The sequence below is a fragment of the Euphorbia lathyris genome, chromosome 8 (genome assembly GCF_963576675.1).
Source record: "Euphorbia lathyris chromosome 8, ddEupLath1.1, whole genome shotgun sequence".
NCBI lineage: Eukaryota > Viridiplantae > Streptophyta > Magnoliopsida > Malpighiales > Euphorbiaceae > Euphorbia > Euphorbia lathyris.
The window spans coordinates 13,888,852-13,960,940 of record NC_088917.1 but is presented as its reverse complement, the minus strand read 5'-3'; the positions used below and the strand labels follow the sequence as shown (position 1 = coordinate 13,960,940).

The following is a 72,089-nucleotide window of genomic DNA, read 5'->3' as shown; positions in this document are numbered from 1 at the left end:
AAAACAAGTCGTATCAGTATACATTAGAAGTCTCATTAGATTGTGCTCGAGAATGGGATTGATTCGAAGAGGTGAACAGATTCATGGATATGCAATTAAAATTTGATTGCAATGATTTTGTTGTTACTAGTCTTATCAACATGTATGCGAAGTGCGATTACATTTTGGAAGCTGAGAGTGTTTTTGAAATGGATTGTAAATGGGAGGGAAATTGTTGCAATGAAAAAAAAATGGTTGAAATTGGTTTTTAAGGTGCTGAACGTGGATATGAAAGAAAAAAGCTGGAAAAAAAAGTAAGCTGAGAAATGGGTGCTAAAATCGTGTAAATGGTTGCAATATGGGAAATTAAGTAATTTTTTAATTAATTATCCATTTATATAAAAACAATTTAAATAAGAGTATATTTAGAAAATTTAGAGTAATTTATATTAATTAGATCAAAATAATATATATTATGAAACAAAAAAAACTCTCCAAAAAGTCATCTAATATGAAACGGGGGAGTATTTGCCAAACAGTGTTGTAATGCTATAATCATAATTAGGTGAAGTATATAAATAACACTATTGTGAAAACTTGTTTATACACTTATCTATTATATATATAAAGTATGGAACAAAAGTAACACATGTCACAATTTTAGAGATTTCGGTAGCTGATGTGGCTAAATAAAAAAGCAGGAGCTGATGTGTCATTTTTTCCAATTAAACGTTTTTCAATTAGTAAATAATCTAATAATTAATTTTCTTCTCCAACTAATCAAATCCTTAAACCCACTAATCCTTCCTATCTTTTATCTCTTAATTCATGCGTTGCTCTCATAGAATCCTAATAAAATTCTTATGAATAATTTTATCCTTTATCTCTTAATTCCCGTTGTTGTTCTAATAGAATCCTAATAGAATTCTTATGGTAATGTTTCTTTAGATATGTATTTGTCCAGCATAAAAGTAGGGTAGAAAGAAGAATTTAAGAAAGACAGAGGGGAAGAGTAGGGAGATGAAGGTAAGTGTAAGGTAAGATCTTTCAATAATGCTCAGTGGAAGATCTTTGATTTATATAAAAATCAGCTAATAGGCTATATACAAGTCTCAATTTTTTGGGAAATAATTCCAGTGAACAACTCCCAATTTTTCCATTAATTCTAGTTTTTTTTGTTTTTGTTCTTGCAGAGGAGATGGCCTGTGGAGTTACAAGAACCGGCGAGGCTACTAGATTGAGGGACATGGAAAAAAGACCGAGATCGGGATCTGGACAGAGACCGTGATAGAGAGCGAGACCGTGAAAGAGAAAGATGGAGACAGAGATCGAATAAGTAGCAGGGGGAATAGAAGAAGAGGGAATATGTTGATGCACGGTATAAACTAAAATTAATTGGTCATATTTATTTCTAATTTGTTCATATTGCTGACAAAAGGATTAAGATTTTGTTCGTATTTGTTTCTAATTTATTCATTTTGCTGACATGAATCTCTGATGGAGATGCATTGTGTTTCATTGGTTTGGCAAGTTTAAATGGAACATGAAACTTTTAGTTAGTTTTAATGTGCATCAACAAAAAATATTTTAGGAGTATTGTTTCTCTTCTGTAATTTGATCTTGGAGACTGTACCATGCATCCATAGATTTCTACACTCTTCAAGGAAGTATTTTGAAATCTGAATCTAAAATTTTCTTGAAATTTAGGTGTTTACGAATATTTTATGAATTGGGTTTATGTTTGTGTTTGTTTTTTCAGAGTGATAGTTCTGAACGTGATTAGTGGCGGCCATAAAAAACCCTGGCTGGGAAGGAAATCCAACAAGGCTTGAGGTTAATAGTTGAAAATTATTGAGTTGTTTTCAAACTAATTAATTGAAAATTATGATGTCCAAGGAAAACAAGTAATAATTTGTTAGGTTTTAGGGTTGGGATCACTTATTGTTTAATTGAAGATTATTACTACCAATTGTTGGTTGTGTGTATTTTTTATAATTATTATTTTTAAACTCCCTTAACTGATTATCTGTTATTTGGTCCCAATGATTTTTGTTTAGGTTTGAACTCAATACACTTGAGAGGGTGGCCAACGAGACTATGTTATAGTCTTGCTCTTTCTCATGGCAACTTTAAACCTCGCAATTATAAGTAGCAATATGAGATATAGTGGCTACTATTTATCTTTAAACTTGATGTGGTTGTCATTTTTGTGAAATTTACAGCTTTGAAGAGAATGTGTCTGTCTTTTTAAACTCAATTATTTGATTATTGCTTGTGGGCACTCTACTCTTTCTTTCTATTTTTTGGATGAATTAATTAATTTTGTATTGGTGCAGGAAATGGTAGTTGACTTTTATGAATTAAGAGTCAAATTGATGCTTAAAATTGGTATTCTTAGTTTGAAGCGAAGTTTAGGTGTTAACTCGGTCCTTAAGCTGGTAAATTTTGACTGAATTAGACTAAATTAATCTCTAACTTCCATGTTCAAGGGTCATTTTTTACCCTTAAGTCGGTGTTTTATACCATATTATACAAATAAAAATGCAATTTAAATGCAGAAGAACCTAATTTGAATGATGATAATTTTCCCATATACCAAAAGTCACGAACTGCTAGTTATCTGTTTTCGTTCACGTTCTGATCTCAGCTTCAGGTATGTCTCCCTTACAGAGATCATTGGAAATCCACTATCTTTCTCGCATCAATTGCAAATCCATCATCTTTCTCTCATCAAGAGACTGACCTTTCAGTATAGGCACAACAAGTGTTCCTGCCAAGTACAGAGTAGTGAATTTAATAAGCAACAATGGTAGCTGAACACAAGCAAATTAATCATGTGCTCAAAGAACTGTTTGCAGAGCAGGTAATCTCCTTATCTGTCTAAAGTGTCATTTTATTCTGAATATCTCATAGTATATAATTTAGTAGATATAGAATTCGATCTACCACATAACTGAATTATAGTTTTTATTTATTTATTTAAAAAAAATGAGGGTGAAACGTCCTTAGTCCTGATAAACTGAGTTCATGGGGGTAGGATATCACAAATAATATCATATCAGTTTCAGTTCAAGTAACTATATCTATTCATAACATGATGGCGTGTTCAGTTGTGATTTTTTTTCAAAGGTTTTGTTTGTTTGGTATTATGCATGTTTTATTGTTCTTGGTTTTTTGTATGTTAAAATCATGATGTTAAAGAGAAAATTAATATTTTGTTTGTTTGCCAAATCATATCGATGGGATTGAGATAGCTTTAAGGTGGACACAAGTTAAGAATTATTCCAAATGTTGGTGTTGTTTTACATTTAATTATCATTTTTTAATCATCAGATTAACTATTTCATTCTTTTTAACCTTTACAATTGTTCTGGCAATCATGTTTCCATACACTTTTATAACTAGCTTTTGACTTGTGTCATGCACGAATTCATCTTTAAACATACATGTAAATGCATACACAACGAATAAATCTAACTGTAATTTATTTTTTTTAGTATGAAGTTTTTGCCAATTCTGGATAGTGCTGTAATAGTGGTGTAGGGATTGAGGATTTGCTGGTTATAAGAAAACTTAAGCGAGAAAAAAAATTGTTGTGTATTAGATTTAGAGAAAATTAGGACTGTCAATGTTTGGAAAAAACGCTAGATTTATTATATCTGTTTGTTTTTATTAGATAACTCTTGAATAAAATTGTTTGATGTTTGTGGTTTTTGTAATCGTCTAAGTTACTTTTATATTCAACAAGTTAAGATTTGATTATGACTTAAGTTTTTAATATAGGTTTTCAATATATCAATTCCCCGTTTGGAGATATTGCCAATAACAAGACTTTCGGTGGTGGTGTCGCCTGGAAACTTGAAGTGATCATGCTCCATTATTTCAAGCATCAATAGTTGGGCTTTGGGTTATTTAAGAAGAGAAGATAGGTGTTGAAACACCTTTCCACATGATTTTGATTTGACAAAATTATTTAAGTTAATCCCATGATTAAGACAATTAAATTTATGTGCTTTGATTTAATTGTACTAATGTGTGTTGTTCAATGTTGAGTATAATTATAAATGAGAACAGAAATAAAAAGTAAGGCTGGACGAAGTCAGCATGTGCTACAGAAGCTGAGTAGAACACGACTCGGCATAATAGAAGAAAAGTCTTCTTCAGAACAAACGCTTAAAGACGAAGCTGACCGAAGAAGCTGAGTAGAACGTGACTCAGTCTCGCCAAAGATGAAAATCGAAGGCAACGTCTATTGAGTCAAGCTGAGTGTTCATCAGGACAGCGCCAATGATCCGTTAACTAAAAGACAAGACCCGACAGAGATCTGTGCCAATTCAGAAGCTTTGGAATTACGCAAGGAGATAGTTTCGAGATGCATGGGTCAACTGGCATTTGGCTAAAAGACGAAACTGGTGCTAGAAGACGAACCTGGCGGAAGAAGATAAGCCTGACGCCTACTAAATTCAGATGACAGGATTGGCCTGCAAAACTGTATGCTGACCAGTGAATGACGCAAGAAGACCGTTTGAATTCAACAGATAGATCCGAATTCAAATGATTGAGGCATCAGATTTCACTATAAAAGGACAAGTTCATCTCTTGGATCCTTTGCTGAAGTACAAAAGAGAAAAGCATACATACAAGCACATACAAACAAGAAAAAGCAACTACTTACACCCAAATCCTATTTCTGTGTAAAAGTCTAGAGTGAATTTGCATTCATCTAAAGAGTTCTTCATCTAGAAAGAACAAATTTGTATCAATTGTAAAGATTGAGAGAGTGGTGCTGAGTGTTGAAACACCTTTTCACATGATTTTGATTTGACAAAATTATTTAAGTATATGATTAAAAATATTCTAAACACACTAAGTTTAAATGCTTTGATTTAGTATACTAATGTGTTTGTTCAATGTTAAGTTACTTGTTTATAAGACACAAATATTAAAAGGCTAAAGGCCCAAAAGAAAGTCAAAGGCCCAAGTTAAAACAGATCAAGACCACTCGGCCCGTGTAAGCAAAACGCTGTCGTTGTTGATAAAACGCAGCTCAACATGAGAAGGATCGAGAAGACCTTCCTTGACTACTTCGGAACAAAGCTGGTGAGTTGAATGACAAAGAGTATAAGACAGTAGCTGAGCAAGAGCAACTTCCAGACAAAGTATTTCCACTTCGGGTAAAGTTCAGAAGACACAGAAAGCTGTCTGGTTGACTTTGCCATAAAAGGAGAGACATTCTGCTAGACTGACCAAAAGCTGCTCATCATTGACCAAAGACAGAAGATGCAAGAATCTGATTGGCCAACGGCACTGAGCGTGTACTGAGTGACAACGACATCAAGCCGTTTCCCTCCAACGGTTATTTCGAAATTCGAAATCACCGAATGCCTCAAGTGTCACTATAAATAGGCCTTTCAGTTGCTTCATTCGATGCAGATCTTCAACTAGCCATTACGCTGACCAAATTCACACTTGAAGTTCTGTGAGAAAAAACAAAGCAAATACTTACACCAATTTCTAGATTATTATGTAAAAGTCTAGAGCGATTTCCAATCATCTAAAGTGTCTTAGCAATTGTTGTTTAGGACAATCTTATTATCAATTCTAGAAATAGAAAGGAGAGGCTGAGTACTCGGTTATAGTACTCAGCGGTAGAATAGGAGTGAGTAGAGGTATAGAGGAAGGTACTCTTGTTATACTCAGCTTCTAGTTGTAAAATGTTTGGTGCTCTACCTTTAAAGAGCTCAGTAGAGAATTCGAAAGATCGGAACGTGTTCCGGGGACAGGACGTAGGCATAGAGGCCGAACCTGGATAAATCTGCTGAGTAACATCTTTCTAACCTTAAACTCCTTTGATATATATATTGCTTGCTTAAAAACTGACTAAGTAAAGACGTCACGCTGAGTTGTGTGCATTGAGTATCTGAGTTCAGGAATAGGCTCAAGTGTTATCTCCTGACTCAAGGAAAGAAGCTGACTTAGTCACTAGTTGACTAAGCTAGTGTCTTAAGTTCACTCAGCGCGCTGTGTAAACCTTTTTCAAAGAAAAAGAAGTCAGCCTCAACGTACAAAATTTTAGAAAGTTCCTATCCCCCCCCCCCCCTTGGAACTAACTTGTTACGTTATAAGGGACCAACAAGTGGTATTAGAGCCTAAAAGCTCACTGTGCAAGGTTTAACTACCTTGAGCTGATCCCCACTATGGCTGAAAACAGCACTCGGTTTCTCCCAGGAAATCTGACAACTCAGATTCTACCTGAGGGTCTGTCCATAACTCGGCCTCCCCTATTCTTCGAGTCTAACTATACCTTCTGGAAGAATAGGATGAAAAATTTCTTTCAGGCTACAAATATGAGTGCATGGCTATCTATAGTCCAAGGCCCATTTGTTCCTGTTGAAACTGTTGATGGCCAAACGATTGTCAAATCTGAGACCAAATGGACAGAGGATGATCTCAAGAATCTACAAAATCATGCTTCGGCTATAAACATGCTTCAATGTGCGCTAGATGCTGCAGAATACAACAAGATTTCAGGTTGTGAGACAGCGTAAGAGATCTGGAAGAAGCTGGAGGTCACCTACGAAGGAACCAACAAGGTGAAAGAATCCAAGGTGAACCAGCATATGAGATTGTACGAGCTGTTCGAAATGAACGATGATGAAGGGATCTCAGACATGAATGCAAAATTCACAAACATCATCAACGAGCTCAAAAGACTTGGGAAGATCTTCACTGAGGAAGAACAAGTCAAGAAGATTCTTAGGAGTCTTCCTAAAAGCTGGTAAGCAAAGAAGACCGCTGTTGAGGAAGCTCAAGACTTAACCACCTATAAGTATGATGAACTCATTGGCTCACTGCTGACCTATGAGATCTCGATGAAGAATTTCGAGGTGAAGGAAAAGTCTGAAGATAAGAAGCAAAAGTCTCTTGTCATGAAAGCTGACTCCACTGATGGGAGCTCAACAGACAATGAAGAGATGGCTATGTTTACCAGAAAGATGAAAAGGCTGTTCAAAAAGAATGACAAATATTCTAAGAAGCCTTATAAGAAGTTTGACAAGTACAAAGCTGACTCCAGCGACAGCAAGTACAAGAAGGACAGCTCAAAGCCCATTACATGCTTTGAATGTCATCAAACTGGCCATATCAAGTCAAGTTGTCCCTCGCTGAGAAAAGAAAGGAAGAACGACAAGAAAGCAATGGTGGCAACCTGGAGTGATAGTGATGATTCATCATCATCTGAAGCTGATGCCACTGAGTTAGCAAAGATTTGTCTCATGGCTGACGAACTTGCTGAGCCATGTGTTTCTGAGCATGCTGACCCCTCCATTGCATCTGACGATGAGGAACATTCAACTGAGGTAATATCACTACCCTTGCTCAGAAATGAAATGGTTAATGCCCTGAGTGACCTCTACACACTTGTCAAAAAAGTGTAATAAAAAGGTTAGAGCACTCAGCAGGCGATGTGACGAGGTTGAGGAGGTCAAACTGAGTGACCTTCGATATCTTCTTCAGGACAACTCAGATTTGCATAGTAACATAGGAATTATGCAAAAGTTTGTCTATGAGGTCCAATCAGATTCTAAGAAACTGAGGAAGGACGTCACATCAATTCAGAACCAACTTAAGGTTTCGAATAAAAGAAATAATCCTCTGAACACTGAGTACCGAAGTACTAGACAGCAGAGATGGAATCCTCAGCGGAATGTCCAGTGTGACTTCTGTGGGAAGAAAGGACACACCACAAAGGTGTGCTGGCACGCTCAGCACTGGGGTGCTGACCAGTCAGTGAGACATCCTAAACGGAAGCTCAGTTGTGACTTCTGTGGAAAGAATGGCCATACTATCCAAGTATGTCGCCATAAAATAAAATATGATGCTTTACCTGTTGAACCTAACAAGCCAGGACCCAAAAAGAATTGGGTACCTAAAAGTAACTAGTTACATTGCAGGTAAGCATGAGGTGTGCTGAGAAGTCAAAAATGTGGTATATTGACAGCGCATGCTCGAGGCATATGACTGGTGATGAAACTCAGTTCATCACATTTGAGCGTAAATGAGGAGGAAGCGTAAGTTTTGGAGACAACAAGAAGGGTAAGATAGTAGGGTCAGGAACCGTTGGAGGTAATCCTACTATTGAGTCTGTCTCCCTAGTCAGCGGACTCAAATATAACTTACTCAGCGTAGCTCAGCTATGTGACAATGGGAGAAAAGTTATATTTGATGACACTGGATGTAAAATATTCGAGGGTAAAACAAATGAGTTAATATTAACTGCCCCTCGTATTGATAATGTCTTCATGCTGAACTTAGAGAAAAAGTTTTCAAAAACTGTATGCTTAGTATCAAAGGAAGAAAATTCCTGGCTATGGCACAAGAGACTTGGTCATGTAAGCATGGACCTCCTGGCCAAATTAGCAAGAAAGCAATTGGTCGAGGGACTGCCAGAACTTAAATTTGAAAAAGATCAATTATGCCACGCTTGCCAAGCTGGAAAACAAACCAAGCAATCTTTTCATAGTAAAAACATTGTCTCAACTAAGCGTCCATTAGAGTTACTACACTTGGATCTCTTCGGTCCAGTCCAGCCGCTGAGCTTGGGTGGAAGAAGATTTTCCTTGGTCATTGTAGATGACTTTTCTCGGTACACTTGGATCATCTTGCTGAGTAGCAAGGATGAGACCTTTGAGACATTTTCGAATTTGGTAAGAAAACTTGAAAATGACAAAGACCTAAAACTGGCTCACATCCGAAGTGATAATGGTGGAGAATTCAAGAACCAACAGTTTGTTGAATTCTGTGAAACCAACGGCATTGACCATAATTTTTCTGCTCCTAGAACGCCTCAACAAAATGGGGTTGTTGAAAGGAAGAACAGAACCTTGGTTGAAATAGCTAGGACAATGCTGAGTGAGCATAGGCTTCCAAAGTACTTTTGGGGAGAAGCTGTCAACACAACGTGCTATATTCTTAATAGGGCTCTTGTTAGACCTATACTAAAGAAAACTCCCTACGAACTTTGGAAAGGACGAAAGCCCAATATTGGATACTTTCGTGCCTTTGGCTGTAAATGTTTTATTTTGAATACCAAAGATAGCTTAGCTAAATTTGACTCAAAAGCTGATGAAGCTATCTTTTTAGGCTACTCAACAAACAGCAAAGCAAACAGAGTTTTCAATAAACGAACTCAAGTTTTAGAAGAGTCAGTACATGTTGAGTTCGACGAAACTAACCCTGCAGGAAAATATCAGCCACTGACTGAGGATGATCTCCACTCAGTACCCGCTGATCAAGATTCAGCCGCTGAGTCATTCCCTCAAGGGCTGACCAAAGGTAAAAGTGAACCCAAAATTGTTTTCACTGACCAGCCTACACCTGCAGAGATTATTGAAACACAAACAGCACAAGACATCAATCTACCAAAGGAGATAAGGATACCAAGAGGACACTCAGAGAGTGCTATTCTTGATGCCGTTGAGAATACCCTGATGACGAGAAATCAACTCAGGAGATACCTCAGCAACATAGCATTCGTCTCAATCCAGGAACCAAAGAATTTCGCTGAAGCTGAGTATGACGAATTCTGGATGAATGCAATGCAAGAAGAACTTGATCAGTTCAGACGAAATGAAGTATGGGATCTAGTGCCAAAACCAAGAAGCCAGAAGACCATAGGAACAAGATGGGTCTTCCGCAACAAGCTGGATGAACAAGGGAACGTGGTAAGAAACAAAGCAAGACTTATAGCTCAGGGCTACAGTCAGCAAGAAGGTATTGACTATGGTGAGACCTTTGCCCCAGTGGCAAGGCTAGAGGCTATTAGAATCTTATGTGCATATGCATCCTATATGAACTTTAAATTATTTCAAATGGATGTTAAGAGTGCATTTTTTAATGGAGTTATAAATGAGGAAGTTTATGTTAACCAACCTCCAGGGTTTGAGGACCCTAAGTTCCCAAACCACGTTTATAAACTCAAAAAGGCTCTGTACGGCCTCAAGCAAGCACCACGTGCTTGGTATGAAAGGCTGACCAGTTTCCTGCTGACTAGAAATTATGTCAAAGGCAAAGTTGATACAACCTTATTCATTAAGAGAAAGGGGAAAGATACGTTGCTGGCTCAAATTTATGTTGATGTTATTATTTTTGGTGCAACTAATGAGTCAATGTGCAAGGAATTTAGCAAACAAATGCAGACTGAGTTTGAAATGTCAATGATGGGAGAACTCAACTTCTTGCTTGGACTTCAAATTAAACAAGGAAAAAATGGCATCTTCATCAGTCAAGCTAAATATGCCAAGGAGATATTGAAGAAATATGATCTTGAAAATTGCAAGCCAATATCTACTCCTATGGGCACTGACACTGTCCTATGCGCTGACGAGAATGGTAAGTCAGTAGACAACAAATTGTATCGAGGTATGATTGGCTCTCTACTTTACTTAACAGCGAGTAGACCGGACATTCAGTTCTCAGTATGCTACTGTGCTAGATATCAATCTAACCCTAAGGAATCTCATTACATAGCTGTAAAAAGAATCCTTAGATATTTGCAAAGCTCAGTGAACATAGGTTTATGGTATCCCAACACGCATGATTTCACACTCATTGGATACACTGACGCTGACTATGGATGAGACAAGCTTGAACGAAAAAGCACCTCTGGAGGATGCCACTTCCTAGGGAGCTGTCTTGTATCCTGGTTCAGCAAGAAGCAGGCGTCAGTAGCCTTGTCTACCACTGAAGCTGAGTACATTACTGCTGGAAACTGTGTTGCTCAAGTCCTATGGATTAAGCAACAGCTTGAAGACTATGGTGTTCAAACAAAGACAATTGAGGTCAAATGTGACAACAAAACTGCAATTGATCTATCAAAGAACCCAATTCATCACAGCAGAATGAAGCATGTCAGCATCAGACATCACTTCATTAGAGACCATGTACTCAAGGGTGAGATCAAGCTGACCTATGTCCCAACAGATGAGCAGCTTGCGGATATCTTCATAAAGCCGCTGGCTCGTGAGCAGTTCAGCATACTGAGAGAAGCCATTGGTATGTTTAATCCTCTTCAGTAAATTCCAGTTCTAAATATATATTCATGCTGAGTGAATTTCCATACTGAATGATTTATGATATTACTTGCTGAGTGAATAGATGTATGCTGAGTGTTTAATGCTAAATGAATGAATATCACATGCTAAGCAAATATGCGCACTGAGTAGTTATCTCAAACTGAGCAACCAATTACTTAAACCATCCGGTTGTATAAAACTGACTACTCATAATATAGTACGATTATGATTCTCACACTGAGTAAATTGATCTGTTGCATTAAATGCAAAAGCACGCGTATAGCCACCTAGGATGACGTATGCGCCGAATGTGTCATAAATGCCAAGATTCTTGTCGGTTGAATATCCCAAGGGCAAAACTGACACATGGATTCAATAAGATCCATCTCTTACCTCTATAAATAGTGGGCAAATCCCCACCTTTATTTTTTTACGCTTATAGAATTCTCTGCTATTAATACTTTCTCTCTCAAAAACTTCAAATCCTTCCAATCTTCTCTGCGAAAATGACGAATGTTTCTGTAAACATCTCCGATGCCGGTGACCGATCTGCTGGAAACCCTAAGCCTCCTACCCAGCACGATCAAACCAAAGCTACCACATCGAGCAAGAAAACCCAGACTGAGCAAGGTACCTCCTCCAAGGGAAAGAAACCTAAGCAACGAACATATACCAGGGTCTATGAGAAAGTCAGGGAATACAAGATTGATTACTCAAGGTGGTTCTCGAAAGAATTTGTGGAAAGAGAGCAACCATTCTGTGCGTGGATCTCAAAGAATGGCTGGACCAAGCTGTTCTCAATAAGCTACAATACCTACCCTGACTTGGTAAGGGAATTATACCACAACATGCGTGTCGCTGATGACAACCAGGACCACTTAGTCACCAAGGTGAAGGACAAAACCATCTTCATCAATCCCACCTACTTAGCCAGCCTTCTAAAACTTAAGAATGAAGGAGCCATTCTTAGGAAGTCTAGAGATTAGGATGACACTGGGTACTCCACTACGTTCTGCAAACCTACTGGCCATGCTGGAGAAATCTCCAGTACTTCAATGGGCCAACACCAAAAGATGGCACACTACCTGCTGACCAATTATATCTTCCCGAAGATAAATTGCACCAGCTCAACAACAAACTTTGAGCAATGCTTCATATGGCATATGTTGACTTACAAGCCCATCAACATGCCAGTATTCCTGATCACCGGCTTTCAAAGGACCACTGGAACTCTAAGGCTGGGTTCACTCATCACCAAAATCCTCCTGGACCACCGAGTGGACCTATCGCAGGAAACCAAAGCCAAAGGATCAGAGATAACTGCTGCTGCTCTGTTCGCTTTGAAATTTGATCAGCCAATTAAGAAAGCAAAAGGTGCTGCTGATCAGACCGCTGAGGGAACAGTGGTTAAAAAGAGCAGAAGAACCAAAGCTCCCACTGACAGGAAGAGGAAAGCTGTGCAAAGCACCTCTAAGGGAGTTGTTCCTCCTCCAAAGAAACTGAGGGTTGTATCCAAAGGAATAGATGCTCAGCCCCAGCAAGGTCAAGATGAGCCCAAGTCTGCTGAGAAAAAACCTAGGCAAGATGTGCCTGAGGCAGAAGAAAGAGCAGACACATATGAGGAATCACTGCGTAAGAAACAGAAGAACTCTTCGGAGTTAAGTCCAATTGATGCTCTACCTACTACCTTCTTCGTACCCATCAACTCTCATTATGCCCAGAGTCAAGGCGTTGACCCTGAGCAACAGAACGATGAAGTTGAACTGGATGATCAGTTCATTGAACAGCTAGAAGGAGAATTAGAGGAAGAAGAGCAGGATGATGAGCAAGAACAATCTGACGAAGAAAGTGGTCAGGATGACACTGAGTCAGAAAGTGAAGAGGAAGATGCTGAGCCAACTAACACTGAGTTGGCTGCAGACGAAGAAGCTGAGCACACAGAACAGCACAATACTAATCAGGGAGAACCTTCTCCATCTCAATCAATTCCCGCTGATCCCACTCCTCCAAGGACTCAGGGAAAAAGACGAAGACTTGTAAAGGCACATCAGACTACAGTCTTGGAATTTACTGAAAACCAATCTGAGCTGACCCATGATCCTTCACGTATCAAGCTAAAGTTCTTCAGAAAACCTTCTACTCCTCTACCAGAGCAAACTGAAAAGCAAGCCTCTATTTCTCTTCCACAGGAACAAGCCGACTTAAATGCCTCTGAAAATCAGACCAACACCGAGCAAGTTCTCGATGCCGCTGCTGAACCTAGTCCTCAGCCGACTACGGAAATTCCTGCTCCAGGCAGCACTGAACCTATCCCACCTTCACCTACAAGTCAGCTTCAGACTGACTCTGAACCTATCATCAATGCTGCTATTCAATCACTTCCCAAACCAACAGAACAAGTGCAGGTTGACACACCAAGACCAGTCACTGACCCCGCTGGCACTTCAAATGTTGAATTAAACCTAACACCTCCACCAACTGGCCAAACTGATGAAAGATCATACAACTATCTCACTGCCACTGAGTCTGGTAGAAGGATAATTAATTCGGCGCAGGCCTTGATCGACGACCTTCATCAAACCTCAGAAACTGCTGCTGGGTCTGCCGATAATGAGTCCACTCAGCTCTCACAAGTCACTCAATTTCTCAATGAGGTTCGAGGTCTCAAAGACCTGATGAGTGTCATGACCAATATCCAAGCTCAACAACCAAAGCAGGAGTCCATCACAAAGCTGGCTAAACTCCAGCTGACTATGGTTCAACACCTTGACTCCCTTCAGGGACAATTCCAAACCTTGTCAGCTGCGAATTCTAGGTATGCCACTTCAGCTGAAGTCCACCATCTATTCAACCAGCTGCAAACTGAGCAAGCAAAGACTAACGATCATCTGGCTTCCTACTCTCAATGCTCAGTAGAGCAGATCGACGAAGCTGTTCGCTTGCTGAATCTAAACAAGGAAGAGATGGAAACTGACCAACTGAAGCAGAACGAAATTCTCCAGTACTTACAACGTACCTTCACCCATATACATCATTCCAACGTCCAGTGTCAGTACTATGACACAGCATTACTGAGAATGTTTCATCAGGAATTTGCTGCGCTGACAGACACCATAACTTGGGTAGGGAAATCACAAGAATATGTGCTGAGCATGCTCAGCTCATCCAACATCGAGGTTGATAAAGATGTACTAGAAGAGGGTGTCATTATTTTTTATGGCATAAATGCAAGCACCCTCAAGCTTAAAAACATGTCAGCTAAAATTACTGAAGCTGTCCAAACAAACTCTTTCAGGCCTCCTCCTCCTCCCGATGCTGCCAAGCCGGGGGAGAAAGAACAAGCTAGAAGAACTCAGCAAGAGGATGTTGTTGGGAGCAGTCAGCAAAAGCCTAAGAGCAAAAAGAAATAAAACTAGCTAGCTCAACTTCTTAGTTTTATCTTCTATGTTTATTTTGCTTATGTATGCTGACTACTTTAAACTTAATACAATTCCTGCATCTTCAAATACATCAACTATGTTTATCATTTACAAAGCTTGTTGATTGTATGCTGTTAACACTGTCTTGAATGCTATAAAACATTGTCTTATAAGACTCATTGAACAACAATATACTCAGCGTTCTCTGATAGTTAAATCTTCCGCTTAAAACTGAGTTAATAGAATATGTTCCATGAGCTGACCTTTATCTGAAAAACTGACCTAGGACTTACTCATTTAAACCTTAAAATGTTTAGAGTAAAACTGTGTCAGTAGCTCAACCCTTACGAGGGAGTTTATTAAGTTATAAAAGGTCAACTATCATGGGGGAGCTCAACACTGAGTTCTTCACTGAATAGTTTTGCCAACATCAAAATGGGGGAGTTTGTTGAAACACCTTTCCACATGATTTTGATTTGACAAAATTATTTAATTATATGATTAAAAATATTCTAAACACACTAAGTTTAAATGCTTTAATTTATTATACTAATGTGTTTGTTCAATGTTAAGTTACTTGTTTATAAGACACAAATATTAAAAGGCTAAAGGCCCAAAAGAAAGTCAAAGGCCCAAGTCAAAACAGATCAAGACCACTCGGCCCGTGTAAGCAAAACGGTGTCGTTGTTGATAAAACGCAGCTCAGCATGAGAAGGATTGAGAAGACCTTCCTTGACTACTTTGGAACAAAGCTGCTGAGTTGAACGACAAAGAGTACAAGACAGCAGCTGATCAAGAGCAACTTCCAGACAAAGTATTTCCACTTCGGGTAAAGTTCAGAAGACACAGAAAACTGTTTGGTTGACTTTGCCATAAAAAGAGAGACATTTTGCTGGACTGACCAAAAGCTGCTCATCACTGACCAAAGACAGAAGATGCAAGAATCTGATTGGCCAACGACACTGAGCGTGTACTGAGTGACAACGAAATCAAGCCGTTTCCCTCCAACGGTTATTTCGAAATTCAAAATCACCGAATGCCTCAAGTGTCACTATAAATAGGCCTTTCAGTTGCTTCATTCGATGCAGATCTTCAACTAGCCATTACGCTGACCAAATTCACACTTGAAGTTCTGTGAGAAAAAGCAAAGCAAATACTTACACCAATTTCCAGATTATTGTGTAAAAGTCTAGAGTGATTTCTAATCATCTAAAGTGTTTTAGCAATTGTTCTTTAGGACATCAATTCTAGAAATAGAAAGGAGAGGCTGAGTACTCGGTTATAGTACTCAACGGTAGAATAGGAGTGAGTAGAGGTATAGAGGAAGGTACTCTTATTATACTCAGCTTCTAGTTGTAAAAGGTTTGGTGCTCTACCTTTAAAGAGCTCAGTAGAGAATTCGAAAGCTCGAAATGTGTTCCGGGGACAGGACGTATGCATAGAGGCCGAACCTGGATAAATCTGCTGAGTAACATCTTTCTAACCTTAAACTCCTTTGATATATATATTGCTTGCTTAAAAACTGACTAAGTAAAGAGGTCACACTAAGTTGTGTGCATTGAGTATCTGAGTTCAGGAATAGACTCAAGTGCTATCTCCTGACTCAAGGAAAGAAGCTGACTTAGTCACCAGTTGACTAAGCTAGTGTCTTAAGTTCACTCAGCGCGCTGTGTAAACCTTTTTCAAAGAAAAAGAAGTCAGCCTCAACGTACAAAATTTTAGATAGTTCCTACCCCCCCCCCTTGGAACTAACTTGTTACGTTATAAGGGACCAACACTGAGTACTCGGTTTTAGTACTCAGTGGTAGAGAAAATCTGAGTGTTTGGTTATAGCGCTCAGTAGGGTTGAGTAGAGGACGGTACTCTTGCATACTCAATTGCTTGTAAACAGTTTGTGCTTTACCTTTAAAGAGCTCAGTAGTGGATTGAAAAAGCCCGGAAGGAACCTGGGGACTGGACGTAGGCAGTGAGGCCGAACCAGGATAAGTCTGCTGAGTAATTTCTAACTCTTTCTCTCAATATATATATGTATGTGTTGCTTGCTTATATTACTCAGGATATAAATTGTATAAGCTGACACTGAGTAATCAGAGTGCTGAGTTGGAAGCTGACCTTAAGTGTTATGTTGAGCGATTTCCGCAAGTGCACGGTTTCGCTTGTAGTAATAAAAATATCGATCCCACAGAGATACGTTTTTTAACAAAAAAACTTATTTTTGAATTATTAGTTTCGAACTTGTTAGATTTATTAAATGTGAATGAAAAGTGAAAATTGGATTAATTGAATTTAGGAAATTTATTTGATTGAATTTGTGAACTTTGAGTATTGGAAAATGCTTGAATAAGATTTTGCATTTAGAATAAATCGATTGTTAGAAAGATCTTCTTATTTTAAGGATGAATTTTACAAAACAGGAACATTTAGAACTTATTAGAAAAAGGAATGAATATGTTCATTTGCATTAAGCAAAGAAAACAACTTAAACTTTGTATCGATTATGATGATGAAATAAATGACGGAACCTCTAATTAATTGGCTTTGAACGCGACAAAACCCTTTCGGGATAGTTGCCCTTACTCAAATTAAAACTCTTTCGAGATGTTAATTTGCCTAAGTGTTCAACAAAGTTTCCTTGTAATGATTTTGAATTCAAGTGCATATTAATGAAAACACCAGCCTCACTTATATTGGATTGGTTACCATAAGTGCTGCATTACGATTTGTCGAATAGAACGGACTTTATTAGATGAAAAATAAATTGATACAAGTTTACAGAGAATAAGGAACATCGAGTTCTTCGAGGGCGTGCAAGTGAAGGGCTTGATCGGTTCCGCTTCCTTGGGTTTCCTTAGGAGGTTGTCAGGCTCGGGGGCGAACACTCTACTCAATCTTCTCGCTGTAACTTCGTAATAGGGATTCGGTCGGCCACTACCATGATGCAAACTAAAACTGGAACAATGTCTAAACGCTACTGAGTTGTAATTAAACTATAAACAATATGTGTACCTCATCTTGTTTTTGTACAGAATCTGATTTCTAACTCTCGAAATGTTTTTACTTAGAACTTCGACATAAGTTCTACGCTCTGATTTCTATATCTATATTATAACATTTCAATATCAACCTTTTTCTCCTCAACATCAACTCTTTATTTATAGGTGTTGAAGGGTTGAGTTTGAAGTTATGTGTCCGTTGGTTAAGAGTCGTGTCCGTTGTGAAAGGACGTCTTTATCCACTTGAACGAACGCGTTTCTTGGATTTCAGCATGTGTTAAATGCTCTTTGTGAATTTCTGCACTTATCGAGGATGGTAATCCGCGGCCGTGAATGACGTAGCACTGAGCTGAGTGACGGACGAAGGGAAGAAATGGTTAAACAACGCGTGTCGCGGCCGCGGGTCTGGGATCCACTGTCGCGGCCCGGCAGTTTTTCTTTGTTCTTTGCTTTCGTTCGTGTCTTCGATTTGGCGCTTTCGATTTACGTCGTCTTTGACTCCTTTTGTAGGGTTTTTCTTCTGTTTTTGATCCTTTTTCATTCCTATTTGGATTTTACCAAATATTTAGGTACCTCGCAAGAAAGAAAGATATTCGAAAGTAAAAGTAATCTAAACAGATATAAATAACACGAATATGTAATAAAAATGATATAAATATTAATGATATTTTAGGTATATTTTGGGCTTAACAAATCTCCACACTTAATCTTTTGCTAGTCCCGAGCAAAATTTCACTGAATTTATTCCTTAACTAATCTCTTTATAAAAATAAAACATATATCTTTGTGTTTACCTTTTAAATTAGTTAAGCCGAAAAGACTAACTTCGCATGGCATATTTATACGCAAAATATCAAACTAACTTAGTATAAATACGATATATCATTCGTCTTGTATTTCAATTTTTAAATTGAAGTATTCGGGACGATGTAAGCACGCATGTTATTGAGTCTTTCATCTCAAGGCATTTCAAAGCACCAAATTTCCTTTCCCAAACCTACATTATTATATATGAGTATAAAGTTTAATTTATTTGCTTAGTTACTCCCGTGATAAGGGTGGTCTCGATCGTAACTTTATATGCATTTGTTTTGTGTTCGCTTAAGAGGTACCGACCATGCCATGGGTGGACGCAATCGTTACTTTAAACTTTAAACACGCTTAATTTTTCTTATTTAAACGTTCCTTTCATACCTCGATTGTGATAAGGGTGGTCACAACCGTGGCCAAAAGTACGCTTTACTTATTAATTTCTTCCCTTTCATACCTCGACTGTGATAAGGTTGGTCTCAATCGTGGCCAAAAGTTAAGAATATAATTTATTGATTATAACTTGGGAAAAAGAAAATTAGCACATTCATCCTATATTGACTTAAAATTCAACATGTATTATGGCTATAGTTTCCTTAAAAACTTCAATTGGTGTTAATGTAAGACAAAATCAAAACCGAGCTAAAAATTGTTAGTTCAATTTAATGCCTATAAACCTAATTGAAAATTTAAAATAAGATTTATTGTATCATGAATTTCATGATATGAAATAGAGATTAAAAATAAAGAATTTTTACTTAAATACATTTACTCGAGACAATTTTTACTTAAAATCGTGTCGAAGATTTGTGAAAAATTTGAAAATATTACCCGTATAGAAATATATTATTTCTATCGATAATGATAACCTAAAAATAATCATAAAAGAAATTTTAACTTATGATTAATTTGATAAATGTAAAAATGATATTTCATAAAACTTGTTGCAATATAGTTAAAAAGTGTTGCAATATGTGTTGCATTTGTATTGTTGAAAAACAAGTGTTTGTTGCATAAATTCATATTTGCATACTTTCATTCATTCATACGTTTGCATAAAATGATATATGTATATATCTCCTCCCACACTTAAATTGGACCATGTCCTCATTGGTGCAAAATGTAGATAAAACATTAAAGATAAAACAAACAGAAATAAACGAAAGATATAGCAAAGACATTCATCATAAAATTAAATTAAGACTTAAATTGTACGAAACATAATAAAGATAAAAATGTACGAAACTGAAATTGAAATAAGATAAGATAAAAATAAAAGATAAAACCTAAGCATGTGGCGGGGAATCCGGAGGTGTTGGTGAAGTTTCCACATTTCGGCGTCGGAAAAATGAAAGCATCCGATGCCGAGTTGAACGATGCGCACGCCTCAAAGAATTGAGGTTGTCATTCATCACCATATTGTTCTCCACCAAATCATCAATTCTCAAATTCATTTGTCGATTATTTGCATTGATTTGGTTCAAAATCCGCCTTAAATCCACCGGATCATTGTCTTGAGTTCCGTGCGCCCAAAACAATAGCGGTGATTAGATTACCGAGAGGGACTTGAGTGGTGTGAGCCCTCGAAGCACGATACAAGTTATCAAAAATTATTCCAATGCTATCAACCCGCAAACCTTTGAACAAACAATCCCAAACAAACAAATCCCGGACTTGAATCTTGGAACTCTCAACACGACCAAAAAGTGAAAAACTCAAATACTTGTGAAAGAAGAACACACAATTGTCCTTAATCAACTTGCTTGAAGTGTTTTTAGAATCAAAAGAAGTTTGATCCGAAAGAGTTTGCCAAAAAGAGTTATTGTCAAAATCCCGAGGCTTATCATAAAAGTCACTAGTAGGGAAACCAAACATATTACCCATAGCCTCATAATCTACTGTATAGGAAATACCCTTATTCCTAAAAGAAATTTCAGTCCGCTTCTTGTTCATTGTTAAAGTAACCAAAAACTCAACCACATACTCTGGAATTTGTGGAAAACGCATAGAAGTAAAAGTTTCCCATCCCAAAGTTTCAATAAAAGCAGTAATTTGTGTAGTGAAGTTCAACTTCCTTACCGAATCAAAGTCAAGAAACTGCATATCCACGAACTTACGATTGGGGTTTGAAAAGTGCTTGAAACGGCTAACTTCTTCCTCGGAATGAATGTCGAAATAAGCTCCGCAACTAATCCTTAGGCGATTAGCCTCAGTGACAGCCGGCTTGTGTCCAACACGCTTAGCTCTTGGCATAGTTATGGTGTTTAGGGTTTAGATGAAAAAAATGAAAAGCGAGAAAAGCTTGAGGTTGAAGATGAAGTAGAAGTATTGTGGAGACTTGAAGTTGAAAGGTGTAGGTGATTGAAAAGGGTAATGATGAAATTGGGAAGAGTAAAAGTGAGGTATTGGGAAGAGGTAAGAGTAGGGGATTGGGTAAAAGTGGAGGTGATGTAAGGGTGGTGTTAGTAATAGGTATATATAGGGTTTGAGTAGGAAGTTAAATAGTTAGAGTAGGAATAGGAATTGGAATAGGTAGAGTTGAAATAGGAAGAGTAATTAGGTAGAGGGAGAATAGGAAAAGGAATAGGTATAGGTTAAATGGGAAGAGTTGGAAAAATAAGTCAAAAATCGGACCTGGAGTGCCTGAATTACGCGTGTCGCGGTCGTGGATGTGTATCCGCGGCCGCGGATCGCGTTTTACAACCAATTTTGTCTCTGAAATTTGTCGAAGAAAATATCCGAAGTTACCGAGAATCAATAATTCGCGGCCGCGAATCGCGGTGTGAAGCGAATTTTGTGCCTGAAATTTTGAAGAATTTTTCTGAAGTTACCGAGGAAACGCATCCGCGGTCGCGGATCACCTCGTGGCTACCCAAATTCAGCATATTAACTACATTTTGTGTAATTTCTCGATAAATTCTATCCTGAATTCCTTGAAAATTGAATCTGCACTTAAAAACATAAATGTAAATCATTAAATGATAAGGAAAACCAAAGGTGTATCCTTATTAATTGAAAAATAAATGAAATGCTTTAATTAATGAATGTTAAAATTAGACATACGAAAGGGTTGGAACTAAAATTAAATGAAGCATTTATGTGCATTTATTAATTGAAGTTGAATGAATCTTATTTAAGGAACTTGAAATCCAATTATTAATATTTAATTAGTCATGAATGGATTAAGTTTGCATTTAATTGATTCAATGGTCTAGATTTATGAAAGTAAAATGTAACCATATAACCAAAAACAAAGTATAATGCAAAGAGAAATTTTTATTTATATTAATAAAATAAACAATAGCTATGCTAAAAATTCGTCCCTTTTAATCGGGATTTTCTTAGCCCTATATCGATCCATTTTCAACTGCACGAAGGCTTGACGTTCGGGTGCAGAAAGGAAATTTGGTCCGGATCGAAAAACTCGCTTGACTAGACCTTCAAATTCTAAAAATTCATAGTCTAGCATAGGGAAAGATTCAACATCACTCCAAGGAACAGAAATAGTGCCCTTGGTCCCTAGAATTATCCCGCATATAATATTCCCGAACCCAACCTTCTTAGCCTTGGATCGAGATGCGGCAACAAGACCCTCCATCAAAATTTTTGAAGAATCAACCACATTGCCTTGAAATATATCGCCAAGGACATAAAGATCAGATTCTTGGACGACACTACTGAACGTGCGACCGAACAGACTGTGACTCAGAAACTTATGCAAATATAGCATAGAGTTGGAATAGAAAGATTTATTATAGGCAAGTTTTGGGTTGAAAGGCCAGATGCCGGTGAGCATTCGCCAAATATCAGTGGACGTCATATCTCTTCCATGATGACGTTTGGTAGTATCCTTCAAGGGAAAACCAAACCAAGCATGTAATTCAGGATATCCAAAAGTGAAAGTTTTGCCATCCCGACGAAAACTGAGACGCACCCGATGCTTGTTAACAAAACGCACCGTACAGAAGAACTCTAACACCCAGTCCCCAATTATAGGAAACTTCATATCGACAAATCTGGTCCATCCTAGTCGCTTCATGTAGCGACTCATATCTTCCTTTATTCCTAATTGATCATTGAGAAAGTCATCCATGTACAACATTCCGACAAAGAACGTGTATCGAAGCCTCAAGAAGCGCCTTCCCTCATCGTGATTGAAGATGGGAAAGTTACATCCATAACGCTCTAATATATCAACACGTTTATTGCGTGAAGCAATAACTTTCTTAGATGAAGTGTTTGAGGAAGCCATGATGTTTGGAAAGAGTAAGGAAGAAAGGTTTTGAACTTAGTTTCTGGATTTGTGAATGGTAAGAAAATCAGAGATAGTTCTGATAGAGATGAAAAGAAAGTGACAGAAAACTGAACCTCTAGAACCTATTTATAAGATCCTAGGACGAAAAGAGGTGTTGTTTTGAAGTGAAAAGGCATGAAACAAACCTTTTAGAAATGAAGAAACTTAATGTTTCGTTTCTGAAGAGTTACAACTGCTTGGGAAAAGGTAAATCTGGGCAAAATTTCCCCATGTCGCGACCGAGGATGCTGACCCGCGGTCGCGACATGCTGATTTTCCTGCGAAAATCAGTTGTCAACACTATGAATTCTTGATCCTCTACCGAGAATCCTCATCCTCGGTAAGTTCAGAAATTTCCCTAACAAGTTTAATTCAGAATTCTCAACTGAGAATCTGAAATCCTCTATAAGTCCAGAAATTTTCCTGACTTCTAGACATGCCCAAATTCTCAACTGAGAATTTGAAATTCTCTATAAGTCCAGAAATTTCTTGCCTTCTTAAGAATTTTATATATGTGAATTCTCAACTGAGAATTTCAAATTCTCAACTGAGAATCTCTAAATTTTCTAATTCACATGAAATTCCTAAAAATTTGTTAAAATCATGACTTGAATATATTTTTCTATATCTAGAATTCTAATATGATATAATCTAAAACAAAACAAAAACAAAAATAAAAATAAAAATAAAAATGAATAATAAAATAAAATAAAATAAAATAAAAATAAAAAAAACTAATATTTAGAAAAATGAAATGATTTATATGTCAGGAAATCTTGTTACGAAATTAGTTCCTATTTCGGAAATATTTTCGTAATAGATTTTACATCGATTACCGTTAACTTTGAAACGCTTACCATTAGTTTCCTCAAGTTCCAAAGAACCATAGTCGAATGTTTTGACGACTAAATACGGTCCGTCCCATCTGGACTTAAGTTTTCTCGGGAATATACGAAGCCGTGAATTGAATAACAGCACCTTATCTCCTACATTAAAGTGTTTGACTTTAATCTTGGCATCGTGCCATTTTTTCACTTTTTCTTTATAAATCCTCGCATTTTCATACGATAAATGACGTAACTCATCTAACTCATTCAAATCGAGCAAACGTTTCTTTCCTGCTTGTTGTAAATCAAAATTAAGTTTTCTAATAGCCCAATAGGCTTTATGTTCTAATTCAACTGGTAAATGACATGCTTTTCCATATACTAAACGATATGGAGTCATTCCTATTGGTGATTTAAATGCAGTACGGTATGCCCATAGCGCATTATTGAGTTTTTGTGACCAATCTTTTCTTGATGACGAAACATTTTTCTCTAGAATCCATTTGAGTTCTCTATTTGAGATCTCTGCCTGACCATTTGACTGAGGATGGTATGGTGTTGATACGCGGTGGCGTACTCCATATTTTTTCATAAGCATATCGAAGTTCCGATTTATGAAATGGGTACCGCCATCACTAACAACGTATCTAGGACAACCGAATCTACAAAATATATCGTCAAGAAAATTAATAACTACTTTAGAATCATTCATAGGGGTTGCAATTGCTTCAACCCACTTCGAAACATAATCAACGGCTACTAATATGTAAGTTTTACCATTGGAAGGCGGAAAAGGTCCCATGAAATCAATTCCCCACATGTCGAAGATTTCAACTTCCAACACGTTTTTGAGGGGCATCTCATCTTTCCTTCCTAAATTTCCCGTTCTTTGGCATTTATCACAACGAGTAATAAATGAAACAACGTCTTTAAACATCGTAGGCCAAAAGAAACCACATTCCAATATTTTAGCTACCATTTTATTAACTCCATTATGTCCTCCATATGAGCCGGAATGACATTCTATTATTATAGATTCATATTCATTTTCTCCAACACATCTCCTAATTATCCCGTCACTACATGATTTGAATAGAAAGGGATCTTCCCAAAAATACTGTTTAATATCGAAGAAAAATTTCTTCCTTTGTTGGAGAGATAATCCTTCCGGAACAATATCGGTTGCAAGATAATTAGCAAAATCTGCATACCATGGTGACATGATACTTTCTACTTGATAGAGATGTTCATCGGGGAAATCATCTCGTATACCGATAGTTTCACCTATAGGACCGTTTTCATCTTCTAGTCTTGATAGATGATCGGCAACAAGGTTTTCTACTCCTTTTTTTATCTCTAATTTCTATATCAAATTCTTGTAACAACAAAACCCATCTAATCAGATGCGGTTTTGCATCTTTCTTACCAAACAGATAACGTAAAGCTGCGTGATCTGTATAAATAATAACTTTAGATCCTAACAAGTATGACCTAAACTTATCACATGCAAATACTACGGCTAACATCTCTTTTTCTGTTGTTGTGTAGTTTAACTGTGCACCGGACAATGTGTGACTCGCATAATAAATAACATGTAATCTTTTATCCTTTCTTTGACCTAAAACACATCCTACAGCTAGGTCACTTGCATCACACATGATTTCAAAAGGTAAATCCCAATCTGGTTTAGCAATTATGGGTGCACTGACTAAAGCTGTTTTCAATGTTTCGAATGCTTTAATACAATCTTCATTAAAGTCGAAGGTTGAATCCTTCATAAGTAAATTAGTAAGTGGTTTGGAAATCACAGAAAAGTTTTTTATAAATCTTCTGTAAAAACCTGCATGTCCTAGAAATGATCTTACTCCCTTGACAGTTGTCGGTGGGGGTAATTTTTCTATTACTAAAGTTTTTGCTCTATCCACTTCTAATCCTTTTTCGGATATTTTATGACCTAAAACAATTCATTCGTCAACCATGAAATGACATTTTTCCCAATTTAATACTAAATTCGTTTCTTCGCATCTAGAAAGAACTTTATCTAAGTTTTTTAAGCATGCATCAAACGAATCTCCATAAACTGAAAAATCATCCATAAATACTTCCATGATATCTTCGATGAAATCATTAAAAATTGCAGTCATACAACGTTGAAAAGTTGCTGGTGCATTACATAGACCAAAAGGCATTCTTCTATATGCAAATGTTCCATAAGGACATGTGAAGGTTGTTTTATCTTGGTCATCCGGGTAAATATATATTTGAAAGAATCCGGAATAGCCATCAAGAAAACAATAAAATGCATGACCGGCTATCCTTTCGATCATTTGATCGATGAAAGGTAAAGGAAAATGATCTTTCCTAGTTGCCTTATTTAGGTTCCTATAATCTATACAAACCCTCCAACCTGTGGTGGTTCGCGTAGGTATTAATTCACCTTCATCATTCCTTACTACAGTTATACCTCCCTTTTTGGGTACACAATGGATTGGACTAACCCATTCACTATCCGAAATAGGATAAATGATTCCATTGTCTAAAAGTTTAGTAATCTCATTTTTGACTACTTCTTTCATGTTCGGATTTAAATGTCTTTGTCTATCCGCTTTAGGTGGCTTATCTTCTTCTAAGTGAATCCTATGCATTACAATACTAGGATTAATTCCTTTTAAATCTGAAATCTGCCATCCCATACTTCCTATTCTATTTCTAACAACTTCTTTCAATTTTTCTTCTTGATTTTCTGTTAATTTGCTAGAGATGATTATAGGTAGAGTATCACTTCCGCCTAGGAAAGTGTATCTCAGATGGTTTGGTAATTCTTTAAATTTCAATTTAGGTGGAACTACTACTGAAGGCGGAACTGGTCCATCTTCTCGAATCAAAGGTTCTGGGTCCTTATCTTCTAATTCTTCACCCATTATAGGTTCTATTATTTCTTCTCTTTGAACAATGTCATTAACACATTCTTCAATTAAATCAAGTTTCATGCAAGCAAAATCCTCCATAGGATATTTCATCGCTTGATTCATATCAAACTCGATCTTATCGTCACCTATCCTTAAAACTACTTTTCCTTCCGATACATCAACTAGAGCACATCCCCTGTTCATGAACGGTCTACCAAAGATTAGCGGACAATTAGCATCATAAGCAAAATCTAAGATAACAAAATCAGTAGGAAAAATAAATTTGTCAACTTTTACCAAAACGTCTTCAATTATACCATATGGTCTTTTAGTGGATTGATCCGCTAATTGCAAAACCATATTGGTACGTTTGATGTCTTCTTCTAAACCTAATTTTTCAAAAATAGACAATGGCATCAAGTTTATACTAGCTCCTAAATCACAAAGACAACTTGGGAACTCCATATTTCTCAATGTACACGGAATGGTAAAGCATCCGGGATCTTTGAGTTTAGTAGGTAATTTGCTTGATACTATCGAACTACATTCTTCAGAAAGAGAAATGGATGAAATTCCTTCCCAACTAATCTTTTTTGAAATTAAATCTTTCAAGAATTTTCCATAGTTAGGAATTTGCGTAATTGCATCCATGAATATTAAATTTATATGTAAATTTTTAAGTTTGTCTAAAAATGATAAAAGTTGTTTATCATGGTCCTTATTTCGGACCCTGTGTGGAAAATGTGGTTTTGGTACAAAAGGTTTTGGATTAGAGTCAATTGGTGTATCTTTTTGTTTTAACGTATCTTCTTTGGGTTTTGGTAAATCATTTCCAGGTAAAGTTGAATTTCCGGGCATTTCCGGACCTAAGTAGTTTTTCCCCGAACGAAGAGTGATAGCCTTAACATGCTCTTTCGGATTTTCTTCCGTTTGGCTGGGAAGACTTCCCTCTTTGCGGGATGGAATTGATTTAGCAAGTTGTCCAATTTGAACCTCCAAATTATGGATGCTAGATGATTGGTTTTTGATAAGCTGATCGAATTTATTTTCGATCCGTTTAAAACCATCGTCTTGATTACTTACCTTTCCATTCATAGCATCAATAAATTTGTCGATTTTTGAAGATAAAGTGCTAATCGTATCTCTTGTTTGATTTTGATAATTATTTACACGATATTGATTAGCATTTGCATTATTATTATTATTACCATCTTTCCAGTTAAAGTTAGGATGATTTCTCCATCCAGGATTATAAGTATTAGAATAAGGATTAGTAGTTTGGTTTTGTCCTTGGACAAAATTTACCTGTTCTATCTCATTCATACCTTCGTAATCAATGTCTCTCTGGATCGGATCATTAGGATCGCACGGTGCCATAAACTTATCAATTTTGTGCGATAAGGCAGAAAATTGGGCTTGTAACATCGCTACTGGATCAAGATTCATTATACCTTTAACTGATGATGTACCTGAGGATGATGGTTTCGGCATTGGTATATGTCCACGCTCTGCGGGCCACATACTGCTGTTGATTGCCATTTCCTCTAAAAGTTCTCTTGCTTGGGCGGACGTCTTTTTCATAAATAAACCTCCAGACATAGCATCTAATGAACCTCTAGTTGTAGGATTTAATCCATTATAGAATGTCTGCATTAAAAGTGCATCTGGCAATTGGTGGTGTGGGCATAAACGTTGAAGTTCTTTAAAACGTTCCCAAGCTTCATAAAGAGTTTCATTATCATTTTGGGTAAAAGATGTCAACTCTTTGATGACTCTTGCGGTTTTTGCTAAGGGAAAATATTTTTGTAAAAATGCTTGGGCTAATTGGTCCCAAGTTTCAAATATTGCAGCAGGCATAGAAGTTAACCAAATTTTTGCCTTATCCTTCAAAGTGAAAGGAAAGAGGCGAAGTTTGATTGCTTCGGCTGTTACATCAGTAATTTTAAAAGTGTCACAAATTTCTAAGAAATTTGTCAAATGTGCATTAGGGTTTTCGTTAGGCAATCCTTAAAACGTTATGTTGTTTTGCAACATATTAAGCAAAGCAGGCTTAATTTCAAATTGATTTGCGTTTATACGGGGCCTAACTACACTATTAGTTACACCGGCCATTCCTGGCCTAGCATAATCCATAAGTGTTGGTGGATCGGCCATAATTTCTGGCTGGTCTACTTTAGTTTTTAAGGGTGTATGGTTTTTGTTTTTGTTGTTTTTCTTGTTTTTCTTAAGTGTTCTTTCAATTTCTGGATCAAGAGGATCTGGTGGCGTGCCCGAATTTCACGAACTGCGCATGAACTTGAAATTGTTACACGAACCAAACTACCTTCAAAACAAAATTGAAAACAAATGTGTTATATAAACTGAAAATAAATAAAATGTAAAGGTTGTATAAAAATAATGTATAAACCTATATTCGAAAATAAAATACGAAAAATAAAAATTTTGTCAAAAATTTTGGCGTATCCCCGGCAACGGCGCCAAAAACTTGTTGAGCGATTTCCGCAAGTGCACGGTTTCGCTTGTAGTAATAAAAATATCGATCCCACAGAGATACGTTTTTTAACGAAAAAACTTATTTTTGAATTATTAGTTTCGAACTTGTTAGATTTATTAAATGTGAATGAAAAGTGAAAATTGGATTAATTGAATTTAGGAAATTTATTTGATTGAATTTGTGAACTTTGAGTATTGGAAAATGCTTGAATAAGATTTTGTATTTAGAATAAATCGATTGTTAGAAAGATCTTCTGATTTTAAGGATGAATTTTACAAAACAGGAACATTTAGAACTTATTAGAAAAAGGAATGAATATGTTCATTTGCATTAAGCAAAGAAAACAACTTAAACTTTGTATCGATTATGATGATGAAATAAATGACGGAACCTCTAATTAATTGGCTTTGAACGCGACAAAACCCTTTCGGGATAGTTGTCCTTACTCAAATTAAAACTCTTTCGAGATGTTAATTTGCCTAAGTGTTCAACAAAGTTTCCTTGTAATGATTTTGAATTCAAGTGCATATTAATGAAAACACCAGCCTCACTTATATTGGATTGGTTACCATAAGTGTTGCATTACGATTTGTCGAATAGAACGGACTTTATTAGATGAAAAATAAATTGATACAAGTTTACAGAGAATAAGGAGCATCGATTTCTTCGAGGGCGTGCAAGTGAAGGCTTGATCGGTTCCGCTTCCTTGGGTTTCCTTAGGAGGTTGTCAGGCTCGGGGGCGAACACTCTACTCAATCTTCTCGCTGTAACTTCGTAATAGGGATTCGGTCAGCCACTACCATGATGCAAACTAAAACTGGAACAATGTCTAAACGCTACTGAGTTGTAATTAAACTATAAACAATATGTGTACCTCATCTTGTTTTTGTACAGAATCTAATTTCTAACTCTCGAAATGTTTTTACTTAGAACTTCGACATAAGTTCTACGCTCTGATTTCTATATCTATATTATAACATTTCAATATCAACCTTTTTCTCCTCAACATCAACTCTTTATTTATAGGTGTTGAAGGGTTGAGTTTGAAGTTATGTGTCCATTGGTTAAGAGTTGTGTCCGTTGTGAAAGGACGTCTTTATCCACTTGAACGAACGCATTTCTTGGATTTCAGCATGTGTTAAATGCTCTTTGTGAATTTCTGCACTTACCGAGGATGGTAATCCGCGGCCGTGAATGACGTAGCACTGAGCTGAGTGACGGACGAAGGGAAGAAATGGTTAAACAACGCGTGTCGCGGCCGCGGGTCTGGGATCCACTGTCGCGGCCCGGCAGTTTTTCTTTGTTCTTTGCTTTCGTTCGTGTCTTCGATTTGGCGCTTTCGATTTACGTCGTCTTTGACTCCTTTTGTAGGGTTTTTCTTCTGTTTTTGATCCTTTTTCATTCCTATTTGGATTTTACCAAATATTTAGGTACCTCGCAAGAAAGAAAGATATTCGAAAGTAAAAGTAATCTAAACAGATTTAAATAACACGAATATGTAATAAAAATGATATAAATATTAATGATATTTTAGGTATATTTTGGGCTTAACATGTTAATTCCCAACTCACAAGTAAAACGGTTCTAGTCAGCCTCTGACTAAAGCTGTCTTACATCCTGCTCAGCCTTCCTGACCAAAACTGAGTAAAGTTATTCAAAGAATTAAATTAAGTCAGCATAATTAAGCGAAAAAGTTACATTAGTTCCTAACCCCCCCTTGGAACTAATTACACGGGACCAACAAGTGGTATCAGAGCCCAGTAGCTCACTACTCAAAGATAAAACTATCTTGAGCTGATCCCTGTAAATGGCTGAGAACATCACTCGTTTCCTTCCTGGAAATAAAACAACACAGATACTCCCTGAGGAATTATCTATTAGTCGGCCTCCCTTGTTCTTCGGATCAAATTATACATTTTGGAATAACAGGATGAAAAACTTTATTCAGGCTACAAACATGAGTGCGTGGCTTGCAATAGTTCAAGGCCCATATATGCCTTACAAAACGGTAGACAACGAGAAAGTTGTTAAGAGTGAAACTGAGTGGTCAGAGGATGACCTTAGAAAACTGCAAAATAATGCTTCGGCTATCAATATGCTTCACTGTGCGTTAGATGCTGCAGAGTACAACAAAATTTCAGGTTGTGAGTCAGCACAGGAAATATGGAAGAAGCTGGAAGTGACCTATAAAGGTACCAGCAAGGTCAAGGAGTCAAAAGTGAAGCAACACATGAGACTATACGAGCTGTTCGAGATTAATGACAATGAAGACATCTATGAAATGAACGCAAGATTCACCAACATCATAAATGAGCTGAAAAGACTCGGCAAGAACTTCACAGAAGAAGAGCAGGTGAAGAAAATCTTGAGAAGTCTACCCAAGAGCTGGCAAGCTAAGAAGACAGCTGTGGAAGAGGCTCAGGACTTGACCACATACAAATACGATGAGCTGATCGGATCTCTGCTGACCCACGAAATATCAATGAAGAACTTTGAAGCTAAGGAAAAGTCAGAGGATAAGAAGCAAAAATCTCTTGTCATGAAAGCTGACTCAACAGAAGCTGACTCATCAAATGATAAGGAGATGGCCATGTTCACAATAAAGATGAAAAAGCTGTTCAGAAAGAACGACAAGAACAGCAAAAGGTCATTCAGAAGAAACGATAAATACAAAGCTGAGCCCAGCGACAGCAGATACAAAAAGGACAGCTCGAAGCCAGTCACATGCTTTGAATGTCATCAAACTGGGCATATTAAATCAAGTTGTCCCACTTTGAAGAAAGAAAAGAAAGGCAGCAGAAAAGCAATGGTGGCAATATGGAGTGACAGTGATGAGTCAACCTCATCAGAAGCTGATACCACAGAGTCAGCAAACATATGTTTTATGGCTGATGAATCTGGTGACCAATGCCGATCTGAGCAAGCTGACCTCTCAGATGAATCTGACCAAGAGGAACACTCCAATGAGGTAACATCTCTTCTCTTGCTTAGAAATGAAATGGTTAACGCCCTGAGTGATCTATATACACTGACCAAAAAGTGTAACAAGAAAATAAAGGCACTCAGCAGGCGATGTGATGAGATTGAGGAGGTCAAACTAAGTGATCTCCGACATCTGCTTCAGGACAACACTAGGCAAAATGAAAATTTAAAAATAATGCATAGATTTGTCTCTGAAGTCCAATCAGACTCTAAGAAGCTGAGAAAGGACGTCACAACTATACAGAACCAGCTGAGTACATCGGCTAAGAAAAGGTTCTATCCTAATGCTGAGTATCAAGGTACTGGTCAGCATAGCCGGTACACTCAGCAGAACAGTCAGTGTGACTGTTGTGGAAAAAGAGGACACACTATAAAGGTGTGTTGGTATGCTCAGCACCATCGTGCTAACCAAAAGAGGAAATACCATCAAAGGGTAATTTTTTGTGACTTCTGTGGTAAAGATGGCCACACCATAAATGTATGCCGTCACAAAATAAAATATGATGCTTCACCTGTTCATGCTAACCAACGAGGACCCAAAAAGAATTGGGTACCTAAAGATGAATAGTTTAAAATGCAGGTGAGCCCGAGGTGCGCGGAGAAGTCAAAGCTTTGGTATATTGACAGCGCATGCTCGAGGCATATGACTAGTGACGAAACTCAGTTCATCACAATTGAGCGTAAACGAGGTGGAAGTGTAAGCTTTGGAGACAACAAAAAGGGTAAGATAGTAGGTTCAGGTACTATCGGAGGAAACCCTACTATTGAGTCAGTCTCCCTAGTCAGGGGTCTCAAATATAACCTACTGAGCGTAGCTCAGCTGTGTGACAGTGGTAGAAAGGTTGTATTTGATGCCACTGAGTTTCGGATACTCGAGGGAAAAACAAATGATTTGATTTTAACTGCCCCTCGTGTTGACAATGTGTACATGTTGAGTTTAGAAAAGAATTTTTCGAAAAACATATGCTTAATGTCAAAGGAAGATAACTCCTGGATATAGCATAGGAGACTTGGTCATATAAGCATAGACCTCCTTGCCAAATTAGCAAGAAAGCAATTAGTTGAGGGTTTGCCCAAACTTAGATTTGAGAAAGATCAATTATGTAATGCTTGTCAGCAAGGTAAACAAACCAAAATTTTTGTCTCAACCAAGCATCCATTGGAATTACTACACTTGGATCTTTTCGGACCTGTCCAGCCACTCAGCTTGGGCGGTAAGAGATTTTCCTTGGTCATTGTAGATGATTTCTCTCGGTATACTTGGGTCATCTTACTGAGTAGTAAGGATGAAGCTTTTGAGATGTTCTCAACACTGATCAGAAAACTTGAAAATGACAAAGATTTAAAATTAGCTCATATCCATAGTGATAATGGCGGAGAATTCAAAAACCAACAGTTTGATGAATTCTGTGAAGTCAGCGGCTTGACCATAATTTCTCTGCTCCTAGAACTCCTCAACAAAGGGGTAGTTGAGAGGAAGAACAGAACATTAGTTGAAATAGCTAGGACAATGCTGAGTGAGAATAGGCTTCCAAAGTATTTCTGGGGTGAAGCTGTCAACACAGCATGCTATATACTCAATAGGGCTTTAGTTAGACCTATTCTTAAGAAAACCCCCTATGAACTTTGGAAAGGACGAAAGCCCAACATTGGATATTTTCGTGCCTTTGGTTGTAAATGTTTTATACTCAATACGAAAGACAACCTTGCCAAATTTGATTCTAAAGCTGACAAAGCGATCTTTCTAGGGTACTCAACTAACAATAAAGCATATAGGGTGTTCAATAAACGAACTCAAGTAGTAGAAGAGTCTGTCCATATCGAGTTCGATGAAACTGACCCTGCAGGTAAATCAAGTCAGTCTGCCGAAGATGACCCAGTCTCAGCTTCCGCTGACCAAAATGGAGCCGCTGAGTCATTACCTCACGGGCTGACCAAAGGTAAAAGCGAACCCGAAATTACCTTTGCTGGCCAATCTAAAACTACAGAGATTGTTGAAACACCTGCTCCTGACAACTCAACACTACCTAAAGAGATCAAAATTCCAAGAGGACACTCGGAGAAATCCATTCTTGATGCTGCTGAGAACAATCTGATGATAAGAAATCAACTCAGGAGATATCTTAGCAATGTTGCGTTCATCTCAGTCCATGAACCAAAGAACTTCACCGAAGCTGAGCACGACGAATTCTGGATCAACGCTATGCAAGAAGAGCTTGATCAATTCAAGAGAAATGAGGTATGAGATTTAGTACCAAAACCTAGGAATCAAAAGACCATAGGAACTAAGTGGGTCTTTAGAAATAAGCTAGACGAGCAAGGCAATGTAGTCAGGAACAAAGCCCGATTTGTAGCTCAAGGCTACAGTCAGCAAGAAGGCATTGACTATGGTGATACCTTTGCTCCCGTTGCTAGGTTAGAGGCTATACGAATATTATGTGCATATGCTAGTTTCATGAACTTCAAACTATATCAAATGGATGTCAAAAGTGCATTCCTTAATGGATTTATAAACGAAGAGGTATATGTTAGTCAGCCTCCTGGGTTTGAAGATCCAAAGTTTCCAAACCACGTTTATAAACTCAAGAAGGCCCTGTACGGGCTAAAACAAGCACCACGTGCTTGGTACGAAAGGTTGACCAGTTTCCTGCTGACCAGGAACTATGTCAGAGGTAAAGCTGACACAACCTTATTCATTAAGAAAAAGGGTAAAGATATCCTGCTGGCATAAATTTACGTAGATGATATTATCTTTGGTGCTACTAATGAAGCAATGTGCAAAGAATTTAGTAAACAGATGCAAACTGAGTTCGAGATGTCAATGATGGGAGAACTCAACTTCTTCCTTGGACTTCAAATTAAGCAAGGAAAGAACGACATCTTCATTAGTCAGTCTAAGTATGCCAAAGAAATATTGAAGAAATTCGATATGGAAGAATGCAACGTCTATTGAGTCAAGCTGAGTGTTCCTCAGGACATCGCCAATGATCCGTTAACTAAAAGACAAGACCCGACAAAGATCTGCGCCAATTCAGAAGCTTTGGAATTACGCAAGGAGACAGTTTTGAGATGCATGGGTCAACTAGCATTTGGCTAAAAGACGAAACTGGCGCTAGAAGACGAACCTGACGCCTGCTAAATTCAGACGATGGGATTGGCCTGCAAAACTGTATGCTGACCAGTGAATGACGCAAGAAGACCGTTTGAATTCAACGGATAGATCCGAATTCAAATGATTGAGGCATCAGATTTCACTATAAAAGGACAAGTTCATCTCCTGGATCCTTTGCCGAAGTACAAAAGAGAAAAGCATACATACAAGCACATACAAACAAGAAAAAGCAACTACTTACACCAAAATCCTATTTCTATGTAAAAGTCTAGAGTGAATTTGTATTCATCTAAAGTGTTCTTCATCTAGAAAGAACAAATTTGTATCAATTGTAAAGATTGAGAGAGTGGTGCTGAGTACTTGGTTTTAGTATTCAGTGGTAGAGAAAATCTGAGTGTTTGGTTATAGCGCTCAGTGGGGTTGAGTAGACGAATAGAGGACGGTACTCTTGCATACTCAATTGCTTGTAAACGGTTTGTGCTCTACCTTTAAAGAGCTCAGTCGTGGATTGAAAAAGCCCGGAAGGAACATGGGGACTGGACGTAGGCAGTGAGGCCGAACCAGGATAAGTCTGCTGAGTAATTTCTAACTCTTTCTCTCAATATAGGTAAAGGCTATGCTTACTTTATTTTTAACAAAGTAAGCCTTACTTTGTGTGTTTTCACCATTGGATTAATTTCCTAATCCATCATCCAATGGTGAAAACACACCAAGTAATGGTACTTTGTCAAAAACAAAGTAACCATAGAAGGCACCCTCAATATATATATGTATGTGTTGCTTGCTTATATTACTCAGAATATAAATTGTATAAGCTGACACTGAGTAATCAGAGTACTGAGTTGGAAGTTGACCTTAAGTGTTAATTCCCAACTCACAAGTAAAACGGTTCTAGTCAGCCTTTGACTAAAGCTGTCTTACATCCTGCTCAGCATTGCTGACCAAAACTGAGTAAAGTTATTCAAAGAATTAAATTAAGTCAGCATAATTAAGCAAAAAAGTTATATTAGTTCCCAACCCCCCTGGAACTAATTACACGGGACCAACAATAGGAAACAAGCATCCTCTCAACTGTAAACCTTATATACAAACTCATAGAAATGTTTCTATTATTGTTATTTGATTTATTATTATTATTATTTTCATATATTTAAGAAAACAAACATTTAAGAAAAGCAATATTATATATAAAAAAAATATATTATCTTAATTATTGTGTAGAGGCAGGAAGCTTTTAACAACTGCTGTGTTTTTGTAATTTTTTTTTTCTCTTGACACTAATTAAACATATAACTTTTGCTTATATGAATTTCTTGAAATATGGTACATAATTTATTTTTTGAATCGAAAAACAGTCATCAATGGGGATGATTTAAATTTTTTTACTGCTGTTATCTTTATTAATTTCAAGTGAAGTTCAAAAATATTTTGTCATGTTATGTTTTGTTTATTCATATCTTTTTTTTTATTTCAATTATGTACTTAATAATAATTAAAATAAGTTTCAAATGTCATTCCACCAAAATATGTCTAAAAATGTAAGTTAAACTGAGTTATTTTTCTCCTAAAAAAACTATGGGTTATTTTTTTTCAAGAAAAAAAACTATCAGTTATTTTATTTATTTTTGTTAAAATTAACTATATATATTTTTATAAATTTTTATAACTCTTCAAAATTTCTCAATTAAGATGAAATATGATAAATTAAAATTCAATAAAATCAGTATGATATATGTTCATTAATTAATTAATTCATGAATCCCACACATGTAATGTGTGATATTTAATATTCTGAAAAAAGAATTGAAGTTTTGAATTTTTTTCCCTGATATAATTCATAGGCCAAATAAGAATTAATAAAAAAAAAAGAGATTACACATTTGAAATTATTTTTTAGTGGTACCTTAAAACTTTAATAAAATAATTAAAATATTTTTTTATAATGTATAATCCGCGCAATGCGCGGGTACGTATCTAGTATCTAATTATAAGGATGAGTAAAAAAGCTATCCAACTGGTAGTCAAATCATAAATTGAAAAATTGAACTGAAAAAATCAAACAGAATCGACAATATTTGTTTCAATTTATGTAAGTAAAATTTTTCCGTTTTCAATCTTGATTTTGAAGGTAAAAAATTGATAATTTGAGTTAATATATATTACAGTTAAACCTCGATAATAAATGTTTGATAAAGTAATAACTTCGTTTATATAATAAATTTTTTTGATCCCGACTTGGGTCAATGAACTAAAGTAATAACCTTGCTAAATGTATTAAGTAATAAAAATATTTAAATCCTTAAGGGTCCAATGAAAATATAAATTAATAATTATTGATTTACATACAAAATATATGATATGAAGATGATGCTCATTCTTATGCTCACAAATTGCACTCCTCATTTTGTTTAAGTTGATTTCTTTACTCCTTTCAAATGATGAGACGTCATTAGAAGAGAAAAGAATGTGTACTTGGAATATATCTTCTACATTTCATAGCTAAATTCCAAATCTTTTCATTTGCTATGTATATGAACTTAGTTTTAAATGCATTAAGTTTCACCAAAAAAAATTAAACGTCTCTAGATTCAAGTAATACTTTAATTGATGTCTTTTGATTTTTCTTACCACATACAATGTATGTATTTTACAATTAAAAATTATCTATAAAATAATAAATATTGATTTATCGATAAATGAATAATTTATTCATTTATCGATAAATAAATAATCTCGCTTAATACATGTTTTTTTCCGGTCTCAAGGATATACATTTATTGAGGTTTTACTGTAGTATGTTATATTTGAATGTGACTTAAAATAAAATTATGTGATTTAATTAAAAAATGATTAATTAATCATTAACGAGGTAAAATGTTAGTTTTTTTTTTGAAGATAGTAAAATGTTAGTTAATCATTGATATAATTAACTGATATTAATTGACAAATTTCGGTATTAATAAATTTAATTGGGATAATGTACTAAAATAGGTATATGATTTTTGGGGAAGTATCAATTTAGGTTTTACGTACAAAATAACATTAATATAAGTTTAATATTTAAAAAATGGTACTAATTTAGGTCTCAATAACAGAACATGACACATCATTCATATTACTCCGTTAATTTTTATCAATGGTAAGTGGAGAGAGAATCAGAACTTAACGGAGTAATATGAATAACGTGTCACGTTCCATTATCGAAACCTAAATTAATATAATTTTTTTAAATATTAAATTTATATTAGTACTATTTTATACGTGAAATCTAAATTAATACTTCCCTAAAAACCATTAACCTATTTCGGTAACTTATCCGAATTTAATTTGGTTTAAAATGATTTAACCATTAATCGAACTACTCCAAGACCAAAATAAACACCTATACTATCGTCCAATAAAAGATCAATGGGTCTAAATAATTTTTCATCGTTATTGATGACGTGTCAGACGTGGATTTATCAAAAAGGATTTATCCGAGGTCCTAGGACCCTTCTGTGGGGCCAAGTACACGTGCATCTAGTCCAGAATTCTACCAGATCAACGGCTCACATTCACATGTATAACGTCACTAACTGTACCCGTCCGCACTCCATAATACCCAGCACCTCAATACAGGGATGAGTTAGAGAAGAGCGCAGGTAACTAAAATGCGCCGCTGGTTGTCCAAAGCCTCTTCTTACCCTCTCTAACCACATATCAACCTCTCTCTTCTTCCTCTTCTTCTTCGTCTTCTTCTTCCTCTCAAATTAAAATACATACATATATATACATATATAGTGATCGAACCAGAGAGCTAGAGAGGGAAAGCAAACCCCTGAAATAACATAGGAAATGAAGCACACTTCGTCGGAGGCCGTCCCATCCTCAGCATCGCCAGCTTCCTCATCTTCCGTTTCTTATGCTTTAGCCGACCAGTCACCACCTGCCACTTCCTCATCCTCGTCCTCAATACCGGCGGAGGATTTGGCCGTCGGGTCTACGAGGGATGGGAGCGGTGGGGCGCAGGAAACCGTGACCGTCGATCGACGAGGGGAGTACTCCGCTGTCTGTCGATGGACGGTTCATAATTTTCCTCGTATTAAAGCTAGGGCACTGTGGAGCAAGTACTTTGAGGTTGGCGGCTATGATTGTCGCCTCCTAATTTACCCTAAAGGAGACTCACAGGCTTTGCCTGGCTACATCTCTATCTATCTACAAATCATGGACCCTCGCGGTACCTCATCTTCTAAATGGGACTGTTTTGCTAGCTACCGTTTAGCTATCGTCAACCTCACCGATGATTCCAAAACCATTCATCGGGATTCGTGGCACAGATTCTCTAGCAAGAAAAAATCCCACGGTTGGTGCGATTTCACCCCTTCGTCTACTGTATTTGATTCCAAATTAGGTTATCTTTTCAATAATGATTCTGTTCTTATCACTGCCGACATTTTAATCCTTAACGAATCTGTTAGTTTTATGCGCGACAATAATGACTTGCAGTCAGCCTCATCATCAATGATATCATCCTCTGTTGTTAATGGTCCAGTATCTGATGTGTTAAGCGGCAAATTTACTTGGAAGGTGCATAATTTTAGTTTGTTCAAGGAAATGATTAAGACTCAGAAGATAATGAGTCCAGTATTTCCGGCTGGGGAGTGTAATCTCAGAATCAGTGTGTACCAGAGTTCCGTAAATGGCCAAGATTACTTATCTATGTGCTTGGAGAGCAAGGATACGGAAAAGATAGTTGTGTCAGATAGGAGTTGTTGGTGTTTATTTAGAATGTCAGTGTTGAACCAAAAGCCGGGGTCCAATCATATGCATAGAGACTCATATGGGAGGTTTGCTGCGGATAATAAGACTGGGGATAATACAAGTTTGGGATGGAATGACTATATGAAGATGTCTGATTTTGTTGGGCCAGACTCAGGGTTTCTGGTGGATGATACTGCAGTTTTTAGTACTTCATTTCATGTGATTAAGGAGTTAAGTAGCTTCTCAAAGAATGGGGGATTAATTGGAGGGAGGAATGCGAGTGGCACAAGAAAGTCTGATGGGCATATGGGCAAATTTACTTGGCGGATTGAGAATTTTACAAGATTGAAGGATCTTTTGAAAAAGAGGAAGATTACAGGTCTTTGCATTAAGAGCAGGAGGTTTCAGATCGGAAACAGAGATTGTCGTCTCATTGTTTATCCCCGAGGTAATGATTGGTTCCAGTTATCATTTCTGCATAATTTCTTGATTTTATTAAGTAATTTCTTGCATTTTGGAATTATTTAGTATCCTCTTTTGGTGTCATAAGTTGGTACTATGAGTTCCTGAATTCTCTAGATACTCACACTTAAGTTTCATCTTCACTGCTGATCCTTTAACCAAAACTTATTTGTAGTGGTTCAGTTGCTTAATTGGATCTAAAATTGATGGGCATGAATTTTGTCTAAGATAGACATGAATTTTGTCTAGATTGTTTGGATGATGGTATTTGAAGGTAGGTGATGGTAAGTGTAATAAACTAACCTTGAAGAGCATAGCAAGTGAGGATAAGTGGGGTGAATTTTGACTAATTTTCCTTACACCCCAAATTGGAGGGGAATCATGGTTAGGATCTTTTTCTTCCAAAATTACCCTTTGTCTTCTATTTTGTTGATACAAATGAAAGGATATTAGAGTAATTTTATATATAATTACATTATTAAACCATCACTTACCTTACTTTCCATCCAAACACAACATGTATCTGGGCTTTAGCATTCTATAATGTGTAATTCATGTCAATTTTTTTATTTTTTTTTTCCTTTTGCTTTCCCTGTACTTTATACTACTATTGCCATATTTGCATGGTATATTGTTTAATCGAATCACTTATCTTTTTGTTGGGAGTCCTTTGACATTGCTGGTCACGCCATATTAAGGAATTGGAGGCAGTATTTGCTTGCAGACATTCAATACCTAGATGCTAGGATATGCCAACAAAGTTTTGGTTACATAATAATTTCTATTTTTGGCAATATCAGAGTTGACTAGTGAGTAATTCCTGTATGTTGGTATAATAGTAGATTAATGAAATTTTCCTGTATATTTGGTGGTATCAGGGCAGTCTCAGCCACCATGCCACCTTTCAGTGTTCCTTGAAGTTACGGATTCACGAAATACTTCAAGTGATTGGAGTTGTTTTGTGAGCCATCGCTTATCAGTAGTGAACCAAAAGATGGAGGAGAAATCTGTCACAAAGGAATCTCAGAATCGTTACTCCAAAGCTGCTAAGGATTGGGGTTGGCGTGAATTTGTCACACTTACTAGCCTATTTGATCAAGATTCTGGATTTCTTGTTCAGGATACTGTTATATTTTCTGCTGAGGTTCTCATTTTAAAAGAGACATCAATAATGCAGGATTTTACTGATCAGGATACTGAGGCAACTAATACTGGTAACCAGATCGATAAGGTTGGGAAAAGAAGTTCATTTACATGGAAGGTGGAAAACTTCTTGTCTTTCAAGGAAATAATGGAAACCCGAAAAATCTTCAGCAAGTTCTTTCAAGCTGGTGGATGTGAGCTCCGGATCGGTGGGTTTTTATATCTGTCTTCTCTCTGCTGACACCGTGGTTGTGGTTGTGTCCTTTTCTTACCAACTGATGGTCCATATTTTTCCTGAATGCAGGTGTGTATGAATCCTTTGACACCATATGTATATATTTAGAGAGTGATCAGTCTGTTGGTAGTGATCCAGATAAAAATTTTTGGGTCAGATATAGGATGGCTGTGGTGAATCAGAAGAATCCCGCCAAGACTGTGTGGAAGGAGTCTTCAATTTGTACGAAAACATGGAATAATTCTGTTCTGCAATTTATGAAGGTATCCGATATGTTGGAAGCAGATGCAGGGTTCCTTGTTCGTGACACTGTTGTTTTTGTTTGCGAAATATTGGATTGCTGTCCCTGGTTTGAGTTTTCAGATCTAGAGGTTAGTATCTATAGACTTCCGTGTAGTTTTCCCTTCTATATTTGCAAAAGGATTTTTGCTTGTGTACCTAATGGGGATAGGATCATTACCATAAATGTGTCATTTATTAGATGCTCAAGTTATTTTTTGAAGTTACTTGATTGTTAAGGTCCAATATAATCTCAGGCTTTAACTTGAATGCCATTACAGATGACTATTGATTTTGCTACTTGTGTTATTTTGCTGCCTTTATTTTTGCTTGGATATGCTATTATGCATAGTAGATGAATTGGTATTTGTGCTCATAGATTCATTCATTTAGCTTCCATCTATGCAGGTATGAGTCTAGTCAAAGCATGTGTAAATTATGTTAAAATGTCAAGATTTTAATTTAATTTTTTCTGTTCATGCCTATTCAACATTCAGAACCTGTCCAGCTGAGGATGCTGATTGGATGTAGGACTTCTTTTGAACATGCCAAAATATATTATGGCATAGTGTGAGGTGTATGGATCACAAAGCCTTTAGAAGCTTGCATGTGCTTGTACCCCCTTAAGTATATCATTGTAACAAAATATAGTGAAATCTTTTGAATAATGTGTATTGACCTACCTGACTTTAAGACTTCTATCTATTAAGTCTTCTCATACAATTGAATTATTTGCTTTATTCCCATTAATAGTTACATTATTTTATTTAAAAGGGAATGGATAGTAACTATTGCTGGATTCCACTATGCATTTGTTTTGCAATCCAATTTTAAATTGTTGCTGTTGCATCCATTACAGGGTTTTGGTATGTATTATATGTATGTGTGTGTATATATATGTGGTGTGTATCGCGCGCTCGCACACACACACTAATGAGTTTCCAGAACTGGGTTTCTAACTGATGGTTCATTGTTGTTAGGTTTTGGCCTCAGAGGATGATCAGGATGCATTAACGACTGATCCTGATGAACTTATTGATTCTGAAGACAGTGAAGGAATAAGTGGGGATGAAGAAGACATCTTTAGAAACCTTCTATCTAGAGCAGGATTTCACCTCACCTATGGAGATAATCCTTCACAGCCTCAGGTTACCTTAAGAGAAAAGCTTCTAATGGATGCTGGTGCAATTGCTGGTTTTCTGACTGGACTACGTGTCTATCTAGATGATCCTGCTAAAGTAAAGCGTTTACTTCTTCCAACCAAGCTTGGTGGCAATGATGGAAAGAAGGCTACAAAACCGGATGAATCTTCACCCAGCTTGATTAATCTGTTGATGGGAGTTAAAGTTTTACAGCAAGCAATTATAGACTTGCTTTTAGACATAATGGTTGAATGTTGTCAACCTTCAGAAGGAGGTTCCAATGATGAGTCATCTGATGTGAACTCAAAACCTTCAGCTGATGGCAGTGGTGCAGCCAGCCCACTGGAATCTGACAGGGAAAGTGGAGCAACAGAATCTGCTCAATTTCCTGTATATGAAAGGTTGGATTCTGGTGTAGATGAAACTACTAGTGCATCCGCTGTTCAAAGCTCTGATGCAAATGGAATAGAAATGCATGGAAAAGCTCTTCCTGGACTGCCTATTCATCCCCCAGTAACAATGGCTGGAGGCTCTCCTGAGAATGCATCCCTCCGCTCGAAGGTATTTTCCCCTGCTGCATGAGTGCTATTTTTCATGATTTAATTCTTTGTTGTGTATTGACTATTAGGAAATTGAATTTTCAGACCAAATGGCCGGAGCAATCTGAGGAGCTATTAGGATTAATTGTGAACTCATTGAGAGCCCTTGATGGAGCTGTTCCACAAGGCTGTCCTGAGCCGAGACGAAGGCCTCAGTCTGCGCAAAAGATTGCTTTAGTATTGGATAAAGCTCCTAAGCATCTACAGCCAGACCTAGTAGCTTTAGTACCCAAGTTGGTCGAGCATTCAGAGCATCCGCTTGCAGCTTCTGCACTTATTGAAAGACTTCAAAAGCCCGATGCAGAACCTGATTTGCGGATACCTGTAAGATATCTCCCAGAAGAAGTGGTTTGGATGAGTTTTTGTTCTTCTACTTTAGTGTTCTATTTGTTTACTGAGGTGTCTTTCAGGACCTTGTGAAAAAAAGTAACTGATGTTAAATAGTTGCAGCATCTTCCTCATTTTTTATGACATCTGCATTTGCTCTTCTTCACTGTTTGCTACTTCACATACTATTGCATGGTTATGATAGTTTCTATCTCTCAGGTTTTTGGTGCTCTTAGTCAACTTGAATGTGGTAGTGATGTGTGGGAACGTATTCTATTTCAATCTTTCGAGCTTTTGCCGGACTCAAATAGTGAACCCCTTGCTGCAACCATTGATTTTATATTTAAAGCTGCATCGCAGTGCCAGCATCTTCCAGAAGCAGTAAATATTTCTTTCTCAAATTCTTATTCTATTGTTTGTTTCCTTTATGCATAAGTGGCATTCTTTATTTCGCTTTCAGGTCAGATCTGTTCGAGTTAGGCTAAAAAGTTTGGGTGCTGAGGTGTCTCCTTGTGTCCTTGAATTTTTGAGCAAAACTGTAAATAGTTGGGGAGATGTTGCTGAAACCATACTTAGAGATATAGAATGTGATGATGATTTTGGAGATGATAATCCAGCATTGCGTTGTGGTCTTTTCTTGTTTGGTGAAAATGGACATACTCCTGAAAAGCTGCATATGATGGATGAACAGGCCTTCCATGCTAATTCTCATTTTTCTGATATTTACATCCTGATTGAGATGTTATCGATACCTTGTCTTGCCGTTGAAGCTTCTCAAACATTTGAGAGAGCTGTAGCTCGAGGGGCAGTTGCAGCTCAATCTGTTGCCATGGTGTTGGAACGGCGCCTCTCTCAGAGATTGAATTTCAACGCTAGATTTATTGCTGAAAATTTTCAGCATCCTGATGGTGGAACAGAGGGTGAGGCCACAGAACAGCTGAGAATTCAAAGGGATGATTTTAATGTTGTTCTTGGCCTTGCAGAGACATTGGCCCTTTCAAGAGATCCTATTGTGAAGGGTTTTGTGAAGATGCTGTACACAATATTGTTCAAATGGTATGCTGATGAGTCATACAGGGGGAGGATGCTAAAACGACTAGTTGATCGTGCCACCAGTACGACAGATAACAGTCGTGATTTGGATTTGGATTTGGATATATTGGTTATTTTGGTTTGTGAGGAGCAAGAAATAGTTAAACCTGTTCTAAGCATGATGCGGGAAGTTGCTGAACTTGCAAATGTTGATCGGGCAGCTCTATGGCACCAGTTATGTGCCAGTGAGGATGATATTATTCGCATGCGTGAAGAGAGGAAAGCAGAGGTTTCTAATATGGTTCGAGAAAAAGCTACTCTATCGCAAAAATTGAGTGATTCAGAGGCTGCTAACAGTCGACTTAAGGTACCTGATATATTTCAATTGATATTGATCTAGGCAAATGCTGTCATATGTCAAAAGCTTTGGTGATTATTAACACCTCTGATGATGGCAGTCTGACATGAGAGCTGAATCGGATCGCTTTGCTCGAGAGAAGAAGGAACTTTCTGAACAAATGCAAGAAATTGAAAGTCAACTTGAATGGCTACGCTCAGAACGGGATGATGAAATTACCAAGCTTACAACTGAGAAGAAAGTGCTCCAGGATCGTCTTCATGATGCAGAAGGACAGCTCTCTCAATTGAAGTCCCGCAAACGGGATGAATTGAAGGTAGGAATTTACACACAAAAAGATAGAGAACCATCCTACTCCCTACACTTCCATTCAGCTGCATGTCTACTTAGTGAAGTCCAAACGAGTCTATTTATTTTGTGAGCTATACTCAAGCTCAACATGAAAATATTCAATTGTTTTATCAAGTTTGAGCTAAGTTCTATAATTAAAAAACTCAAATGGAGTAGCTAATGTGCTTAATCAAGTAATTATTTTGTATATGTCTCACATTTAATTTCTTTCTGAATAATAATTCATAACCTCTACTCTGTATCCTAAATATATACGATACCGAAATCGTGTTAAACTGAATAATTTTGAGGTTTCTTATGAAATGAATTTTATAGGAAAAGAATCTATAACAGTGGAGTCAAATTAAATTTGAGTGTCTATAGTATAGTATGAAGGTAAGGTTTGAACCTAAGAAATTTTACTTGATTGAGTCTAGTTAAGTTTGAGCTGATAAAAAAGCTTGAGCTTCACACTCTTTTTACTTGAGTCTGCTAGGTTATACCCCAATCTATTTCATACATTTGTTCCTCTTTGTCTCCCTTTTGGATTTAACTGTTGATACCTTTGACCTTACTGTTTTGTATTTGAAGATGAAAAACATGGATTAACTAATTAAATTCTGAGCCTTCATGTACCGTTTCACAGAAGCTTTCAATAACAAAATTATTCTTGTGTAAAAATCTTGAACATTGCTTTTTTCTGCCATTCGGTTTGGAATGAAGAATAATTTAGCTATTGTACTTGAAGTAGGATACAGAATAATTTAACTGGATTCTAGAGATACAGTTTTCTGTGATGGAAATGGATATAGCTGTTTTTGCTCATGTTCTGTTCCTGTTTTGGGCATTATTTTGCTGTTATTTATGACAATTATCTGTGAATGTCACAGAGAGTGGTAAAGGAGAAAAATGCTCTCGCTGAAAGGCTAAAGGGTGCTGAAGCTGCACGTAAAAGATTTGATGAAGAATTGAAGAGATATGCCACGGAAAACATCACTCGAGAGGAAATCCGACAATCATTGGAGGATGAAGTCCGACGATTGACTCAAACAGTTGGGCAAACTGAAGGAGAAAAGAGGGAGAAAGAAGAGCAGGTTGCTCGTTGTGAAGCATATATTGATGGGATGGAGTCAAAGTTACAAGCTTGCCAGGTTTTTGCTCTTCTTCTCTTCTCTCTTCTCGGTCTAATTTTTTTTAAGGGAAGCAGACTTATATATGGATGACTTAATGCATATTTACACCCTTAAACTTGGCACGTTTTGCCTATTGTCACCCTGAACTTTTAAAATAAAAGTATCACACCCTATAGTTGGCTTTAAAAATCTCACACACCTACAGCTGGTTTTAAAAACCTATCACACACCTATAGTTGGCTCATTCAAATCCCCTACACACAAAATCGTTGATCCGTCATCTTTGACGGATGAGATGGCGTGCGTGCTATAGAAAAAAAGAAAAGCGATGAGTTCGTTCTGTATCCCGCCTCATCTGTCAAAGATGACAGATCAATCATTTTGTGTGCAGGAGGTCCGAATGAATCAACTATAGGTGTGTGATAGATTTTTAAAGCCAACTATAGGTGTGTGATAGGTTTTTAAAGCTAAGTATAAGTATGTGGTAGGTTATTTTAAAAGTTGAGGGTGCCATTAGGCAAAACTTGCCGAGTTTAAGGTTGTAAATATGCATTAAATATGCAATATTAGCTTGGAGCCTTAAAAGCTAGAGTGGGTTCACGGGTTGAAAGATTCCTTTATTTTGTGCAACATGCTTCTAATAATACTGCTTAGAATTCACCTTAAGATGTCTACTGGTTCATTACCTAAATATATCTGGTTCATTACCTAAATATATATATATAGACATCGTTAAGGATCTTTTTGGTGATAACGAGGAATAATGGATGATACACGTTTGAAGTGAGCTACTTGTAGTAGAATTAAGGAGGGGTGTTTTAAGGGGACAGCTTGGGAGTTGCACCTTGGTAATTTGAGTCGGGGTTTGACATTTGAAGCATTAGGATTGTACGAGCAGTTTGTTTGATAGGTGAGGTATATACACTAAAATACGCAGATGAACATAAAAAAATGGAAGTTGAGCCTTATTATTTGATGTTAGAGGAAGAATCGAGGTGTCAAAATGGGTTTATTGTGTCAATTATTGTGTTATATCATATATATGATATACATGACACAAATGATCATGGCTTAATGCATATTTACACCTTTAAACTTGGCAAATTTTGCCTAATGGCACCCTGAACTTTCATAATAACCTATCATAGACCTATAGTTGGCTTTAAAAACCTATCACACACCTATAGATGGTTTTAAAAATCTATCACACACCTATAGTTGGTTTATTCGGATCTCCTGCACATAAAATTACTGATCTGTCATATTTGACAAATGAGGCGGCATACAGAATGAACTCACACGTTTTTCTATAGCACGCATGCCACCTCATCCGTTAAAGATGACAGATTAACGATTTTATGTGGAGGAGGTCTGAATGAGCTAACTACAGGTGTGTGATAGGTTTTTAAAGCCAACTATAGGTGTTTAATAGGTTTTTAAAGCCAACTATAGGTGTTTAATAGGTTTTTAAAGCCAACTATAGGTGTGTGATAGGTTATTTTAAAAGTTCTGGGTGCCAAGAGGCAAAACATGCCAAGTTTAAGGGTGTAAATATACATTAAACCAACGATTATCCTGTCAAACTTGTCTGTCTGTAAATCATGTTATCATGTCAAAACTTGACATCCTACCTAACAAAGTTTAACATTTTAGTTTGAGATTGTTGAGAATATGAAAAGCATTATGAGCAGATACTGGTTTGTGACATTTTTTATTCTATGCAACTCTATCTGTCCCCCTTTCTTTTCGTCACAGTGCCAGATGCGTGTTTCGTGTTTGGTGTTGCTGGTAACCGTTAAATTTTAGCTGATTTTCAACTGAACGTTCTATATCTAAAGTTTAGAGTAAAACAGCAATTCTTTTTTTCTGTGCACATGAACTGTTGGCCAAGTATTTTACAACAATCCGCATTCTCTTGCAGCAATACATTCACACGCTTGAGTCTTCACTTCAAGAAGAAATGACACGGCACGCTCCTCTTTACGGTGCTGGATTGGAAGCTCTATCGATGAAGGAGTTGGAGACAATATCCCGAATTCATGAGGAAGGGCTCAGACAGATCCACGCCATCCAGCAACGCAAGGGGAGTCCTGCTGCCAGTCCACTTGTGAGTCCTCACACCTTGCCACACAATCACGGGCTGTACCCAGCAGGAGCAGCTCCACCTCCCATGGCTGTCGGATTACCCCCTTCGCTCATCCCGAATGGCGTCGGAATCCACAGCAATGGACACGTGAATGGTGCAGTTGGCCCCTGGTTCAACCATTCATAAGGAAGAAAGGATGATGGGATGTTATGTTCTTTCTTAGGTTCTTTTTCTTGGCATTTTTGACTGGTGGAACTGTTGGAGAAAAAAAAAAAAGAATAATACATTTCAAGCGAGAGAAATCAAAGAAGAGCAGTGCTTAATTTTTTTTTTAAAAAAAGAAATGCGAAAAGTGATTCCAATAGAACTAGCAGTTGTAAAATGCCATTATTACTTATTTGCATCTCTTTCTTAAAATTAATTAATAGGCATCTTGAAAAGTTTTGTTGATTATTATGGGTTCCCATATTCCACTTCATTTTTGGTTTCTCAAAGTAGACTTTCTTGTTATATAATCCATATATATGATAGATAATATTTCAGTGATTATATATGATGTAAAATGTAATGAAATTGATAATCATGTCAGATTCAGTCAAATTTTGATTTAATTGGTTTTGTTGTAGTAGGTAATTTGTAATTTCACTGTAAACTTTTTTAGAGTTCTATGCTTTGTAGGATTCCGTCAAAATTTAACCTAATTGATAGGCAATCTGTAAATAGGATTATATGCGGATCAATGTCACTCTTCGAATTTGGAAGATTAATAGGAACCGTCTGATCGGGAGCAAGGAATATTTCTTAAAGATGTGAGCAGTATCTTTTAACCACGTGGAAGAATTCCTACCATTCATTCCAATGGTCGTACGGTCAAGGAGTAACCATTGGATCAAATTAAACGATTGCGCAAGGGACATAGGACAAAAGTCAAAGTATACCGCTTGACACTTCAGAGTTTCGGACGCCTCATTTCAATGAGACAAGGACACCTGACAGTATCCTTGCTACATGGTAGGGTGTACCACTTGATGGCGTCATAATCTAAACTCGGCAAAAAACCAGTCGAAGGGTGATATGTGTCTGATTAGGGAAAATTTCTAGAATGGCGACGACTATATGATCCATATGAGGTATGTAAATACAACATTTATTAATACTTTGATTATCTTCAATCTTCTTTCAAAATTTGCTAACTTAAGCATCAGAGTGGATTTGTTGGAATTATGTGGTTTGTTATGGGTTGGTTTTAGGAATGAGTAAGTGTATTTTTATCTAAACTTTTTCTTATAAAAAAAGTGTAACGAAAATGGTAATAATGTCTAAACTTAGCAGGGCTAGTAGAGAGCTGACACATGTTCGATGATTTATTAGGGTAAATTTTTAGATGACGACAACTACCCTTGACAACTACTACAAATAAGAAAGATATATCCGTATAAGGTATGTAAACACAACCGTTATTAATAGTTTGATTATCTTCAACCTTTCTTCAACTTTTGCTACCTTAAACATCGGAGCGATTCGTTGGACGCCAGTAAGATTACAAAAGATTATTCAGATACAACTGTATTACTTTGTAATTGTTTTTTATAGTTATTCAGTTATGTGATTTTTTCTGGGTTGATTTTAGAAATGAGTAAGTATTTTTATCTAAACTTTTTTTTTTATAAAAAAATGTAACGAAAATGATAATTGTATCAAACTAGTAGTATCATGAAAGTGCCAAACAAGTTGGGTCAAGTTAAGAGAGTTGTCTACTAAGTGTTGTCTGTGTGAAATAAAAGTTGAGGTAAATAATTAAATAAAGACTATTCAATTTCAAAATTTAATATAAAAGTTGTTGAATTAAGATTTTTACTAATATAAAAATCACTCAAATTTGATCATTCTACCATGTAGTAGCACGTAGCATTCATTGTAAATTTGGAAAAAAAAATCTAAGCAATTATAATTTTTGAACTTTTTAATTTTGAGGCAATTTAGGTGAGGATTTTATAATGACCATCGAGTTTTCCAACTCAAAAGGAGGAGTGGACCCCAATACAATAATTGATATGTGGTCAAAGCTGACCCTGGGCATAGGCCAAAAATGCGACCATCTAGGGTCGAAGGTCAAAAGGGGTCTCAATTTTTTTTTTACTATATATGAAGTAAAATTAACTCCGCCTGTGAGGGTCACTTGGTGGCCTTTACAGCCGGTCCCAAGCCCGGACAAAGGAGGAGGGTTGCGGTAGGTTTGTGGCGGCCAGCGTAAAACTTAGCCACATCTTATGACATGAACCATAATATAAATACCGTTGGGGCGTTCCCTACTCAGCGACGCGCTGCACTTCCTAGACCCGGGTGTAGTGATAAATGTGCAAGGGTTGTTAGGTCGTCGCCCCGAAGCGGCGCGCCACCCCAGGACCCGGGGGTGGTGTCAAATATGCAAGGGTTGCGGGTAAATAAGCTAGTCCACGGTAATGGTAGGGGTAGGGGTAAGGGTAGTAGGTTACGCTTTGGGACATGGAACATAGGTTCTTTGACAGGAAGATTAGCTGAAATTGTAGATGTTATGAAGAGGAGGAGAATAAATATATTATGCCTACAAGAAACCAAGTGGGTTGGAGCCAAGGCTAGAGAGATAGCTCCTTGGGGTTATAAGCTTTGGTACTCAGGAAAGGATAAGGGTAGAAATGGAGTAGGTATTCTTATTGATAGGGAGTATATTGATGAGGTAGTAGCGGTGTCTAGGAAGAGCGATAGAATTATGAGTGTTAAGCTAGTGATAGGGGATGAGGTTGTGAATGTCATTAGTGCATATGCGCCACAAATAGGATTAGATGTGTCTATAAGACAAGCTTTTTGGGATGACTTAGAGGAAGTGGTGCAACAGGTTCCTAGGGATGAAAAAATGGTACTAGGGGGTGATCTCAATGGACACGTGGGTTCTAGGCGAGATGGGTTTGAGAGTGTTCATGGAGGGTATGGTTTTGGAGATAAGAATGAAGCAGGAAATGATATTTTGGAATTCGCATCAGCCTATGACTTGAGTATCATGAACACATGGTTTATGAAGAGAACATCCCACTTAGTGACTTATCGGAGTGGCGGTAATGCGAGCCAAATTGACTTCTTCTTAGTAAGGAGTGCTTGGAGAAAGAGTTATATTGATTGTAAGGTGATCCCTGGTGAGAGTACGACAACCCAACATAGAGTAGTGGTGCTAGATTTTCGAAGTAGGAAATGTATAAGAAAACAAACACCTCAAGTAGAGACTAAGATTAAGTGGTGGAAATTGCAAGGGGAGAATCAACAAAAATTTGTGGATGAGATGACCAAAAAAGATATTTGGACTTGCAATATGGATTCAGATATAGATTCGATATGGAATAAGATGGAGCATAGTATAAGGGAAGTAGCGAAGGAAGTTCTAGGGGAATCTAAAGGTAGCATGCCACCGGGTAAGGACACATCTTGGTGGACAGAAGAAGTACGACAAGCAGTAAAGAGTAAGAGAGAATCCTATAAACTATTGGGGAAATGTAGGAGTGACGAGAACTACGAAAAATACAAAGAGGCTAAAAGGGAAGTAAAGAAGGTCATACGAGATGCTAGAGCAAAGGTGAATCGGGATCTGTATACAAGATTGGATACGAAAGAAGGGGAAAGAGACATATATAGAATTGCTCGGATGAGAGATAGGAAGACGCGAGATCTCGGAAAAGTTAAATGTGTGAAGGATGTGGACCAGAAAGTCCTAGTTGGAGATAAGGATATCAAGGAACGATGGAGGTCCTATTTTGATGACTTATTTAATGGAGATCGCCAACAAGATGTTGGAGATATAAGTATCCATCACGATATGATAAATCATGAATGCCTGCGGAGAATTCAAAAGGGTGAAGTCAAAATGGCATTAAGTAAGATGAAGTTGAAGAAAGCAGTAGGACCTGATGGCATCCCTATTGAGATTTGGAGATGTTTGGGAGAAAGAGGAATCGAATGGTTGACGACGTTCTTCAACAAAATTTGGAGAAACAATAAGATGCCATCAGAATGGAGGAAAAGTACCTTAATCCCTTTGTATAAGAACAAAGGCGATGTCCAAGATTGTGCCAACTATCGGGGAATCAAATTAATGAGTCACACTATGAAACTTTGGGAGCGAGTGATTGAACAAAGGCTAAGGAGGACGGTGAAGATCTCGGAAAACCAGTTTGGCTTTATGCCGGGAAGATCAACTATGGAAGCCATCCATCTAATGAGACAATTAATGGAGCACTATCGAAATAAGAAGAAAGACTTGCATATGGTTTTCATTGACTTGGAGAAAGCATATGATAAGGTACCAAGGGAAGTACTTTGGTGGGCCTTGATAAGGAAAGGCATTTCGCGGAAATATATTGACATCATAAAGGACATGTATGAGGGAGTATGCACGAGTGTACGTACTAGTGTTGGGAAAACTGAAGAGTTTCCTATTACGATTGGAGTGCATCAAGGTTCCGCACTAAGCCCATTTCTTTTTGCCATCGTTATGGATGAACTAACAAGTTCACTTCAAGATGGTATACCATGGTGCATGCTGTTTGCAGATGATATTGTGTTGGTTGATGAGACGAAAGAAGGAGTGGAGATGAAGTTGGAACTATGGAGGCAAACTCTAGAATCTAGAGGCTTTAAGTTGAGTCGAAGTAAGACAGAATATTTGGAGTGTAAGTTTAGCGGCCGTAGGAGTAGGGAGGCAGGGACAATCACCCTAGATGGGAGAGTTGTTCAGGCCTCGGATTGCTTCCGGTATTTAGGATCTATTATCCAAACAGATGGAGAAGTAGATGGAGATGTTGCCCATAGGATTAAAGCTGGTTGGTCGAAGTGGAAGAGTGCTACGGGTTTCCTTTGTGATCCCGGCATGCCTAATAGATTGAAGGGAAAATTCTACCGGACGGCAATTAGACCAGCATTGTTATATGGTACGGAGTGTTGGGCAGTGAAACACTGCCACATCCATAAGATGGCGGTGGCGGAGATGCGTATGTTGAGATGGATGTGTGGTCACACGAGAAAGGACCGGGTGCGTAATGAAATAATTAGGACAAAAGTAGGGGTCACATCTATTGAGAATAAAATGAGAGAAAACCGACTAAGGTGGTTTGGCCATGTGAGACGTAGAGCGCTTGATGCGCCGGTTAGGAGAACCGAAGAGTGGCAAAGGGATGTAGTGGTGAGGGGTAGGGGAAGACCTAAGCAAACTTGGAGGAGGGTGATCGAGAGTGATATGAGTTTATTTTGAATTGAGGAAAATATGGTAGTGGATAGGACGGAGTGGAGGGAGCGAATCTGTGTCGCTGACACGACTTGATTTTCACGGTTTTATATGATGGTTCATGTTAGCCGACCCCGAATCATTTCGGGACTAAGGCTTTGTTGTTGTTGTATATATGAAGTAAAATTATTTTATCATAAATGTACTTATAATATCCATTTAGACCTAAAATGGACTAAATAATATGATGTTTTAGGTTTAAAATGGACTTAAATTTGCATTTTAAATTGTTAAGTATTTTTTTATTAAGGATTCTTATTTTTATTTTGCTTAGGACCCATAAAATATCTGAAACCGTCCTATATGTGCTGCCCACATATCAATTTCTTTATTGCAAGTCCTCATTTTGAGTTGGAGGATCCAATGTTAGAAAAGAGAAAATGATTATTTAGAGAGAGAATTCTAAAAGTGATAATTTAAAATTTGAAAACATGATTTCATGTTAAATGTAGTTCTAAATGATAATCTTAAGTGACTTTTTATAAAAAGTTTTGAAGTTAAATTTTCATAAGATAAATAAACATAAAATTAAGTGGCTATATGTATAATTTACCCCAAACAAATATTCCACTTACTTCATTAGTTTATATAAATTTTCTTTTCATAGGTCATCCTACTATAGTTCATCAATCTCCTATCAATTGGCTGACATTAGAATAAGGTGTAAAAATACCTTTAATATTTATATTTAAAAGTAATTTTACTTTTAATATTTGAAATAGTATAGTTTTATCTTTAATGTTGGCTGCCAAGAATTTTACCTCTATGGTTAACAAGTTGAGTCAATTGAAGAAATTATTTATCAAATTGTCTTCTCGGTTATAAATCTTCTCATCTACACTTCACATGCGTCATTTTATCACTTATTAGTAACAGATCACAAATATGATTAAACGTGAATTTTTTTAAAAAAAATTGAAAAAATATATTATAATTTGTACGTGTTGGACAAAAGAAATCAGATATTTCAACGAATTTAAAAATATTAATCTTCAATTCTATTATTAAATTATAAAAAGTATGAAATCTTTTTTTTAGAATCAACTTACATGCAAAATATTTATATTTTATAATAATGTCTAAAATTGATCTAACTTGCCAATTATAGATAAAATTGTTTTTGGTTATCAACTTTAAAAGTAAAATTGCACATTTTAAACGTTAAGAGTAAAATTACTTATGTCTATAAATGTTAAATGTATTTTTACACCAATCCCACTGATATTACATTGCTATTTTTTTTAAATTAAATATATATTTTTTTCTTTTCTGAAACTTTTTTTCAAGTTAGAAATTGCAAAGTAATAACGAATTAACGGCTTTGGCGGGAACTTATCGGTTTAAATTATAGCGGGCAGATATTTGATTTTAGTATTAGGTTGTGGCCCGGGTTTAAGGTGGCCCCCTAACAGATTGCTTGGAAAGCCCTTAAATTTCAAAGAATACCTTTTGGCCCCCGACCCTTTGGCAAAACCCACCATTTGATCCTTAACCTATTTAAAGTTTATGCATTTGATCCCTGATCTATTTAAATTGATAAAATCTCACCTATATTGAATGGAGACTTAATTGAGATTTATTCTGTTAGTGACTTAACATTAATAACCAATACCAAAATAACATGTGTCACAACAATAAAAATTATTTACCATAATGATGTGGCAACTTAGATTATTTTCCCCAACTTATCTCTCATAAAAAGTAGTCCTCCACTTAATTAAAATAACATATTTTATGAGCCAAGGGGACCCACACAATAAGAATGAATAACTTTTTGTGAGAGAGATATGGAAAAGGACGAAGTGGAGACAACAAAAGAGAATTAGAACAAAATGGTTTTTCTGGTATTTAGCTGTTACTTTAGTCCTTCCAAATATTAATTATTTCGAAGATATTTAGTATATTACTAACAATATTACAAAAATTCTATTAAAATGCTAAAAACTAAATCTGTTACATATAAATTAATCATAATTTTTTTTGTCAAACTGTTTAAACTTATTTGGAAAGTCTGATGTGATAATTAAATAACAGTCAAACAGCCTTTTTAAATTTTTAGTAGCGCATCTATACTTCGCTTGAAACTTTAGATTAAATTTGGCCCTTATCCGTAAATTTTAGTTAGACTCTAAAATATATAAAGTAACATCAAATTATTAACTCGATGCAAGGATGACTTGTAATGCTGAGTGCGGAGGAGATTAGATCACCAACTAATATATCTAATTATGTAGTATTCATGGCGTAATGAATGATAAGTAACAAAAATTGAAAATGAATAGAAAATACAGCTTCAGAGGATTAACAGGATATACATATATTGTGGAACTTTTCCTTGATATCATATAATTTGATCTATTCAGTTCTCAAATTTATTCTCCTAAGCCATATAGAATGCAAAATCATATGAAAAACATCGAACCTTTTTGCTGGCTTATTCAGCACAAAGTGCTTTCTCACAGCTTTAACACCTTCCTTAAGCCTCCTATATTTCTCTTCCGGAACTGCTAACAAAACCTCCTTCAATCTCGAAATGTCCGATACATTCACCTGTACTGAAAAAGCTTCCCATCTCAAAACATCACTGAACGGCAAAACATAATGATCGGATAAAATCACAGGCACACATTCAGCATATATGGATTCAACAATTCTAGGGCTAGCAACTTCATGTCCACTTGGGCATAAACAGAACTTGGATTGCAGCATGAATGTGTAGTAATCTAAGTGTTTAGGAAGGTACTCAAATACTGGAAGATCAGAGTCTTTTTCTTTCCAGTGGTTGAGGAGAAGGGGACGTATTGGACCGTGTAATCCACCGGCGAAGAATGCGAGGTAAGGGCGTGAGGTGTTGTGCTGATCAAGTGGTGGAGATAGGAGTTTGGGGGAAACATAGCCGCCGTAGAGGGTGATTTCAGGGATGCTTACGTCTTTTCTAGGGTTGAAACCTTCTGAACTGTTGGCGTTACAGAGGACTCTGATTGATGTGTTGTAAAGGAATGGACTTCCCCTGGATGCATGAGGACCCTGGAAAACAGATATGTTCATATCAAATGACATGCATTAGTAACATTTTCACATAATAATGAAGTTTTTAGTTTCTTTTTGCGACAATTTGATCAACTGGTTTGAAATATATTTAAATAGTACCTTTCTCAATTAAAATTTTAAACACTTAAATTAGGATTCAAACTTGAAAAAAATTCTAATCTAAATAACCTAAGTTACTTTTCACTTAATTAACCTTAATTAATAAGAATTTTTTAAATTAATTCCACAAACTTATGGAATCTGTAGTATCTGGCACTGAACAAATAATTGAACTAAGAATTAAATAATTCAGCAAAACCTTAGCTCGAAATGTCTAGTAATAGAGTTGATTTACACAGTTTTTGCATATAATACATCAAACTTAACACGTTTGTTGTATCAGATCAATAATTTAATACCACGTTATATTTTAATTAATAAAATATTAATTCTATGTATTTGAGTAAATATTTTTAGTTAATTATTTATATAAAATTCCAACCATAAATATAAACGCTAATCCCTAAAATATATAACGTAAACCTAATTTATAAATTTTTAGACTTCAAAATGTGTAATGTAACATTAAATTATTAGCTCGTCGCACAAATAACTTGTTGTACCGAAACCCTAAAATATAAAACCTAAAACCTAATTTATAAACCCTAGACTCTAAATTAAATTATTTTACTCTAAATTATTATAAATAACTAATAAAAAATCTTTAATTAATTAATTACACAATGTTAATATTTTATTGGTTAAGGTGTAATATGATAGTAAATTATTGAAATCAACATACAGATAACGTGGTGCACCGAGAGTGTAATAAAATTTCTTAAGTCTAATAGCTGAAAAATTATATTATACATAATGTGCACCATGTGACATGTGCATTAAACCAATAATTTAATATCACATCACACTTTAACCAGTAAGATATTGTCATTTAGCCATTAATTCAATTTAGGCATAGTATCCATTTAGCTCCCCAAACTAAGGCTTCAAAGCTAGTTAGAACCTTAAACTATTAAAATTATCAATCAAATCCCTAAACTAAGTAAAACTCATCAATTGAGTCCCCATTTTAAACAAAAATCATCAATTGAGGTCTCAACAAAAATCACTCGGTTGAACAGTTTCAAACGATTTTCTCCAAACTCATTTTGAACCAACACAGACATTATCACGGTCTTTATCAAATAGTCACAATTTCTGATTTTAGGATAGAATGGAGTCTCAATTGATGATTTTTACTTAGTTCAGGGATCTGATTGATGATTTTAATAATTTAGGATCTTAATTGATTTTGAAACTTTAGTTTAGGGACCTAGATGAGTGTAATGCCTTTAATTTATCATAAATTGTTACTATTCTATTCATTTACATACATGATAAATATTTCTACTAATAGCGGGGCTCCTATGTGAAAGTACAAAGTCCTGCAACTTAATTATCACACTCCCGGCACAAAAGAGAGGATCTGCAAGAAACAATGCAAAAGAGAAAAGACTATAAAGAAAGGTTGAGAAGAAGCAACTGACCCAATCATGACAAGCAAGCATGAAATGGTCAGCACCTTGTGTTTTATTCCAAAAGGGGTATTTATTAGATACCACTCTCACATAATCCGCCACAAATTGCTTCAATGGTGTCTGATCATATGTAAGAGGCTTGTATAGATACTCCACCATCCAAGTAACGCTGAAAGGCATGAAATAAACATGGGCTATCTGCGGTTCTCTTGTTCTAAACCTCGTGGGACCATGTTCCATCTCGTGTATAAACCTTCCTTCTATTGCGTATATATCCTTGCATGGGCCATCATGAACAAGTGGTAGCTCACCTTCGGAGTATACAAACACCTTGAACCTCCTCTCCATCTCTAAATAGCTCCTGGAATGTACTTAGTGAATTACTCAAGGGGATATATCAATGATTAACAAAAAAAAAAGTATTTAACTATTAATTACAATACATCAATTATTGATATTGAATATAAATCTAAGCAATAAATTATATACTGCAAACCCAAAATACTTAAATTATTAACGTAGTACATGGATGACGAGCCGGGGCATACAATAAATTTTGGAATTAAGGGTCAAAATGACCCGAAAGTTGACAGTCATTATCAGTTTAGACTAAGTTTAAGTTTAGGTATAACTTTAACAAGTCCAAATTTAATTTTTAGATATTAAAATTCATTATATTTGGATTAGTTTGTCAATTATTTTCAATTTCAGGATTCAATTGATAACTAAACTTACATTTGAGTTTGTCAAATTTAAATTCCATTTTTACCCTTTCATAATTTTTTTCACCTTGTTTCTGAAGGAAAACCAAATTGGCCGCACATTGGTAGCACCCTAGCAGATACGCCAAGAATTCCAAAATGGTAAAAAGAACATTTTAGAGTTGGCAATAGCCAAAAGCCCAAAACCAGTGTCAGATTGCAACCTCGACGTGACCGTCAGAGAAATATAGAAGGTAATCTTTCTTATTTTTAGTCTTAAAATTTACTGGACATACATGGATATGACAGTGAGTGAGAATATAAATTAGTAAGAACTGAGAAACCTATAACTAGCTTAAGAGATAACAAAGACATTAAGATGCATTAAAACATTAAGCCTTGGGTTAAGAATGATCACAATGTCACCGTCAATATTTTTTATTTAGACGGGTGAGTTTCAATAGAAAGGTTATGTTATAATCCGAAATATAAATTATTAAATTAACGATTGAGATCTAATTAATAAATTTTAAAAATTATTTATTTGTTTATCAAATAAATAGATTTTAACATAATTAATTGTTAAGATATATTAAAAGTTAATTTTTTAAAGAATTTTCGTGACCAGATGTTCCACCTATAGAGGTGCAAACCATATGCGAAAGTGAATAGCCACTGCTGTCGGCGGTGGGATACATTTACGAACCAAAAAAAAGTTAATTTTTTTTAAAAAAACCCTAAATTATAAACTATTTTCTTCATCTCTAACTAAACTGCTAATTCTGCTAGATGATCTAGCGGACTGGACCAGTTGAATTTGGTAATCTTCCTTTAGACTCAATAATGAAAATGATGAACTATAGTGATCGAGGCGGCCCATAAAATGATATCCATTTTAGCTAAGAAATAAGGAAGGACCACTGTGTCAATGGACTTTTAAAGACTGCCCTATTCACAAAAAAGAAGGACCCTGCCTCAATTTATATAGTCATTACTATAGGCGGTAAAGACCGCTTTTCAGTAGGGGTGATAATGTAGTACGGGTATGATTGTCAACAACTGGGAAGTATAATGAAACGGTTTAAGAAGACAAAAGGAATGAGTGAGTTCTCAGTGCGCCCTTCACACACACACAAATCATGCGTTAGCTTCAAGAATTCTCCTCCATTATGTACTTATGTTCATTAAAGTTAAACACATAAAAAAACAATTGTAAAGTAGATGCTGGATCATGGATCATAGATAACTAGTTAATTCTAATCCCGGCGGTACAAGTACCTTAGAAGCAAAGTGATTAATATATAGTTCAAAAGCTTTTAAAAGCTAAATAGTAATTATTGATCTGCCTCCTAATTAATTACATTGAATTTAAATTATTGGTTAATTATATTAGTTTAGATGAATAGGCCAAACTCACTGGTAAAATGCTTTGCGGTTATGATAAATTCCTCCGCTCAATACGTAGTCGGTTTGGTTGCCATGGATGATTGTTGAGAGTTCTCGAACTGATGAAGCTGCCTTATGAATAGAAGCTCGAGCTCTTGCTAGTCCCTGTTCTAGCTCATCTTCTCTGCTCAGTTTGGCGATTTTCTTCTGTCAAAAATTAATACACATCACATTTCAAAATCAAAGAATCCTAAAAATTGTTCTAAATGAAATAATCAGAGATGAAATTCAAATTCATTATCATAAAAATTCAAAAAATTGCTCTTAAGCGAAATTCTCAGAGATGAAATTCAAATTCAATATCATAAAAATTCCTGGAACAGGCTAAGTGATTGAGAGAATTTTGAAAGCTAGCCTCGTGAAGTTCTGGTTTCCAACTTTTTGAAAATTAATAAACGATTTCTTTTTAATCCAAACCGTTCTAGAGCGAGAGAAAACTAATCGCCGTGGCTGATTTCAAAATTAATCAAGCTTAACAAACCAGAGACATAGAAGAAGAAGAAGAGTTAGTGACTTGATTTACTTACAGTGAGAGTAGTGTTTCTGAATCGGTTGATACGAGCCGGTGAATAGCTAGTCGAAGGAGAATGAAGATGACGAACTTGATCGGAGCCGGTCACCTTAGTCTGCAATTGGACGGCTGGCACTGAGATTGTGTACTGAAATTTAGATACAGCAGGGAAGCACATGAATGAACTAATTAAACAACCGGAGATTGTCAAAACCAGAAAAATCAAAACGACGCAGAGAAAACAATGCCAGTGGAAGGAAAATCTATTCAGTTTGATCGCCATTCTCTTCTTCTGGTTTCTAACTGTAACGTAAAGATGATTGAAATTACTCGTGTTTGGTTAGTGAGAATTTGATGTTCAATTTTCTCGAGAAAACGTAGTGAGGAAGACGAGAGCGAAAGAAAAATAAACAGAGAAAAAGGCGGGTACATAATTTTCATATTTTGTTTTCTCTTATCTATAACGGGGTGAAAAGCGTGATGATACGAAATTACGTATTTGACCCTACAAACTCTTATTAGTTGATGAAACTAACAAGCATGAACTACAAGTATATATGAGCTGTTTTTCCTTTTTTTTACTATTCAATCCTTTTCTATTTCTATTATATAGCTTCTCCATTAATAAATCACCCTGTTTGGTAAGGAGTTTTTAAGATAAAATTAAACGTTTGAGCAATGTTAGAGGTTTTGATTAGTCAAACATCTAATAGTGGCGTTTGGTGAAGAGAAATTTCAAAGAGCTTATTGGTCCAAAAAAAATTAATTAAAAAAAAAAGTTGATTTTAGGAGTTTTTTCAATTAGTTGATTGCTCTATATCTTTTGAAAGATATTTGTACCCCTAATTACTACTTTTTAACCCTAAATAAATGTTTTACCATATATTTATTTGTCATTTTACGTAAACAGTTATTGGTCCTGTTTGGGAATTAGCTGTTAGCTGATTACATTAGCTGTTAGCTGATTACATTACCTGATTTGACTAGCTGATTTGACTAGCTGTTTGTGTAGATCTGTTTGGTAAAAATTAGCTGATTGATAATAGCGGTTTATGCAAAAAGACGAATAAGGACATTAATTTTGGCGCAGGAGAAGAGGGAGTTTATCTATTAGGGTTAAAGAAGTCCATTAATTTTAATATTCCAAAACGCTAATTGAAAAAGCTCATTTTAAGAACTTTTTCTAAATTAGCGTTTTCATCCTAAAACTCTCTCCCAAACACCTCTCCACCAAACACTTCAATTAGCGGTTTTAGTGGTCAAACCTCTAAAATTGGTCAAAACCGCTCTTTTTATCCCAAAACGCTCAGGGCCATTAACATTCAGATGAATTTTATTAAACAAGTTTACACAATCAGATAAGCTAACAAAAAAGGGATAAGGTACCAAATATGCCTAAGGTTTTTGAAAAAATATCAATTTAGGCTCAACGTTCAAAATAGCACCAATATAGGCTTAACGTTTACAACATAATATCAATTTAGGCTTAACGTTTACAATATAACATCAATTTAGGCCTCACGTACAAAATTGCACCAATATAGACTTAACGTTTACAAAATAATAGGAAATTAAGCTTAACGTTTACAAAATATATATAATTTAAGCTAAACGTCACAATTAAATTAACCGTATTATATCTTTTTCCTATTAACTTTATATGTTATCTTTTTATTTAGTTCTATTTTCTTATTTATTATAATACAATTAATTAGTATTCTTGCCCATTAAGATCTTATATTTGTTTTTCCATCAATGATAAATTTTATATGCTTACCCATTAAGATCTTATTTATTATATCAATATTATTTTAACTAGTGTTCGAAATATTGTGGATATTCAATTACTTTTAATTTACATATATTACATGAGTCATGGAATGATTGATGAAAAACAAATATAAGGTTTTAATGGGCAATAATACTAATTAATTGTATTATAATAAATAAGAAAATAGAACTAAATAAAAAGATAGCATATAAAGTTAATAGGAAAAAAATATAATATGGTTAATTTAGTTGCGACGTTTAGCTTAAATTGGATATATTTTGTAAACATTAAGGTTAAATTCGTATTATTTTATAAACGTTAAGCCTATATCGGTGCTATTTTATACGTGAGGCCTAAATTGATGTTATATTGTAAACATTAAGCCTAAATTGATATTATGTTGTAAACGTTAAGCCTATATTGGTGCTATTTTGAACGTTGAGCCTAAATTGATATTTTTCCAAAAACCTTAGGCCTATTTTGGTATCTTATCCCAACAAAAAAAGGTAATCAGCTAACACATAATATAATCAACTATCAACTATCAATTAACAGCTAACACTATTTGCCAAATAGGAGCAATATAAAAATGTAACATAAATTGTAATTTTAATTTTAAATGCTATTAAGGGAAAAGTTTTGATAAAAAGAAATCTTGAAGTGAAAACTTTAAAACAAGGCTTAACATCTTCAACAGCCTCTTAGTTTGGCTCTTAAGTTAAAATTTGAGGAGAGAGAATTAAAAATGAGCTCCAACAACCTCTTAGTGACTCCTCAAATAACTAAGAGCATCTACATCATCTCTATTAATAGAAATCCTCTCTCCATCTCTTAGTGACTCTTAATTCATTTTTTTTGTAGCTATAATTCCTCTCTCTATTCGTATATCTCTTCTAGTGCAGATTAAACACGAGTTTTGTAGCGGAAGAAATCTAATTCCATTCTTTTATGCCGGTTAGGAATTCTAAACCAAATTCTTTCGGGAGAAGATGCGATAAATCTACGATTAAGCCTAAAACCTATGTTCAAAGTATCACAAGTGATGCTTAGCAGCATAGACAAGACACGTGACTTAAAAAGGATAAAGAGATTTTGTGAACGTATTTATCCTTGTGATAGTGTGGAAAAAGCCTCAATAGGGGAATCTTGGGAAGTCATTTACCAAGGTTTCTTGGATAAATTTTATCAATGGTGTACACCATTTGCCTTATTTCACATTTTGGTGTACAACCTTTAATTTGTCTCACTAATATGTATGAACTTATAGGTGACCTCCCACTTTGGTGTACAGCAGGTAAAAATGACATGTTTGACCGGTGAAAAAGTCAAAAATTTACCCACTTAATATAAAATTACTTTTATACCTTTCTTCTTCATTTCTATTTTCTTATTTCCAACTCTACCTTTCTCTCTCTGAAACCAACCTCACTCCTCTCAATATCTTTCCATTTCTCTCGCTAACTCCTTTCTCTATGTTCTACAAAAAGCTTCCTTATGATTCTGGAAAGGTACCGTCTTGAATATAGTGAAGATCACAATGCATCATCTACTCTTCAAAGGTGGAGAGAAAAACAAGCCTCATCAGTTCAGATCTCCAAAACAAAACCGTAATTCAATTCAATTACGTCATTTATAATTCTATCAAATGATTTTGGTTTCTAAATAAATTAATTGAATTGATTTCTTCCAAATGAAAGTTTCTGAACAAGGGGTTAAAAACCATCGCAGTCAAGAAAACATAGAAATAAACATATATGAACGACTAAAAAGATGCCTCTTCAGTTAAAGTCTACGTAAGATTCTGCATTGTAACTTCTCAAAAGAACGAAAGTTATAAACCTAAACGAGAGAAAACATGGAAATCAAGAAATTAAAAATGAGACTGGTAGGAGTATACCTGGGTTAGTAGCTCATATCCGAAAACTATGAAGTGAGGATTGGGAAGTAAAAAATGTTGATGGAGCCTAATTATATAGTTATCATAATTTTTGAAGAGTGGTATTAGAGGTAATTATCGTCATAATTATAAATGTAATTAATAAATATCTGGTTTAGTTGGACGGGCCAGTGTTTGTTGTCCTCTTTGTGATGAATTTATTTGTATGGAATGTTAGAGGAGCGGCAAGCAAGGCGACCCGGATCCATGTAAAGGATTTAATTAAGCAGTTCAACCCGTCTTTTTTTGCCTTACTGGAAACTAAGACCAGTGGAGCTAAAACAGATGAGGTGGTTAAGTTATTTAGAAGTTGGAAGTGTGTTAGATCGGAGGCCATTGGCCGAGCTGGTGGAATTTGGCTTTTTTGGAAGCCTAATCTCGTTCATTTTGATATCGTGAAGATGGATAAGTAATTTATTCATAGTAAAGTTACTTACCTTGGTAATAAGCCCCTCTTTATCACTATTGTGTATGCTGAACCTATCCTTGCTAATCGTAAACGTCTTTGGGAGGTTTTGTTTACTTTAAGTACGAGTATGGTGGATGCTTGGTTTGTTGCTAGAGATTTTAATGATATTGCTATTATGAGTGATCAAAGAGGGGGAGGGAATCACTATATTAATAGGTGTCTTAATCATAAGCAGAATATGGATTTGTGTGGACTGTCGGATCTTGGTGCTGCTGGTCATAAGTTCTCTTGGAAACGGAATAGTACCTTTGTTCATTTGGACAAAGTTTATGGTAATATAGATGCTCAGAGTAGGTTTCCTGAGGCGACTGTGTTAAATCTCCCCTTCCGTCATTCTGATCATTATCCTATCTTAGTCAGGTTGGTGAGAGCTCCTCATACTAGAGGGGTAAGACCTTTTAGGTATCTGGTGGCCTGAGAATCTCATCCTGAGTTTAAGAATTTTGTTCATGATAATTGGAAATCCCATTCTAATGTCTTACTGGCTGCGGAGGGTTTTAGAAGTAATGTGGTGGGCTGGAATAGAAACATTTTTAGCCACATTATCAGAAGGAAACAGAAAATTCTGAGTAGAATTGAAGGCATCCAACGTATCTTGGAGATTAGGTTTGACCATAGTTTGAATTGTCTTCTTAGACCCCTCCAGAATGAGTTGGAAGTGGTGCTTAGGCAAAAATTGCGTTGGTTTCAGAAATCAAGGAAGGCATGGATTAAGGATGGAGATCGTAATACGAGGTATTTCCATCTTTCTACTATTATCAGAAGGCAGAAAAATCGGATAGATGCTATCAAAGATCCTAATGGTAATTGGGTTTATGAGGATGAAGAAATCCGTCTCTTGGCCCTCAATTTCTATAAAGAGTTATTTAAAGAAGACCCGGTGGATTTGGATAAAGCTCTGTCTAGGACTACATTTCCTACGGTTTGTGAGGATAAGATTATTGAAGCTTTTCACCCTATTGATCAGAACAAGATTGGTCAGGCAGTGTTTAGCATTGGAGCTACTAAAGCTCCTGGGGTCGATGGACTCCCGTCCGGTTTTTATCATAAACATTGGGAAACTGTTAAAGAAGAAATTTACAGTTTTGTCAAAGGGGGTTTTAATGGGTCTGAGGATATTAAGCTAGTTAATAAAACTCTTCTGGTCCTGATTCCTAAAGTGGAAAAGCCTTCCTCTTTCTTACAAATGAGACCTATTAGTCTGTGTAATGTGCTCTATAAGGTGATTACCAAAATAGTGGCTAATAGACTTCAGTGTATTCTTCCTGATATTATTAGCCAGAATCAATGTAGTTTTGTCCCTGGGAGACAGGTGATGGATAATATTGTTATCGCTCAGGAGATGGTCCATTCGATGAAGATCAAAAAGGGTAAGCATGGTATTGTGGCTCTGAAGCTGGATCTGGAGAAAGCTTATGATCGGATTAACTGGAGTTTTCTCCTAGATAGTCTGAAGAGAGCTGGGATTCCGGATAATTGGAGAAAATTAATTGAGGTATGTATTTCTTCTCCTGCCTTCCAAGTGTTGATTAATGGGGATTTGTCTGAGGAGTTTACTCCTTCCTGGGGTATCCGTCAAGGGGACCCTATGAGTCCGTTCTTATTTGTTATTACTATGGAGAGGTTAACTCATCTTATCCAAGAGTCTGTTAGCACTGAGAGGTTTCATCCGGTTTCCATTAATAAATTCTGTCCCCCGGTCACTCATTTATTCTTTACTGATGATGTTATGATCTTTGTTGAAGGAAGTGAGGAGAAAATTGGTGTGATTATAGATACTATCAGTAACTTTTGCTCTCTTTCAGGTCAAAAGCTTAATATCCAAAAGTCTAGATTGTTGTGCTCTAATAATATGGACCAAAGGGTCTGTAAAAGGATGAGTGAGATTTCTGGTATTCCTCTAACCAAGGCTTTTGGTAACTATCTAGGGGTTCCTCTCCATAGTGATAGAGTTTCTAAAGCTTCTTTTAAAGAGATCTTCGATAGATCTAATAGTAAGTGTGCTAGTTGGAAAGCTAAATCCATTTCTCTTGCGGGTCGTCTTACCTTGATCCAATCGGTGAAATGTGCAGTTCCTAATCACATAATGCAAGCTTGTAGGTTGTAGGAGCCTGTTCTTAATGGTCTTGATAAAATCAATCATCGTTTCATGTGGGGGGACTCGGAAGAGGGGAAAAAATTCATCTTGTTCCGTGGAAAGAGGTTTGCCAACCTAAGAATATGGGAGGTTTGAGGATTAGACAAGCCATGGACAATAATAAAGTGTTGTTAATGAAGCTTCTTTGGAGAATGTGGCAATCCCCGTATGCTCTTTGGGTTCGGTTATTGTGCGGGAAATATAGAAAGGATAAGATTTTTGGGGGCCCAAAAGAGAGAGTTCTTAATTGTTCTTTCTTATGGAAGGGGGTTAATGCTGTGTTTTCTGAGTTTTGCTCTGGGATTGGTTGGTCGGTGGGCAATGGTAGATCAATTAGTTTTTGGAATGAGATTTGGCTTGGGAAGAAGCCTTTATTAGATGTTTGTACTTCTCTGTCGCATTTGGAGATTCGTAATTGGAGTATTGCTGATGTTGTGGATTCAGAGGGAGATTGGGTTTGGTCGAGATTTGATGTTTTCCTTAGTCTGGAAACGCTTCTGAAGATTCGAGGTGTTAAAGTTAGTAGTAAGGAGGAAGATGGGGATAGTCACTGTTGGTCCCTTACGAATAACGATGCTTATTCTTGCAAATCTGCTTTTGAGGGCTTCAATCTTAATTTGGATGCTCCTCCTTTAGTCGCTTGGAAGAATATTTGGGCCTTGAAAGTTCCTTATCGCATTAGGAGTTTCCTGTGGCTTGGTGCAAAGAATAGGTTTCTTACGAATGTTGAAAGGAAAAGACGCCATTTAGTGGAGGCAGATACTTGTAGTAGATGCAGAGTTCAGGCGGAAACCATCTGCCATGTTCTTAGGGATTGTGCGAAGAGTAAAAATGTGTGGAGGAAAGTGCTTCCGGTCCATTTGCTACCTGATTTCTTTGCCTACTATGATTATGATTGGTTTACAGATGGTGTTAATGGTTTGTTATTGCCTGAGCTGGAGCATGGTGCTATCCTCTTTGTCGTTGTCTGTCACCAGCTTTAGCAGTGGAGGAATGCTGATATCTTTGGAGAAGGAGCTATTGTTATTCCTAATCTACTTGATTACTTTTCTAAGAAAATTAATACTATTATTAATAGCTTCAAGGAGGATAACTTATCTAGTACTAGCCAGAGAACTGTTGAGCATCTATTTGGATGGAGTAGACCGGGTGAAGGGATAGTGAAGTTAAATACTGATGGCTCGTGTCTTGTGGACGACAGAATTGCGACTGGAGGGGTTTTGAGAGATGTTGGTGGTGCTTGGGTGTCTGACTTTGCTCAAAATCTGGGGGTGGGTTCTTTCTTTACTGCTGAGCTCTGAGGGATCTTCTCTAGGCTTAGGCTCGCTAAAAATCTGGGTTTGAAAAGACTGCTCGTGGAATTTGACAACCTTGAAGCGGTCAAAATGATATCTGATAATAAGGCTATGTGTTTAGGTAGCCAAAACTTAGTTAAAGAGATCAAAAGATTGCGTTCTTCCTTCGATACCATCAACTTTGGACATGTGTTCAGGGAGAAGAATAGGGTGGCAGACCGCCTTGCTGCTGAGAGCCATGCGAGGATGTTGGGAGTCTCAACTTTCTCTTCTCCTCCGGACTTCCTTTTTTCGTTGCTTTCGGATGATCTGGTGGGGGTTAGCTTTCCTAGGCTAATCCCGGGTTAGTTTGTGGGGTTTTTTTTTTGTTTTTTCTTCCCCTTTCCTATAAAAATAAAATAAAATAAATGTAATTAATAAATTTAATCAAATATTTATGGAGTCTAGATATTACTATATTACAATTGAATAGAAAATTAAATTCATATGCAATTAAATTACAGGGTGAGCCCTAGCCTCGACTTTGTATTTAGTGGGTTTTATTATGTATTGTACTTAGGGCTCTATTTCTTTAAAATACCTACCCATGTTTTGTTTTTTTAATTTATCCAATTAAGAGAGAGAGAGAGGAGTTAGAGAGATAAAGAAATAGAGGGAAGAAGATGAAGAGATTGAGGTATACGTGTAAAAAAGAGAAGTGGATAAAATTATTTTTGTTATAATTTGTGGGTCCCACTTTTATTAATGAATATGATGATGTGGCGTATTGACTTCGAGATGACCAGTCAAACATGTCATTTTTACCTGTTGTACACCAAAGTGTGAGGTCACTTATAAGTTCGTAATTGAAAGTTGTACACCAAATTGTGAAAATGGCGCAAAGATTGTACATCATTGATCAAATTTACCTAATGTTTCTTGGATAAACTAACATTATGCCATTTTAGCTTTCACATGATACAAGATATATGACAAACATTTGTTTTCGTATTGTCTGAATGTTTTTCGTGACACTATAATAAATTTATGTTATCTGAAAGCTTAAGTACAAACAACCTCAAATCACATGTGACGTTACGATGACACACATCTGTCATCTTAAGAAAACACGATTTTAATAAAAAAAAGGTACGTTATCATCAGATGACACGGCGTGTATATAAATGTCTATAAGACAAATCTTATAAAAGAATAGAAGACAAATCTTCTCAACGAAGATCCTCTGCATTCAAACAACTAGTTTAAATTATTGCCTATATAAACCAAGCTCCAGCTTAAGTTCAACAAAGAGAATTCAAAAGCATAAAGATATATACGGAGATATAGTGTGAAAAGTGCAAAACAGAGAAAATTGCTAAACAGAATCAAATTTCATATCTTTGTAATCGTTTGAGAGAGATTAGTCCAATTTATTTTCTATCTGAAAATCGGTAATCTTTCCATCGTTCCCAGTAGACTTTTGTTACTTTGGTTATAAGTAGCAAATTGTGAAATAGTGCGAGTGTTGAGTGAAGGAGAGTACTTCATTCAAGCTTAGGCTTTTTTTGTAAAAAGTTTGTTCTCTACCTGTGAAAGATGTCGTTAGTGGATTAAAGCTCAAGAGAAGGTATCTTGAGGATTGGACGTATGCAAGAGGTCGAACCAATATAAATCTGCTGGGTATTTCTCTCTCTACTATTGCTTTTTACTTCTACTGATTTATATATGCTTTGAACATTATCTCATATTTCAACATTCTGAATATTCTTGAAACTGTGCATATTTTACATATAACTTGTTTTACGTTCTTCAGAACCTCTGATAAAGAGTCATCCTCCGAGTTGGGAATTGTTAAAAGCTAAAGCAATCTAAGCAGACTAAATTGCTGTCAAGCTCAATGGACTGAAATTGCCTCTGATACTGAAATTACCCTATGTGCTATGTTGAATTACGTAAAAAGTTTTAAACGCGTAAAATTACTCAATGGTTCTATTCACCCTTTTGAAATATTTTTTCTTACTAGGGACCAACATTTGACCCAACTGAAGTACTGCCCATATGGTGATACTGGACATTACCACGTCATGGTTGGTTGTTGGACCGTCCACGCCATCGTGCAGAAAATCCTTCACGTGAACAATTTGAGCAGTCGAGGTAACATTGAATTCAACAGATTAATCTTTTGCTAGCTGAATTTCCTTAGTAATGAACCAACTAAACATATTATTAAATGTAATAGGCTCAAGTCAAGCTTCTAATGACCGATAAAAGGGTCCATATGATGGAGCAAGTTCGCCATTATGCAATCCACGAAATCATCCATGCTCACTGCATTATGTAAAGCTGTTAGCTGATTAAAAAAACATTTGGCCCTTTGCATGTGCACGTATATGGAATCATTATTTTTCTGAAAGGTGAGAAGTTGATTCCTAATCTATCGTACTTGAGGTCGGGTTCTTGCTGCAAAGGTCGTGTGAAGAATATCTGATAACTTGCTGGATCCGCTTTGATGTTCTTTGCCGGAGTTACCTGCAAAACAAAACCGGAGACAGAATCTCCGGGAAAACTCTCCGACGATCAAGTCAGTTTTTGTAAGGATGAGTCTATAATTTAGCAATAGCTTTGTGGGAAAAAATGTGAACGTACCTCCCCCCTTATTCTTAAGGCCTTTTATAGGTGTTTTTTTGGGTAACCGCCGAAGGCGGTTACTCCTTAGTGGGCCACGTTCTGAGGGCGGTTACCCCTTTTTAGACCATGTCCCTTTCGTGGTTTTCATGGCAACGAACGTGGTTCTGAGTGGGAGTCTTGGCGCTCCGTTTAGGAATTCGGGGCGGTTTACTCGCTACGCCCGCTTCCTTCATTCGGGTCCCTCCAATCTTAGCCCATGGGGCTTTAATATGGGCTGGGCTTGCAAAATGAATATAACCCGTTTTGGGCTTCGCGGGTTATCACATGCCTCCCCCTTGGTCTAGTAAGAGCCCTTTTAGGGTCTTTTTATAGGGGACGCTTCGTCTTTGTCCGATTATTTCAAAGTTTTGAACTTGTGCATTTCCCCTCTTTCGTTTTCTCCGGCGTCGACCTTTTAATTCCGTTACTTCTTTTCCGGCGTTGACCTCTTAATCCCGTCATTTCACTGTGTTGTCTTTTTCATGTAAGTTTTTCTTTTCACATTTGCTCCTTGTTCGGCTTTTTGCTTCTGTTTTCCTTTTATCGA

The 72,089-nt window shown here is 36.4% G+C and overlaps 2 protein-coding genes and 1 non-coding gene across 4 annotated transcripts; 2 read left to right on the top strand and 1 right to left on the bottom strand.

Annotated features, from left to right (window-relative positions):
* Positions 1–27,972: 27,972 nt before the first annotated feature.
* LOC136204322 (small nucleolar RNA R71) lies at positions 27,973–28,079 on the top strand. The gene has a single exon (XR_010675166.1). It is a non-coding gene; the product is annotated as a small nucleolar RNA R71 (small nucleolar RNA).
* Positions 28,080–38,534: 10,455 nt separating this feature from the next.
* LOC136203293 (uncharacterized) lies at positions 38,535–49,210 on the top strand. The gene is made up of 10 exons (XM_065994413.1): positions 38,535–40,079; positions 40,972–41,445; positions 41,541–41,842; positions 42,731–43,453; positions 43,537–43,815; positions 44,038–44,199; positions 44,279–45,217; positions 45,309–45,524; positions 46,429–46,689; positions 48,593–49,210. The coding sequence occupies exons 1-10, from the start codon at positions 38,726–38,728 to the stop codon at positions 48,941–48,943; spliced, it is 5,061 nt and encodes a 1,686-aa protein (XP_065850485.1). The 5' UTR covers positions 38,535–38,725; the 3' UTR covers positions 48,944–49,210.
* A 7,168-nt stretch (positions 49,211–56,378) lies between these two features.
* LOC136203452 (probable glycosyltransferase At5g25310) lies at positions 56,379–61,684 on the bottom strand. Of its 2 annotated transcripts, none has more exons than XM_065994610.1 (4): positions 61,305–61,684; positions 60,749–60,924; positions 58,640–58,991; positions 56,379–57,092 (listed from the first exon to the last, which is right to left on the bottom strand). In XM_065994610.1, exons 1-4 carry the CDS (start codon positions 61,569–61,571, stop codon positions 56,421–56,423), a joined length of 1,467 nt encoding a protein of 488 aa, XP_065850682.1. In that variant the 5' UTR covers positions 61,572–61,684; the 3' UTR covers positions 56,379–56,420. The 2 variants fall into 2 exon arrangements, with proteins under 2 accessions (XP_065850682.1, XP_065850683.1); XM_065994611.1 differs by having other exon boundaries at positions 60,749–60,921.
* Positions 61,685–72,089: the final 10,405 nt, after the last annotated feature.

Bases quoted from the DNA above. Each gene is read 5' to 3' on its own strand.
- LOC136203293 (XM_065994413.1), top strand. From the start codon at position 38,726: ATGAAGCACACTTCGTCGGAGGCCGTCCCATCCTCAGCATCGCCAGCT. The intron at 44,200-44,278 runs GTAAATATTTCT...TTTCGCTTTCAG, and splicing joins GCCAGCATCTTCCAGAAGCA to GTCAGATCTGTTCGAGTTAG. The intron at 45,525-46,428 runs GTAGGAATTTAC...TGAATGTCACAG, and splicing joins GCAAACGGGATGAATTGAAG to AGAGTGGTAAAGGAGAAAAA.
- LOC136203452 (XM_065994610.1), bottom strand. From the start codon at position 61,571: ATGGCGATCAAACTGAATAGATTTTCCTTCCACTGGCATTGTTTTCTC. The intron at 58,992-60,748 runs GTGAGTTTGGCC...AGTACATTCCAG, and splicing joins AACCGCAAAGCATTTTACCA to GAGCTATTTAGAGATGGAGA. The intron at 57,093-58,639 runs GTCAGTTGCTTC...TCTGTTTTCCAG, and splicing joins TGCTTGCTTGTCATGATTGG to GGTCCTCATGCATCCAGGGG.